Source organism: Quercus lobata, chromosome 10, assembly GCF_001633185.2.
Source record: "Quercus lobata isolate SW786 chromosome 10, ValleyOak3.0 Primary Assembly, whole genome shotgun sequence".
NCBI classification, from domain to species: domain Eukaryota; kingdom Viridiplantae; phylum Streptophyta; class Magnoliopsida; order Fagales; family Fagaceae; genus Quercus; species Quercus lobata.
Genome location: NC_044913.1, coordinates 42,370,249 through 42,442,337, shown reverse-complemented (window position 1 = coordinate 42,442,337; position 72,089 = coordinate 42,370,249). Strand labels below are relative to the sequence as shown.

General features: G+C 37.3%; 2 protein-coding genes across 11 annotated transcripts; one reads left to right on the top strand and one right to left on the bottom strand.

Annotated features, from left to right (window-relative positions):
- Window positions 1–45,462: 45,462 nt before the first annotated feature.
- LOC115964783 lies at window positions 45,463–46,644 on the bottom strand. The gene is made up of 2 exons (XM_031084036.1): window positions 46,459–46,644; window positions 45,463–46,299 (listed from the first exon to the last, which is right to left on the bottom strand). The coding sequence occupies exons 1-2, from the start codon at window positions 46,642–46,644 to the stop codon at window positions 45,463–45,465; spliced, it is 1,023 nt and encodes a 340-aa protein (XP_030939896.1).
- Window positions 46,645–51,666: 5,022 nt separating this feature from the next.
- Window positions 51,667–70,072, top strand: LOC115963314 (E3 ubiquitin-protein ligase RGLG3). Of its 10 annotated transcripts, none has more exons than XM_031082282.1 (13): window positions 51,759–51,781; window positions 51,924–51,931; window positions 53,468–53,566; window positions 56,339–56,423; window positions 56,511–56,651; window positions 56,752–56,865; window positions 59,350–59,447; window positions 59,542–59,621; window positions 59,699–59,804; window positions 68,088–68,209; window positions 68,292–68,427; window positions 68,512–68,568; window positions 69,649–70,072. In XM_031082282.1, coding segments are annotated over exons 1-13 (1,131 nt in total). In that variant the 5' UTR covers window positions 51,759–51,780; the 3' UTR covers window positions 69,733–70,072. The 10 variants fall into 10 exon arrangements, with proteins under 10 accessions (XP_030938138.1, XP_030938141.1, XP_030938142.1 ...); XM_031082275.1 differs by lacking the exon at window positions 51,924–51,931 and adding an exon at window positions 52,644–52,735 and having other exon boundaries at window positions 51,766–51,781; XM_031082279.1 differs by lacking the exon at window positions 51,759–51,781 and adding an exon at window positions 52,644–52,735 and having other exon boundaries at window positions 51,812–51,931; window positions 53,406–53,566.
- The last annotated feature ends 2,017 nt before the right edge of the window (window positions 70,073–72,089 follow it).

The window sequence follows — 72,089 nt, the reverse complement described above, 5'->3', positions numbered from 1 at the left end:
TCAAGAAAGTCATATTAAAAGTTTGAGAGTTTACTTCATGCTCGTCCACAAGCTACTCAAGTGAAGCCACCAAGTTCATGCCAAGGGAATTATGTTCCGAATATAAAATCTCAATCATCAAATCAAGATATGATTATTCCAAAAGAATTTAGCCTAATTAGGTGCCTCACATGAACCAAGGTTTCCTAGTAACCCTAAGACTTATTTATATATATAGTGGTTGCAGCTGGTAAGACTATTTATTTATTTTAGTGGAATTTTTTCTTAAAATAACATTTTACGTTTGCGATATTAAAATAAGATTTAAACAGTGTTGTTTTAATAGATTTAACAACGTTTTTCAAATTATAGTGAACAGTATGGATGAAATGATAATGTTGTCATTGTTAGTTAATTAAAATGATAAAATTTAAATTTAATGGACTAAAATGAAAATTCCTCCAATTTTTAAGATGTAAATTAGATTTAACATTTTTGGTTTTAACTTAATTTTTTTTTTTTTTATAATAACTTATATTTGTTTCTTTAATAAACTTAATATAATATAATACTACTATTATTATCGACTGACTGCATCAAGATCCGACAAGATTGTCGTAATATCTTATTGCTGTGACAGATTTGTGGGATGTATCGATCCGATTGTGACATCAGTCAACTGTCAATAGTTTTTTCTCTAATATAGTGGTCATAAAATGTAATGTGACATTATAGAACATATTAATTATTAAAATAAAGAAAAAAAAAACTTTTTTTGATGAACCGGAAAAAATATTAATTGAAAACACAAAAAATGAACTTGAGGTTAATCGCATATGTGCAAGTTGCCACTCAAGGAATGACACATTACTTGAGGACAAGCAAGTTAGAATATTTTGACTGAACATATCAAATTTTCAACCCCCCCATCCCCCAAAAAAAAAAAAAAAAATTGATCAAGAGCAGTCCAAAACCAGCCAACAAAAGTGATCTTATGTAGCCATTTAGGCTAATTCAATTGTATTAGTCATGTATTCATTTAACTCAACTAGTAAAATCTCTCATTGTTTAATAAAAAATCTGGGGTTTAATTTCGGCTTACATTAAAAATCGATTGACGTTTTAGTCTAATGATAAAAAGCGCATAAGTTGAAGCTCTATAAATAAATAAATAAAAAGGCTAATACAATTATACCCTTATTATATATTATTTTCACATAAAAAATTTGAAGTAACAAGCTATTATTGGTTAGTAAAAAAGCTATGTTAGTGGTGAACCCAATTAGAATCAGAAACAACTTACTACCTAAGGTTGTAAACAAACCAAGTTGTTCATAAACAGCTTTGGCTTGGCTTGATAAAAAACTCGTCTATGTTTGTTTGTTTATAAACAAACTAAGTTTGAGTTTTAATTTTAGGCTTGTTTAATAAATGAGCTGAGCGCAAGTATAAAAAATTATTCATAAGCAAGCTCGTGAATAATAGGGTTTGATAAAAAATAAGTCAAGCTTAGATTGATTTATAGGTTTGGTAATAAGCTTGATATAACCTTGAAAAATAAACTCATATCTTACTAAACTTTTAATTAATTGGGAGTTAGGACCACGTCTAAACCAGATGGACTTGATTATATGCTTAACATAGGCTTGATAATGTACTTATATTGGATCTCAAGCTCAAAATCTTGATATCGAGCTCAAACTCAAGCTTGGATTGACTAATGAATCAAGTCAACCTCAAATTTTTGAACTATCTAACAAGCTCAAGCTCAAACATAGTTTTTAAGTTTGGTTCAAGCTTAAACCAAGTTTGAATATTCAATACTCAACAAAGCTCATCTCATTTACAACCCTAAATACTGTCTAAGTTTTATTGTGAAATTGTTGTGAAATTTTGTTAACATATATAGCATTATACTCTATAAGTAATCACTCACACTTGTGTGGCTAGCAAAGACTAGTTCGATCTTATCAAAGTCATGTGTGGTTGAGATCTTGAGAAAGCATATGATAGGTTAGAGTGGCCTTTTATCCAGGAGTCTTTAGACTTTTTTTCAAGTGCTGTTTGGGCTTATTAAATTAATCATGAACATGATAACATCGACAAGATATCATATTCAATGGAATGGAGCACCTATGTCGAAAGTGAGACCAAGTAGGGGTGTGCATCAGGGGGACCCGCTATCCCTATATCTCTTTATTCTCTGTCTGGAACGCCTGTCCAGGCTTTTGGAGGAGGCGGTTCGAGATAAGAAAATCCACCCTATAGGATTCCGTGGGCAAATTCGCATCTCTCATTTATTTTTTGCCAATGATATTTTCTTGTTCACTAAAGCTAAAGTAAATGCTTGTCAAAATCTTTGAAGTATATTACATACTTTTTGTAATACTTCGGACCAAATTATAAGTACCCATAAATCTCATATCTGGTTTTCACCCACTACACCTCGAAGAACGAAAACCCTTATTTTTAGTATCTTTGATATACCAACGACGATGCAAATTGGTACCTACCTAGGAACCCTATTTTTACCACACGACGTACAACTACTACATACCAATACTTAGTAGATAACATTCAGAAGTGTATTGCAGGCTAGTAGGTAAAATATCTAACTATGGCTGGTAGGGCCACATTAATCAAGTCCTCAGTGGCGTCTATACCTTTGTATGCTATGCAAACAACATTGCTTCCCCAAAAAGTGAGTAGGACAATTGACAGACACAACTATAGGTTCTTATGGGGAGATACGAATCCTATTACGACACCTAAGGAAGAAGGGGGCCTAGGGCTACGAACAACTCGACACATGAATATGGCAATTCTCAGCAAAATCCTAATATGTTATGGGTGCAAGTTTTAAAAGCCAAATACTTCCTAACCACAAATTTTTTTGATAGTGTCCGCAGTCCCTAAAGCTCGAATATTTGGTCTGGCCTAAATGAAGGCATGCAATAGCTCTGGAGTGGAATGCAATGGATTGTAGGGGATGGACAAACCATTCGTGTTTGGTAGGATAACTGGCTTCCTAAGGGCACCCTCCGAAGTCGCATTGCTAGGCCACTTTCACCTAGCGAAGAACAACATCTAGTTACCTCATTGCACAATAACCACAACTGGACATTCGACGGTCTCCAAATACCCCTCCCACCTAATATAGAGCACCTCATTCAAGGGATACCTGTGACACAGGTCACTAGTATTCCTGATGCCTTTGTGTGGCCCCATAATAATAGTATTTGTTCAGTGAAATCCGCCTCAAAGTATCTTTTTCGAAAAAAGAGAGTGCTCACTGATAAACCTCTGTGGAACTAGATATGCAAGCTTCCATGCCCAAAAAAGATTCAATTCTTCATCTGGAAAGCCATGTGTAATCGGGTTCCAACAAGATAGTATCTTACTTTCTCTGGACCATATATAAGTGACCACTGCCCTCGCTGTAATTCTCCTGAAACAACGACTCATATTTTAAGAGACTGCCCGTGGGCCAAGGAAGTTTGGTGTAAGTCATCGAGTGTTCTGCCTCTTACCTTTTTCCAACTACCTTTGCAATCATGGTTGCAAACCGATGCAACTGGGGTTGTTGTTATCCTGAACCTACAACTTCCTTGGAAAATATACTTTCCTTTCCTATGTTGGCATCTACGGCTAGCTCGAAATGAGCACATATTCCACAATCAATCGAGTTCCCAAAATCAACTTATTTATAAAATGATCCAAGCAACTATTGAATTTTTTTATTTAGTAGGTCCAGACAAATCTGTCCAAAGTAAAATACATCAATCAATCGTTTGGATGGCTCTAGCTAATCCTTTTATCATGCTTAACACGGATGGTAGTTCACTAGGTAATCCAGGGTAGGCCAAGGCAGGGGGCCTCTAACGAGGTAGCTCGGGGAAATGGATATCGGGTTTTTCTTTGAATTTGGGCATTACATCGAATAATGTGGCTAAACTAGGAGCAGTTCGGTAGGGGCTTCAATTAGCTTGGAACATGGGATTTAAATTTATCGATATTCAAATAGATTCTATGGTAGTGTTAGCCTAGTTAACTACTGAGCATTCCACTTACATCCCCTAATGTGTATCCTTTATTATGTGATTGCAAGAGTCTTATGACGCAAGAATGGGAGGTTCGGGTGCACCACATATATCGTGAAGCAAATGCGTGCGTCGATGGGCTAGCGAAACAAGAGAGCAACCAACAGCAAGTTTTGATTATATATGACACCTGCCCTACTTTTGTGTACTTATGTTATGTAAGGGATATGCTTGGCCTTGGGACTGATAGACTACGTGCTCGATGGCCGGCTATAGCTGTTGATGTATGAACTATATTTATAAGTAAATAAGATCTCCAAAATTCTACCACAACTCATGTGTGGTCGTGACTGAACTAAATCATTAAATGGTAATGATCGAAGCCTTTTAACTAAAAAAAGAAACAAGTAGGAAGAAAAAAGTGTAATAGAGTATGATTCATGCATGAGTGACAAATGGGGCCAATGTGCCCCAAATCTCTCGAAACATGACGGCATAAAAGACTTGGAAAAACACCTAAGAACTGTCCTGACCCGATTTTGATATCCAATACAAATTTGAAGCTTAAATTATCTAATTCTAAATTAAACATGGGACAAAGGAAAGGAGAGAAAGGGCAAATGTTCACGTGGGTTTGATATGGTTTTTCCTTCCTATACGACACTTTTATTTCATAAAACATCTCATATATTTGGTCTCTATGTCCCATTCGAGCTTTTGCTACCAAAATTGTCCCCACCAGTTGGACATGAAAACGGTGGAGTACATGTGCCATGCACGTGAATAAGTTTGAAATGTGGGACCAGTTGGCTTCTTTACAAAATAGATTAATACCATTTTTTTTTTGACAGAAATGTCATGGTCATGAAATTGAAATTCATGGACACGTGATTACCACAAGATTTGGGAGTATTTGCAATATTTGGAGTGTTTGCTGTAAAAGAAGCTTGCATTGATTTGCGGGCTCAGATGGGAGTGGATTTATTATGTGTCGTTTTTTTGATATGAAAGGTTTATTATGTGTCTTTGAGCTATCGCTGCGTCAATTTCGTACAGGACCTCTTGAAAGAGTGTTCAAAATTATTTGCATTTTTTTTATCTAATAAATCTTTCAACGTGAGATGAGGGTGAGTTTGGTAGCTTAGTTTGAACACATTTTTAAGTATTTTAAATAATATTACATATATTTTCACACATATTTTTACCTACACGTATATAAAAAATATCCAAACATCATTACTCAAACTTCCCTACCAAACACTCCCTATCTTTCAAAACATGTTCACATGTTACGGTTTTATCAAACCCAATTAACATAATTACTTAAATTTCGATCCGAAAAAATGCTAGCTACATCTATATTATATCTTAGAAAGACAAATCAAGTTATAATTGAGCCTCACTTCAGTTTTATATATATTGATTCAACATAATAAAGTAATAAACAGTTAAACACCCATATGAGACTTAGTGTACGTTTGCATAATACACACATATCTCATCTAATTCATGTAATATAGTGTATCACATATGTAATCTGAATTCTACATCACATAATTTAATTTTTGTCTTTATGGATAAATGTTTGGAATGACATAAAAAACGTATTTATTTGTTAATAGCATAGATAGCATAAAAACCTTTTGTCAACCCTCAAATTCATTAATTCATCATCTAAGTTAATTTCAAAGTTCCCATATAATTCCCAAATTACTAATCATCAATATCACTAGGTTCAAAAGAAAAGAATAGGATTGAAAATTTTAAATTAAAGAAGATATAAGGAGTTCCCTAGTGGAAATAATAGGAGGGTGCTTGTAAGAAAAGCCAAGGGTATAATGCTCAAGCTTAACTGGACCCTGCATGGCTTACAAATGGCTTGTTTTCTACTTTTTCGAACTCTATGCCACAAAGATTGGGGAACTGTTGGTGAAAAGCAATCATGTATATACTTTTCAGCTTTAAATTTATATTAATGGTGAAATACATATTAAAATCAACTTTGATGATTCTTGCTCTTTTATTTTTACTAATTATCTACATATCAGCATTTTTAAAGGTCCATGGTTAACAAGTATGGAGATAAAATTCCATTTGAGAAAACATTCAACAAAATAATAAAGAAGTTGGTTTGGATGATTTGGTAGAGGAGTTTGAGTAATATTGTTTAGTAAGTATTTTTGATATACATATAAGTGAAAAAGTGTGTAAAAATATGTATAAGTGTGTTTAAAATGCTCAAAATAGACTACTAAACAGCCTTGAATATTTATTACTAGGTATACTTGTGCTGTTATCATAGTACAAATGAGTGAAATTGGAAAACATTGTTCTTTGCTTTGGTCACCAAGTTCAAATAACAATTTTTACATTTCAAATACACTTATATACATTTTATCACATTTTTTCTTTTACATATATTTCAAAAAATTTCAAAACAACAATTCTCAAACTAACTTTGGAGACGGGCCAACACCGTGCATGTCTGTGGTTTTGGAACTTGTGGCTTTTTTTGGGAAACGGAACTTCTGACTTTTTATTTTTTTGATGAACGGAACTTCTGACTTTGAAGTTTAGAGTTTGCCATTTATTTATTCATGCATTGGGATTTGGTTCTTAGTAGTTATTTCTTTTTATAATCAAGGGTCGGTTAATGTATACTTTTTTAGAGTGTATATTAATAATTTATTTTAGGAGAAATTAAAAAAGTGATAAAAAAAAGTTAGTCAATATGTGATTAAATATGAGCCAAAAACTACATTCCAATATTTTGTGTGACAGTAACAAAATCTCAATTCCTTAATTTGCTATATACTTTCCTTTTCACCTAATTTTTTTCTGTACGCATTATTATTTGTGGACACTCTGTATTATATTCTAGAACTAGAAATCATTCAAAGTTGGACCTTTGGCATACATCCAAATGGGTTTGCAATCCATATCTCGGACCTGTTGCCGTACACGTGGATTTTGTCCAACATAGCTTAGCAGAATTTATGGGGACAACAAAAGATCCTGTCATAATAAATCTCATGATATATATACAAGAATATAGAGAGAAAGATAACGTAAAAATTATGTGGTTCGGCCTAAATAAAGAGAATGAAAACGTAAAAATTATGGATTTAGATCCTCTAGATTTTTTAGAGTACTCTATTAATAAATTTCCTTAAATTCTAATCATACTTTAATAATTTAAAGGTCTAGATTCTGCTATGTTAACATTCCAGTAACAATATTCTTGAAATAATAAAATAATGTTGCAAACAAAACAATTAAGATTATTGTTAGTGAAATGCTGACATGGCAAAATCTAGACTATTAAATCATTAAAGAATTGTTAAGATTCTTTTCAAAAAAAAAAAAAAAAATTGTTAAGATTTAAAGAAATCTATTTGGTAAAGTACTTTAGAAAATCCAGAATATTTGAATCCAATACTATGACCCTAATTGAGCCCACCTATCTTACAAATAAATAAATTTTTTTTTTTTGGTTTCCCACAGTGTATCCTCAAAACTTTCAACCAGAGACTAATCACTGTTCGTGCCGGATCGGCCCACGAAGGGGTAAAGCACTGGCCCAGGAATTCTTTTCAAAGTGCAGGTAGCAAGACTCAAACTAGGGAGCACACCTAATCGAGCCAAGTACAAGCACTCTGAGACCAAGCGCCGAACCGCTTGGCCAACCCCACTGGGTTACAAATAAATAAATATTATTGTTATGAACTAAAAATAATAATAAAAAGGTGAGACCGTGATAGTGGAAAGAAGCAAAGGGTACGAATTATGCATGGCTTACACTTGCCGAGCTCATTCTCTAGCTATGACAAATGGCTTGTTTTTTGCATTTCCAAGCGCCGCGCCACAAGGATGAGGAGAGCTGGTAGCTAACATCATATTAGTAAATCAATGATAATTAAGAGTAGAATTTTACTCTAAAATAATGCTTCGATATCCCATTATCCCATATGACACCATCAATAATCATTGTTTTACAGCCCAAAGCTCAGCTATAATGATTAATGACGCTTGCCCAACCTGAAAGAAAAATCTTTAATCCTTCTTCCAGACTCGTCTCTGACCATCCCTCTACCCTTGCTTTACCTGGATAGCTTGTGAAACTTCCATCTGTGCCATCTTTTAAGGCGTGCGTGCACATGGTCCTTCGAGTGGTTTTTTTTTTTTTTTTTCAAATAAATTTTTTTAATAATTTAATAATTTTTATTTTTTAATGTGAAGAAGAAAATTCATTTGCCTGATGGATTATCTTATGAATACAGTTTAAAGTGTTGGGGTCATGTATTTTGGCATTGTCAAATCATGCCAAATTATGTGTTCTTTTATTGATTTTTGATATGTTCATAAAGTTGTAATTGAAGATCAATTTGAAAACACAAAATTTACTCAAGAAAAATGCATTTTCAACATGTACCTCAATATCTCCTCAAAACCTTCTGCCTCCTCAATACATCCTCGATACATTAAGTTTCGTGGATCAACAAAAATCAGAATGCAAAAAAACTTGTAACTTATTTGTTTGAAACTCAAATTGAGATCCCTTTAAATCGGTATTTAAAAGATATTATAAGCCATCTATTAGAAGGCCTTTTAGAGAGAGACACTTTGTTTATCCAGCTAGTATTTTGTAACCAAGTTTTGTCTATTTCACTATACCTAAGACTTTCAAAGTAAATTTGAAGATTGATTGCTGAAGAAGTTAAAGACATAACAACTACCACAAACTTCTTGTTGTGAAAAAAAAAAAACCTTCAAGAGGTTCTTGAAGTCAATTGAAGGTTCCAATTGTTATTGAGGGTGAAGCATTCATATATTGGAGAGTTTAGAAGTTCTGAAGCGGTAGAAAATTGTTGCTATAAGTTCATCTATTGGGCTCTTGACTATACTGGATTGTTTTTTAAGAAGGTTTCTCCCAGGTTTTTTTTACTATGAAACTAGTTTGTTTCATTGGTTTTGCTGGGTTATTATATCTTGTCTTATTTACTATTTCGTTGTGTATGAATTTGACATAATATTGATGTTTGCTTTTTTAACCAATGATTATTCATTATAGATTTAATTAATAACTTGGCTTTTAAATTTGTTAATTCTATCAACTGAGGTCTAAATTTCCCAACATTCTATTTCTAAATACGAGGGCATTTCTTTCTATCAAGATATTCCAAAGTTAAAATGCGAAAATCATATCGAAAGTGTGTGTGAAAATATATGTCCTTGTTGGGAGTCTTTCATGCATGTACTTCCGGATAAAATATTTCAAATTATTTCAAGTTATGAGTTGGTTGGAATCTCAAACCTCCCATTGATGCAAGAATATGCTTTCAACTTTGACTGAGCAAACTCCATTCACCGATGGCCAAATATCTGCTGGTATGGCTTGTTGTTCACCATGGGAGAAGGACATGCCCATATTTTTCACAAATTTCGTGTAGAATGAGAAATTATAGGATTGCTGCTAGATCCCATTCATTTCTGGTGTTAATGTTAAAACTTTAAGGGCGATAATTCCTTTTCAGTTTGGGGTCCAATAAAATTTTCCCTTAAGGGTCCTTCGCATAGCCAAGTGTCTACTAATAATGTGATATTGGTTCCATTGCCCATTTGCCATATCAATCCTTCACCATCTCCATAGGTACCCTTTATGATCGCTTATCAAATGAATGATGCATATTGCATTGTGACGTGGCTACCAAGCATGTTGAGGTTGGAAAGTATTTCAATCAAAAACCGATAGTCTTGTGAGTTTCTTCCATTTGAAAACAATTTCCCAAACAAAGAGGTGGCTGGCATTTTTTTTTTTTTTTTGGGTGAAAGGGGAGAATTTTATTTAATCAAATAGACAGATCAAAAGAGTACATAGTTTGTAACAGAACACTTCCTAAGAGTGCCAACTTGACAAACATCCCCAACATCTTTTTCATAAACAAAACTCAGGCATGACTCATATACAAAAACTATATCTAGTTGCTAGCTCCCTATTTTGGCTAGTCCATTAGCTACCTCATTAGCCTCCCAATATGCGTGAACACAAGGACGGAACTAGGATTCGAAATCAAGGGGGGCAAATAAAATTTTTTTGAGAGGGGCAAATATAATTTTTCATGGACTTATTTTCTAAAATCTTAAATATATGCCTATTATTTAATATTTAAAAAAAATTTGGGGGGGGGGGCACTGCCCCCCTTTTACTTGTACATGTTTCCATCCCTACGTGAACAGGAAGGAGGATCCAATCATGACTAATAAGAGACCTACAATCGTTAATTAAAACAAGAAGGTGTGGTGCTTAAGCACCGTCATGTGTTAGCCATTGCATAACCATGTTAGAATCTATTTGGAGATTAACATGTTTGAACACCAAGTTCCAAGCTAGATTTAAACCAAAACGAACCTCTTCTAATTCAGTTGTATTAAAGAACTCCCATTTGTGTTTAGTGCGACAAACAACTCTAAGGGAGAGTTCCATATAATATTTTTAGTTATAAAAGCAACGGCAAGTAGAGAATGTGTGTTGATTTCACAGACCCGAATAAGGCCTGCCCAAAAGACAGCTTCCCTTTGCCAAGGATTGACTAGTTGGTAGACTCAACTGTTGGACACAAGCTATTGAGTTTCATGGATTCATTCTCTAGATACAACCAGATTCTTATCGACGAAGATAATCAAAAGAAGACCTTATTTGTCACTAGCCAAGGATTGTACTGCTACAACGTTATGCCCTTTGGACTGAAGAACGTAGGAGCGACCTACCAAAGATTGGTGAACCGTATGTTCTCTCACCAGATTGGAAGGAATGTGGAGGTGTACGTGGATGATAAGCTTGTGAAAAGTAAGGACGAAGCCAACCATTTGGATGACCTAAAAGTGACCTTCAGCACACTACGTAAGTACATTATGAAATTAAACCTTGTAAAGCGTGTTTTTGTTGTTGCTTCAGGGAAATTTTTGGGATTCATGGTCTCCCAACGAGGTATAGAGGCAAACCCAGACAAAGTAAAAGCAATAATTGAGGTCAAGTTACCAAAAATAGTGAAGGAGGTGCAGAGCTTGATAGGAAAGGTTGCAGCCCTGAACAGATTCGTCTCTAGGGCAACGGACAAGTGCATGCCATTCTTCAAGGTATTGAAAAAAGCTTTTCAGTGGACTGACGAATGCAAGGAAGCCCTTGCAAGTTAAAAGAGTACCTGACAAAGCCACCTCTACTAAGCCCTTCGGTGATGGGAGAGAACCTGTACCTCTATTTAGCAGTATCCAACACTGCAGTAAGTTCGGCACTGATCAGAGAAGAAGGGAATGTCTATTACACCAACTAGGCATTTCAAGGTGTAGAGGCAAATTACCCATGGATGGAAAAGATAGCTTTCACATTATTGGTCACCTCTAGAAAACTTCGTCCTTATTTCCAAGCACACCCCATCATTGTCATGACAGACCAACTCATAAGAAAGACGATGGACAAGATAGACGCAGTAGGACAACTCATTCAATAGGCAATTGAATTGGGCCAATTTGACATTGAATATCGGCCTTGAGCAGCAATCAAAGCCTAGGTGCTAGCAAACTTCATTGCAGAATTCACTTACCCTTATAAGGAAGAAGAACCTCCTATGGAAACATGGACGGTCCAAACAGATGGGTTTGCAACAAGGAAAGTAGAGGAGCAGGAGTAGTGCTCATATCTCTAGAAAAAGAAACATTGAAGTATGCAATTAAATTACAGTTCATAGTAACAAATAATGAGACAGAGTACAAAGCATTGCTAATAGGGCTAAGTCTTGCAAAGGCTCTAGGAGCAAAGAACCTTATCGTCCAAGTTGATTCTCAGCTGATAATTGGACAAGTGAAAGGAGATTATGAAGCCAAAGAAGAAGATCGTCTAATGACTCTTACAGCACTTTGACAGTCTAGACTTTGTACAAATCCCTTAAGCCAAAAATGTAGAAGCTGACTTTCTAGCAAGATTGGCCTCGTCAGACGATTACAATGCGACCTCCAAACTATGTGTAGAGATAAGGGGACAACTAAGCACAGAAGGTGAGCAAGTTCTGAAGATAAAAGAGTAAGACGAGTGGATGACTCCCATCGTCTGTTACTTGAAAGAAGGATGGCTCCCTGAAGATAAGACAAAGGCCAGGAAAATATAGATCAGAGCAGCCCGCTTTGTCATTATTGATGATATGCTGTACAGATGAGGATATTCACTCCCATATCTAAGATGCACTAGTTCAAAAGAAGCAGATTATGTGCTCCGCAAGATACACAAGGGAATCTATGGAAACCATGTAGGGGCAAGGTCCTTAGTAGGAAAGGTGCTCAAAGTAGGATATTGCTGGCCAACCTTATAGAAAGACGCATACAATATCGTCAGAGCATGCGACAAATGTTAACGCTTCGCGAATGTCTAGATGAGACCAAGAGAGATGATGACACCCATATCCTCACCATGGCCCTTCCCCCAGTGGGGAATTGATATTATGGGTCCATTCCCTCTAGGGAAGAAGCAACTTAGATTTCTAATAGTCATAATTGATTACTTCACAAAATGGGTAGAAATAGAGCCAGTGACAATGATAACATAGGCTAAAATCATAAGCTTTGTATGGAAGAACATCATCTGCAGATTTGGAGTCTCATGTGTCATAATATCAGATAATGGAAGATAGTTTGACAACCCCAAGTTTCAAAAAAATTTCCAAGACTTAGGAGTCAAGAATCACTACTCTTCTCCAAGACACCCTCAGGCCAACGACCAGATAGAAGTAACGAACAGAAGCTTGCTCAAAATGATCCAAACTAGGCTTGAGGGGCCAAAAGGGGCATGGCTTGAAGAATTGCAAAATGTCCTTTGGGCATATAGGATGACCACAAGAGTTCCAATAGGAGAAACACCATTCAAACTGACATTTGGCACCAAGGCCGTCATACCAGTGGAAGTGGGACTAACGAGCTTCCGAGTTAAAACTTATGAAGACCAGAAGAACCAACAAGAACTTAATAGCAATTTGGACCTAATTGATGAAGTTAGAGAAAAAGCTATGAAGTGAATGGCCAAACACAAGGAAGCAATGGCTAGATACTATAACAGAAAGGTTAAGGTAAGAAGGTTTAACACAGGAGACCTCATCCTTAGAAAGGTATCACAAGCAATGAAGGACCCATCCCAAGGAAAACTAAGACCAGCCTAGGAAGGTCCCTATGAAGTAATCCGTCATTCTAGAGAAGGATCCTACTACTTGAAGTCTTTGGACAGCTAGGAACTACCTCGACCATGGAACATAGAATACTTGAAGAAATACTACCAGTAAGGAATGCTTTACATTTCAAGTTGCCTAATCTTCATATTAGTATGTATGACAACCATTACTTTCGTCATTCATAAGATCAATAATACATAAAAGCATTATCCATGCGTACTCCTTTGGTCAACCAAAATTGGCATTTGAAATTTAATTGGGGACCGTTGGTCAACCAAAATTGCCAAAACAATGGAGAATTTTATTACGAACTTTCGTGTTAACCTTTACCCAGCCTATATAAATAAGGCTTATTCCCTGCGATTTTGAACCCTAATTCCCATATGAGAGTTGAGAGAAACCTATTCATTTGAGAAACCTATCCATTTGGTGGATTAGGTAAATTTCTCAAATATGATGTTGACCCACGTTTTACCTCCAACTTGCTTCAAAGTCTTTGCAGAAACACTTCTTCGCCCACCATGTTAGCATCCATAATCCATAGTCTTAAAAATTGAATCAAACCAATCGGTCCTACTGATTCAATTGTGAAACAAAAGTTCAAAACCCATATCAATTTGATCCACATCCTGAATAGAAAATCTTCAATTCTCAATAAATAAATAGAATATCTTCAACAATTAACAAATCGACTGTTCAATTTCCAAAATCGAGAATCGGAATAATTTTGGTATGTTTTGACCATTTTTTAAAAACTTTTTTTCTTTGCAACTTACCAAAAACTTTTTGACTTTTATTTGTTCAGGGTATTATTATTATTATTATTATTATTATTATTATTATTATTATTATTATTATCATATACTATATAATAAAAGTTGGGTTTAAACACCGTGGTTGCACCAAGTGGTTTCACCATATTGTAAATTTTTTTTAAAATTTTTAGATTTAAAAAATATATATATAATTTCTCTTCTCTTATAATTTTTAAGTTGATAAAAATCTTTATTTGATTACAATCCAAATTATTCATCTTATCCATATAATCATTATTTTTTACGTGTAGTGTATTTTTTTTTTAAAAAAAAAAAAAAGTCTAATGCATCTTAAATTGCAGCGACGTATGCTACACTAAAAAAAAAGAGGTCCTAAAGGTCCTAAATTGCAGCGATGTAGACATAGTGTAATCTAATTCTTCACATTTTTTAAATACTACACTAAAAAACAAGGTCTAATCCATATTGCAAAAGAAAAATTTAGATTTAAAATGATAAGACACGTAAAAAAAATGGATAAAATAACTAATTTACTTAGATTAGGATCGTGTAACCATTAGTATTTTATTTAAAATTAAAAATTATAGATAAAAAATAATTTTAGAAAAAAATATACGCTTTTTTTTTTGGATAGAAACATGTTTTAACAATATATATAAATATATAAATATTATATATATATATATATATATGTGTGGGGCCAGAGAATTTGTGACCCCGGCCCACTTTACATTAGGGCCCAAGGCCCAAGTCGAAGAAAGACATTGCCGAGGACATGCAACGAAAGTCCAAATGGCCTAGAGATAAAAGCCGAGGGCGATGCTGTCCTCGGCATCCTAAAGCGCTCTTGGAAGAAGGGGCAAGTACGATATAGGAACAGTTCATGGAAAAGCTAAACACCTCTGCATTGATGGGGAAAGGACTCCTGAACAGTGTGGCAACAAAGGACAAGGGAAGGGCTACCATTACTGCGATTAAGTACTCTGCGCCTGACAGAGCGATACTTTTCAGCTTTTACAACCACCCCCAACCACTTTGGGTATGGGCTGATGGGACAAGTATTAGTCCTGGAAAGCTGAACCTACACGTGGACGTTGGAGGGAGGCTAAAACCTAGTATAAAAGGAGGAGGAAGCAACCCAAAAAGAGGCTGGGAAAAAAGGCCAAGAACCAAAGCCTCCCAGTCCGTGCCGAGGAGAAAGACTTCATAGGCAAGCCTGGTTCACCCTTGTGCGATTACCATGAACGCCATGACCAACCACTGTCCGGTGACCAAGGCCTAGCCTTTCAGTCCACTCTCTACAAATTTTATTGTTTAGGCTTTTACATTAGGGCCCAAGGCCCGAGTCGAAGAAAGACATTGCTGAGGACATGCAACGAAAGTCCAAATGGCCTAGAGATAAAAGCCGAGGGCGATGCTGTCCTCGGCATCCTAAAGCGCTCTTGGAAGAAGGGGCAAGTACGGAATAGGAACAGTTCATGGAAAAGCTAAACACCTCTGCATTGATGGGGAAAGGACTCCTGAACAGTGTGGCAACAAAGGACAAGGGAAGGGCTACCATTACTGCGATTAAGTACTCTGCGCCTGACAGAGCGATACTTTTCAGCTTTTACAACCACCCCCAACCACTTTGGGTATGGGCTGATGGGATAAGTATCAGCCCTGGAAAGCTGAACCTACACGTGGACGTTGGAGGGAGGCTAAAGCCTAGTATAAAAGGAGGAGGAAGCAAGCCAAAAAGAGGCTGGGAAAAAAGGCCAAGAACCAAAGCCTCCCAGTCCGTGCCGAGGAGAAAGACTTCATAGACAAGCTCGGTTCACCCTTGTGCGATTACCATGAACGCCATGACCAACCACTGTCCGGTGACCAAGGCTTAGCCTTTCAGCCCACTCTCTACAAATTTTATTGTTTGGGCTTTTAACGTACAAACCCAATACCAGTTTGGGGTCGTTACAAATTGAGTCCTTACAATTGGCGCCGTCTATGGGAAGGCTTGTGCGTTGGCACAGGCGGTGGTAGGATCAAGCCCCTGTCAAACAAGAGTCTGTGAAAGCCCCTCCATCATTTCCAGTAACCCGCCGTTGTTATCCTAATATAAAGTTCCACTAAGGGCTATGCTTCAAAGCTTCGGTGGCACGGGCAGTTCTAGGGGCTTCCAACATCAAGTCAACGCCCCACACCTTGGTCGAGGGGCTAATCCTCGAAACTACTTTAAAGAAAAGCTATAAGTTTTGGACAGAAACAAGGTCTTGCATGGTCCTCGGACTCAAATCTATGGGGAAACCAACTACTTTAAAGAAAAGCTATAAGTTTTGGATAGAACCAAGGTCTTGCATGGTCCTCGGACTCAAACCTATGAGGAAACCAACTACTTTGAGAAAAGCTATAAGTTTTGGACAGAACCAAAGTCTTGCATGGTCTTCGGACTCAAACCTATGGGGAAACCAACTACTTTGAGAAAAGCTATAAGTTTTGGACAGAACCAAGGTATTGTATGGTCCTCGGACTCAAACCTATGGGGAAACCAATTACTTATAGAAAATCTAAGTTTTGGACAGAACCAAGGTATCGTATAGTCCTCGGACTCAAACCTATGGGGAAACCAACTACTTAAAGAAAATCTAAGCTTTGGACAGAACCAAGGTATTGTATGGTCCTTGGACTCAAACCTATGGGGAAACCAACTATTTAAAGAAAATCTAAGTTTTGGACAGAAACAAGGTCTTGCATGGTCCTCGGACTCAGACCTATGGGGAAACCAACTACTTAAAAAAAAATCTAAGTTTTGGACAGAACCAAGGTATTGTGTGGTCCTCGGACTCAAACCTATGGGGAAACCAACTATTTAAAGAAAATCTAAGTTTTGAACAGAAACAAGGTCTTGCATGGTCCTCGCACTCAAACCTATGGGGAAACCAACTACTTAAAAAAAAATCTAAGTTTTGGACAGAACCAAGGTATTGTATGGTCCTCGGACTCAAACCTATGGGGAAACCAACTACTTAAAGAAAATTTAAGTTTTGAACAGAACCAAGGTATTGTATGGTCCTCGGACTCAAACCTATGGGGGAAACCAACTACTTAAAGAAAATCTAAGTTTTGGACAGAACCAAGGTATTGTATGGTCCTCGGACTTAAACCTATGGGGAAACCAACTACTTAAAGAAAATCTAAATTTTGGACAGAATCAAGGTATTGTATGGTTCTCGGACTCAAACCTATGGGAAAACCAACTACTTAAAGAAAATCTAAGTTTTGGACAGAACCAAGGTATTGTATGGTTCTCGGACTCAAACCTATGGGGAAACTAACTACTTAATGAAAATCTAAGTTTTGGACAGAACCAAGGTATTGTATGGTCCTCGGACTTAAACCTATAGGGAAACCAACTACTTAATGAAAATCTAAGTTTTGGATAGAACCAAGGTATTGTATGGTCCCCGAACTCAAACCTATGGGGAAACTAACTACTTAAAAAAAAAAAAAAAAAATCTAAGTTTTGGACAGAGCCAAGGTCTTGCGCTGTCCTCGGATCCCCAGCTCTAAGGAAACTAATGCAAACGAATGTTTAGACCTGGTATAGTCATACTTCGGTCCTCGGACCGGATGCCAAAAAAGGGTTAAGGCTATGAATGTTGTCAGGAATGTGGCAAAGCACCCTAGTACTCAGTGACCCTCTCAGATAATTCATTTTGGGTTACCCATCCTCGGATGATCACCTCATATGCAATACAGAGCATTCAGCTGTTATCTCGGTTAGTCTTATATGTTTAACCTACTTCAGGTCGGCGTTATTGTGCCTGCTAGTCTTAATAAGTTTAAAGTGATAGCTTTTTGTTAACAAGGGTTTCGGCCCTAAGTATTGTTCAAAAAAAAAAAAACACCAGCACATCCATTCACGAAATATCTATTGCAGAAAAGAAAGAATACATAAAATGGGATAACGTCATCTTTTATTAGACAAAGAAATAGTACAGCGTACAATAAGGGACTTAAGCAAGCCTATACCGAAAGCTAACTACAGAAGCAAAAAGAAAAAAATACAGGGGAACATTAAATCCTTTAAAATTTTGCTCTAGCAGCGGCTAAGCATGTCAGGATGGCCCCAGTGATGGAAGAGAAGAAGAAGCAGAGGCAAAAGGTGGCACCAGGGAAGGAAGAGAGGAAGAAGTGGGGACGCCAAATCCCCGTACCAGCTCTGACTTCCATCAGGCAAGTGTCATATTAGCAACACTCAAGAGAAAGCGGATGGTACCGACGATGAGAAACCTTAATTTTGTCGCACCAAAGATCTGATGCGACCTCCACCTGCTTCGGATTTTGACTGAAGGAAGAAGGGGCTCCTTTCTCGCCTTACCAAGGGGAAGAAATGTCTTGAGTCTTTGTCTCCCTTACCCTGACCGAGCCATCTTGAGCCTTGGGGAAACCCAACGCTTCTGGAGAAGGTGTGGTCCCTTTGCCCTCATCCTAGATTTGACCATATCACTCCCTAGGGCTTAGTCACACTGGTAACGGGGACTATGGGCACAACTAGGAGGTTAGGGATTTGGAAGGCTTAAAGAGTCTACGAATAAAGAAAATGACCTCCCACTGCGCTTCTTATATGGGGGGCGAGCCTGGTGGCATTTAATCTGTACGAATTTCCAGAGAAAAGCTACAAACGAGATAAGTTCCACTCAACTCCCAACACCGTCTTCGACCGGTGGATTTGCGTCGCCTTGTAAAGGGAACTTATTAAAGATGCAGCTCGTGCACCGAAACGACAGGAATGCGGTGTGAGTAAAATTAAAGGAATGTCTCATAACTAGAAGCATGTCCCAGGCAAATGAAGAGACACCGATATTGATGAAGGACAAGGCTGGGCAAGCCGTGACATAGGCCCGACATCACCAAAACCCTCCTCTCCGACCAAGATGTCGGACAGCAGGATTTTGAGGGGTTATTGTGGAGCCAGAGAATTTGTGACCCCGGCCCACTTTACATTAGTGCCCAAGGCCCGAGCCGAGGAAAGACATTGCCGAGGACATGCAACGAAAGTCCAAATGGCCTAGAGATAAAGCCGAGGGCAATGCTGTCTTCGGCATCCCAAAGCGCTCCTGGAAGAAGGAGCAAGTACGGTATAGGAACAGTTCATGGAAAAGCTAAACACCTCTACATTGATGAGGAAAGGACCCCTGAACAGTATGACAACAAAGGACAAGGGAAGGGCTACCATTACTGCAATTAAGTACTCTGCGCTTGACAGAGCAATGCTTTTCAGCTTTTACAACCACCCCCAACCACTTTGGGTATGGGCTGATGGGACAAGTATCAGTTCTGGAAAACTGAACCTACACGTGGACATTGGAGGGAGGCTAAAGTCTAGTATAAAAGGAGAAGGAAGCAAGCCAAAAAGAGGCTGGGAAAAGAGGCCAAGAACCAGAGCCTCCCAGTCCATGCCGAGGAGAAAGACTTTATGGGCAAGCACAGTTCACCCTTGTGCGATTACCATGAACACCATGACCAACCATTGTCCGGTGACCAAGGCCTAGCCTTTCAGCCCACTCTCTACAAATTTTATTGTTTAGGCCTTTAACGTACGAACCCAATACCAGTTTGGGGTCGTTACAAATTGAGTCCTTACAATATATATATATATATATATAATTGATTAGAATTTCACATAAGATAGGTGTTTCTTTAATTCCAAACCATCTAATAATTTCTCTTATAATTTAAGTTCAATATATTTTGAAATTCTATGTCTAATAGAACTCTCCCAAGTCCTAACTTCCAAGGTTTTTGGATAAATATGCATCCTATGTGATGAGTTTTATGTTTTTTTTTTTTTTTTTTTTCAAAACGTTAATTGTGATAATTTTTTTAATACATATCTTTTTCCTAATAATTATATTTCTCTTATAATTCCTAAATTGATTAGAAATCTAACATCTTCACAATTGAAAATTTTCTATATATACAGTTTTTTTAGTGTATTCTTATATTGATTAGAAGAGAATTATTTTTATTTTTTTGGCAAATGAAATAGCTTTGGTTAAGTTTCCATAGGTTTTTAATTATTAAATTTATGAATTTTTTCATATAAATATGTTGTGTGATTGCTTGATACTTTTAAGAACAATAATTTATATACAATTTATATAATCTATATTCAAGTGATTATTAATTTATTATTTCTCAATAAAATTGTACTAAAAGTTTATGATTAAAACCATGCAACGCATGGGCATAATACTAGTCTATATATATATATATATAGATATATTTATATACATATAATCGAAGCCTCTAAAGCTCCCAAAAATTTCTACGTCAGCATTATATTAAAAAAAACATTAAAAAAAAAACGTAATAAAAGTTTTCTAAAACCCGATGCTCTACCTTTCCCTTTCACGATTCTCTGCCATCTCTTCCCTGCCTTCCTCTACTAGCTCCTCCTCGATCAGACCCAAGGCAAACCAACAAAAAAGCATCGCATCTAAAGACCCATAGATTCCTCAATGAAAACCCACCATACCCACAAACCAACAGACATCTTTTGCCTTAAAATTGATCTCCTTCCTTAGACCACCCATTTGCCACAAACCACCCATACCCAACCTCTACAACCTAGAAACGGCGCCCCATTTGTCGCGGGTCTCATCCAACCCATGCCCACAGATTTCTCAAACAAAACCTACCATACCCACCATGCCTACCATACCCATAGACATCTTCTTCCTCAGAACAGATGTCAAGCTCCTTCCTCAAACCACCCACATGCAACCTCTACAACCCAAAAACAATGCCCCATTTCCCGTGGGTCTCATCCAGCCCATGGCCCATCAACTATGTCAGTCGGTGATACACCCAGTCCAGCCTGTTGAAACTGGCCCAAAGGTAACTAATAAACAAATTTAATTAGAAATAACTTAAAAAAAAAAAAAAAAAATCCGAACTCTATAGCTATTATCTTATAAATAGTTGATTCTTTTTTTTTTCTTTTTTTTTTTTTCACGGCTGTTCAATTTCTAGGTTTATTCATATTGCATTTCTCTTCATTCTTTTCCTCCATTCGAATTAGGGTTAAAGGTATGGTATTCGTTTGCCTCTGTGGTAATCTATGTACATCTAATTTCTAACTATTTTAGTGTTCTCTTTACATTTAAAGAACTCATGAAACTCAAATTTTAGTGTAGTTATATCAATTTTTGCAAGAAAAATACAGCTGGTAGGTTTATGTTTTAACTGTTTCAAGTTTAGATTTAGAATAGTTTGGATTTCTTAGCTCTTTTTGAATTTTAGTTTAGTTATATTAGTTTTAAAATACAGTTTCATGGTTTACTTTTTACCCCAGCTTCATGGTTGATTGAATTGTAGTTTTAGCTGTGTTTCCCTACGTATCTTTGCAAACCCATGTAGCCAACCTTTCTAAGATTTTTTACCCCAGCTTCATTGATTTCTGTTTTGTATTCTAGAGTTGATTGAATTGTAGTTTTAGTTGTGTTTCTCTTTGTATCTGTAATTGAGTTTGTGCACACAATTAGATAAGTCTTTGGGTTTGGAACTCTGTAACTGAGTTTAGTAGTGTATTTTGACAATAATATTTTTTGAAGTGAGTTACATCTTCAATATTTTAAATAGTTATAAAAATGGTGATAATCAATTTGAATTTTTTTGTGTGGAAACTGAGCTATGGGTTTAAATTTGTTTAGTGGTAGTCTATGGTTGGTCTGCATTTATGCTTGCTTTCAATCAATTTAATGTTAGAATTATGACTTAGGATCTGATCTGCTTTTGTTTACTTCAAATTAATTTACTTCGAATTAGTTCACTACAATGTAGTTTACTTTGATTAAGTGCACTTTGAGTTAGTCTGTTTAGGAATAGTTCACTTTAAGTCAGTTTGTTTTGAATCAAGTTTTTTCGAATCAATAGCATTGGAATATGAGTTAGATTTAGAAATTGAAAATTAGTCTCTTGAGGATTGTAGTCACTTTAGTTTCTTATCTATCCTTGTACTTACATTGCAACAAAAAGTCTTCTTAAGTGAGGTATTTTGAACTTCTGCAAAATCAAATTTTACTTTGAATTGGGTTTTCACTTCAATCCTAATGTTTAAATCTTCTTTAAAAAGTTATGTTCACAAAATATTTGGATTGCTAAAATCTATGAATCTAATGATCATTTAATGCTCTCTTCTAAAAGTTATGTTTGGTATTCGTTTGCTGTTTTAAATCTGCTTTTATTCTTGGAGTTTTAATATCTTATTTTAACCTTATAAATATTTATCTATCTAATAATATAGTATTTTTTTTATTTCCCCTGTGTATGTTCAATAATTACAACAAATATATGGTTGATGTTTTAAATCTGCTTTTATGCTTGGAGTTTTAATATCATTGAAAAATTTCTTATTCTTTGACATAGTTGATGTTAAGCTCTTTTGGAAAGTAAAAAAATCAAAACTTGATGATTTAAGATGCATTCACTAATCTTATGCATTTAATTGTAGGAAAAGGAAACTGGTAGCTGATTATTTCAAGAAACAACAAAGGATCCTTGAAGGTTGTTTGGGTATGCTATTTTCTAAACACACAACAAATATATGGTTGCTGTTTTGAATCAATATTCTGTTTTTATTGTTTGATTGAAGGACCATGAGAGAGCTTGAACATAATTTCTCTAGAAGTGAACATGAGCGGAAACGCATTTAGAATATATCACTAAATCAATTACCTATTTAACTAATCTTACTTTTTTGGCGAGTTTTTTAATTCTTGGTAATTCATGTTGACAATGACACTGATTTTGGGTTTTGCTCATTTAATTGGATGTCTAATACCATCCTATCTTAGTAACTCGATTCATTAGAAAGTCAGGAATTGTTGGAACTACCTTGCTTGAGATGGTTTTGTAAAAATTATAGGGAAATTAAATCTGAATTTTCTATTTTTAGTGAGTTTAAATCTGGATTAGCATAAAATCTGTGTTTTACATCTAAAATTTGCACTTTTTTACAACCAAAATCTGCTCTGCACTGCACTATTTCACAAAAATCTACACTACATTGTTTCATTGAAATCTGCACTACACTGCACTGTTTCAAACTTTCTGCACTACACTATTTCTCTTCTATTAATGTTTCTTGGCTGAAAATTGAATTCGTACTATTTTGTAGGTAGAGATTTTTAGTATTTTGATATCTGGTTTATTTGGTAATACAACTACAAGACGAGGAAATGAGTTGAATTGAAATTATATGTAAACAAACAAAAGAAAACTATTAGATTATTAGATAGAAGCTAAGGATAAAACATAATGATGAGACATTTGAATTTAAATAAAATACAATAGTTTGAACCAAATCCATTGCAAGTTTATCTGAAAGTTGTAGAAGCATTTGAATTGGAATTTTGATTTGCAACATGATCTGTAGAGGCAACGTGAGCTGTAGATCAAAGGAATTTATCTTAACAGGGTCTAGAGCTTACAAGTAAATAAGTAATCAAATTCAAATAGCACATTATGCATTTCTGTATAAACAGAGAAATTGTATCCTCGAATCATGTACCTATGTAAAAATTAGAACACTGATCACACTCCAAACAGATTGAGTAATGAATTTTGCTTTTGATTTTGGTGAGTGAGTGATTCTACTCTAGGTTTTGATTTAGTTTTCTGAAATTTAGCCGCTGTTAATTATTAAACAAAGAGTTAGAGATGGAATTTGAGAAGTTGCTTAATTAATGCTTTGTTAGTGCTCTTTGATTCATCTTTTCTTTTTCTGCTCACAATTTATACATGGTTTTTTTCCTTAATGATTTTGTATAGCTATTTAATTGATTGGTTTAGAATTGTTATGGTTTCAATGATGTCCAGTAGTTATTTGACTTATTTCTAACTATGATGTTGCTAACTAATTGTCATGTAAGCCAAATATAAGTTTAATGTTATAATTTTCATCTACCATTCAAAGATGTTGCATAATAAATATATTCAAGCCTAATTCATACACTGTCCAATCCTCTAACATAATTTTAACATGTTCTATTGACAGGCTTATATCGATGATAATTGAGATGTTATGGATTGGAATCCTATTTTAATTTAAATTTAATTTGATTGATATTTTCCATTCACTAATTTAATGTTTCCTATGAAGGATAGGAATTTCTAAGATTGAAATCCTAATGTACAATTAAAGAGCAAGAAACAAAGAATTGTTTAAATCTGTAGACAAAATAGTTTTTTAGTCGCTAACTCGTGCGATGCATAGGAAAGTTCATAGAAATACTAAAATTTTCCAATTAAGGAGTGGTCAATTCAGTGAGAAAATGAATGTCACTATTAATTTTTTTGGAGGGTTGAGAGAAATTTAGTTAAGGTAAATGGACCTTTTTGCTATGGATTTTAAGGAATAAGTCACAAAAATGGTTAATTACGACACTAATATTCAAAGGAATACACATAATTCATTAGAATGTAAAGGATTTGAGTTGGTCAACCAAGGGGTGTGTGTGTGTGTGTGTGTGTGTGTGTGTGTAGTGATCTCATCTCATATTTCTTAGTCTACCGACAAAATTCTGAAAAATAATATGATGTTTAAACATTGGTTATTGCCTACACAACAAAAAGGGTAAAATTTCAAATCAAAATATTACATATCACATCTAAAAGAAACACTAACAAAAAGTAAAAATATACGACATGCACTAATAACAAAAATTTATAACATTTGAAGAGTTTTGCAAATCAACTCAACAAAATCTTATTAAATTGGTCAGGGGCAGCTTCACTAACTATATTTTATCAATATAAATAACCTTCTTCATAAGACTTTTGCTTAAATTATCATACTAAATATGAGAAAATAGGTGCAAGCATAATGTTGTTGACTCTACATTGTATCCCAAAGAGTTTCTCTTGGATTGCTTCATTTTTCTCTCTGGCTTTACAACTAAAGCTCCCCCATCATAACGTTGTTGGCTCTACATTGTATCCCAAAGAGTTTCTCTTGGATTGCTTTGTTCTTCTCTTTGGCTTTACAGCTAAAGCTCCCCTAACATAACTACACATTTCCAAAATTTTCTTTTTCTACTTTTGCAGCCCCCAAAAAAAGTTGTCCTAATTTTATCAAAAGCTTGCCTACCATTAGTATTAAAATTCTTAGTATATACACCATTAGCATAGATACAAATTAATTCAAGAGTAGCCTTGTTTTAAAAAGGCCATAAAGCTCAAATATCACCAGCAACCAAATAAATGAAATCATTGCTCAGTACTAACAGTAAAATTCTCATTAATCTAGTGCAATATAGAACAAATTTAGATTTTATAAAAATATCCTATAATACATATACAATACATCTTACTCCCATATTCATGTGCTAAATGGTTTTGCTTTAATATAAGACATAATAAGGATTTGTGTCAATACTAATATGCTACAAACCTAATGTAGATTTTGCTCTCATATATTTTGTGCCTTAGTGACAAAATTCACAAAAGTCTCATCCAGTAGTTTAGGCTATTATTTCCATGTTTTGAAAAAGGAATGAAATATAAAATAATTAAAAATCACAAAATGAAGAACCAAAAATCAAGAACATTGAGAGAGATTTTTGGAAGCAGAATTAACGAACCTAGCATGAATTGTGAAGAGTCATATAAAATCGAAACCTCTGGAACTTTCACAATTTTCCACGTCACCACTATTTTCTTTTTCTTTTTATTTTAGGTTTTATATCTTATATATTTATTATTTCTCTTGAACGTGTAATTATCTTCTTCTCCTATAATTTCTAAGTTGATAAAAATCTTAATTTGATTACAATCCAAATTCTACTACAATTTATTTGTTCATATCCTATCAATTTTTTTTTTTTTTTTGGTTCTCCCTTTTTTTAAGCAAAAGCGAAAAGTCAGACTAGTGGGCCCTTATAGTGTTGAGCTTGGCCCATTTGAATCTGTATATTAAAATAAAGTCGATTTCGTTCTTCATCTTCAACTATAAGTCTGTTTTGTATATAAAGCTTTTATCTTACAACATAGTCATGTGTGTTAAACAGAGTTGGTATCAAAGAAAAATAGTTCACTTTGCTGCTTCATTATAGGTATGATCTCTCTCTTGCATAAAGTACTTTTGAATAATTTTCTTTTCTGGGTTTATTTTTTTGCTGAATGATATAGACATATAGTATATTGCTCAATACTTGGTTTTGTTCAAGGAAAAAAAAGAAAAGAAAAGAAAAGTTCACAGATTAAAAAATAATATAGATATTAATTTACTGACATGATTACAATACTCTTGCAAGGAATTGTTAGAGTAGTTTTTTTTTTTTTTTTTTTTTTTTTGCTGAGTGCAAGAGTAGTTTTAGTTAGTGCTTGTCACTGCTTGGTGTAATTTGTACTACTATGTATGTTATATATAAAACCCTCGATAAAAAAAAAAAAAAAATTGTCATCGATAACAAGAAGAAGAACTTATTCCTGACCATCAAAACCACAAATTTCTTGTCATCAATAATCAATTTTATATTAATGTTGTGATATAGTCCATAGGAATTTTTTTTGTTTTTTTTTAAAAGGAGAAGTATAGTCCATATGGGAATGGTTTAGATGTTTCATACTTGATTTTGGAATCTCAGATTGATTAGTAGAATAATATGGAGTGAGGAGGTGCATTATTCATATTAAAAGTGGCAATTCACATTGATAAGAAACTAAATAAGGGTGTGTAATAACCTCTATGCATATGGTGGTGGTATAGTGTTGGTGCATGTGAGAGTTAGAAGACAAAGTTTTTTCTTTTTTATTTATTTAAAATATGCATCCTACTTGGTTGATACCTATATAGTACCTATGGGAAACTATTTTAAATTATAAAATAATTTTTCTATTAACTTTTAATTAATAGTTTTTTCATACAGGACTCTCTATTTGTTTTTTTTAAAATATATGTGATTTTAAATTTAACTATCCCGTGAGATGCATGGGTTAGCGACTAGTTATATATAAAACCGAAACCTTTGACTTTTTATTGACCTCTCTAGAGCTTGCCACATCATTATCATTTTTTTAAAAATAAAATTATTTTTGTTTAGTCCAAATTTAACTAGGAGTGAGACTCTATCTTTCTAACAAGTCCAACTTAAACTCAAACTCAAACGTTGATAATTTATCTCTAAATTTGCGAGATTAATCATGAACACTATAAAAGCAATGCTGATGATGCACGAAAATCGTTAGTGAATTAATGGTTCTTGATCGCATCGATGGGTACCTAGAGAATAAAAAAATAAGAACCAAACAGAAGGTACCGGTGGGATACCATCCAAAGGCACTCCGAAAGTTAAGTTAGTGAATGAGAAATCTCCAAGAACTCTATAGTAAGAGAGCTAGGGATTTTCTACGTACCTGGGAAAGGAGAAGGCATGTTGCTTATATAGTGATGTGGAGGAGACCTAGATCCTAGGAATATTGGGATTTTCCTTATAGGGAGAAGGTGGAGTTAATGTCATCAAGATCTTGGGGATACTCTTCATTCTGGGAAGGTGAAAATCGCGTGGTAGGGTCTTTATGCGTGGTGCGCAAGATGTTTCCATATAAGAATATGCGTGTAGATTACGTAAGGCCACGTAGGACCCATCAGTATGCTTCTCCATCTATCAGGGCCACGTCGGCCTCTTACTAGTGTAAGGTACAAGGTTTCAGTTAGATTCTTTTGAGACCGAAGGTTCCTTTGGGGCTGACGATTCTTTTAAGGCCGTCAAATTTTGTCAATATGATACCTTTTCATTGACAGGCTTGTCGTTTAAGGATCCTGATCTTATTACAGAAATACCCTTATCAACTGCTCCTACTCCGCAATTCCTTTAGCTATTCCTAAGGGATCTCTGAGTAATAAGGGTTTTTATGGGCATTAATTGTGACATTAATAGGGTAGGTAGTTTTTATAATGAATGCTAAGTGACACATGGCTCTTGTGGATTGGCCTCGTTTCTAATCAGAAGCATTGCTTCATATACCACGCCCCTTCGCCCTATAAATAGTTCTTCTTCCTCAGTTTTTTTATTTTTTACTTTATTTTCATCAGTTTTTTTATTTTTTACTTTATTTTCATCTCTTGAGAGCTGTGATCCTAAGCTGTTCCGTCACTGCTTCTGTGTTCATTCGTCGTCTTGACGAGCAAGTAACCATTGACTCCCTTTGTAAGTTTTCTTTTCTCTACTTCAATTTATTGCTTTTCTAGCTGGTCGTCGCTTTTAGAGACCCGTCACATGAATAGGTTCTTAGAATACATCTGTCGCTTGTAGGTGAATAAATGTCAGGTGATAGAGAAGTGACGAGTGAACAGTTGTCGTCAGTCTGTGAAGTTGCAGGCTACTATGAAGTCTATTAGTCGTGGCATGAGCCTGTGGAGGATTTGACATGGTCCCCAGAAAGGGAACCATCTGCCCATTCTCTTATTAAGGAGGAAGAGGAGGAATAAGAAGGGGATGAGGAGGAAGGAGAAGAGGAGGATAAGGATGGGGAAAAGGGTGAGGGTGAAGAAGAAGAAGGTGACAATGATGAGGGAGAAAATCATGGGGAAGGTGATAGGGCTATAGGCCAAGTAGACAGAGGCAGTCATAGACCCTTCATCCTTCCCTTGATACGGACGGTGAATGACTTCAACCCAACCATGTCCTTGAAGGTTTTCAACAATCTCTGCAACTGTTATCAAATTCCTGAACACATCCCCCTGCAATTGCCAAGAAGTTTGAGAAATGTTACTCAGGTAGGCTAGCGGACGTTGGCATGTACAATGCTATTCACCGCTGGATTGAGGTTGCCATTGACGGAGCTACACCGTCAGCTCGCTAACTATTTAGGCCTATTCGTCAGCCAAATTGCTCTGAATACATGGAGGATCTTTATTAGGGTCGAAGTGATATGGGACCAGTTAAGTGGTGGCAACCGTCACCTCACTCTTGATGAGTTTTTCTACTACTATAAGCCTTAGCAGATACACTCATCCAAGGGTATTTATCACTTTCTAGCCAAGAAACCGTCATTTAGGTTGGTGTCAGACATGCCCAACTCTAATAGGAATTGGAAAAATAGGTATTTCCTTGTACAGGGTACGAACTAGGTATGTATACCCGAAGAGTGGGATAGTATGCCTGATGGGTTTGATAACACTTTGGGTTTTTTAATCGAGTCTGGTGAGTCGTCGGCATCTGTTTTCTTTTATCCCATTAGTTTTAATTATGTAACTAAGCTACTACCTTTGATTTGTTTTCATCTCAAGTCCGTCTGGAAATAAGTGAAGAACATAAGAGTTTTCTCAAGTGAGTTTGGGCAATTCTGCATGAGAAGAGAAAGTGGAAGGATTTGGTCACACTTAACACCCTTTACGCTTTCTGTGGTGGTCTAGAGTCAACGGTCGAAGCCCGACAAACACTTTTGCTCATTAATGTAAGTTCCCTTCCGTCCGTTTGCTCATTTTTTGACAATCTATTCTAGTCCATTCATTTCCCTTGTTTCTTTCGTTATCTTTTTTTTTTAAGAGATGGATGCTGGTAGACGAAGGGCCATGGTGAGGAAGTCCATTGCCGCTCGCCTTTAGCAGCAAAGGGAAGTGTCAGCTTCTACTCCTAAGGCAACACTCCCTTCCAAAGCTGCTCTCAAGAGGAAGGGCGCGGGCAAAGATGACCGTCCTACCAAGAAGGCGACGGGTCAATCCGCTGAGACAAACTAAGAGGATTAGCCACAAAAATCTCCTCCGCCTCCCTATCATGGCGCCAGCAAGGGCCTCATGTCGACCCATGGTCCCATCGTCTCTAGCCCTGTCCAAAGACTAGTGAACCACAAGGCGTATGTCGTTGAGATGGTTAACTCAATCATCAAAGACACAGAATTGGACGAATGTGGTGAGCATGCCACTGAAGACTTGGGGGTTTCTAGCCGTTTTAACCTAGCAAAGGTAAATTACGTCAGGTTTACTTTTCTTTTTTCTTTTCTTTTTCCCTATTATAATTGTCGTCTTCTTGTAGGCAATGGTGAGGATGAAGACTCTCCAGGACACATATGAGGCCAAGGAAGGGGTGGTCCGTCCGCAGTGCCAGTGCCTGGAATACGAAGTGAAGTAGCTGGAGCAATACAAGGAAGCTTCCCGTATTCTCAACGTTGAGCTGATGGTGAAGATTGCCTTGCTAGAGAAGGAGACCCATTGCTATGAAGATTTCGCTAAGGCGAACACCAGTTTGACGACGGAGTTAGCTGCCCTTTAGGAGCAAATGGAGCAAGTCAAGGCTAACGTTGGGGCGAGGTTTCGAACCTCTCAACTATACTATGATAAGTGCGGCAACTTCTACGGTGATGGCATCAACGACTACCTTAAACAGGTGGCTGCCTTTTACCCTCACCTGGACCTATCTCAGGTAGTCATTAAAGACACCATCCTACCAAATTTTAGTGGGGCCGAAGCTATCATGGACAAAGTTGGTGGCTCCTTCACATTGATGGCTCCATTCACATGGTTGAGGAAAAGGTGAAGGAGCCTGCTGATGTTGAGGCAGTCGACCAGACCGCTCTTGGGGGCCAAACCGTTCCTAATGGTCCGACTACTCCCGACAGTTTGTCTGCCCCTAAAGGTTCGTCTACTCCTTAAGATTAGCCTTCTCCCGATGTTCCTCTATTTTAGCTCTACACCTTTTTTTTTTTTTTTTTACTATGACATTTTGTAAGAATAATTTTAAGACAATGAAATGCCCTATTTTGGGTTTTATGTATAAACGTTTATCCCTGTCAGGTTTGTCTAGTTTATATTTATTGCTCTGTTATCTATTGTAAAGACTTGGCTATGCTTGTGTGTTTGCTTACCCATTGGCATTATATATTCTTTTTACATCCGTCCGCCCCGTAGGTAATACCATGCGTTCCTTAGGACATAGAATAATTTAGGCCTGTGGGTAGGACATAGTAATCTTTTGGACTCAGGCACCTGTCAGTGTCCTTAAGGAATCCATCCTTTAGGTAGGACTCAAGTTTTATGTTACTAGGTACCCGTCGGTATCTGTTCACCTCATAGGTAGGACTTAGGTTTTTTGTGACCAAGTACCCGTCGGTATCCTTGTTCATCCGTCCATCCTGTAAGTAGGACTTAGTAATTTTTTATGAACAATCTCTTAAAGGATAGATCTGTAAAAAGTACAAATAATGTAGAAAAATTTAGATAATGTGTCTGATAATCCTCAAGAGTCTTATTTCAATAATTGAAAATTTTAATATCTTACTTTAAAAACATAAAGAAAAGAAAAGCAATAACATAGTTTGTAGTCATCCACTACTGGTAGTATCTACGTAGGTGCTCAGTGTTCCATGGGTGGTGGAGTCTTTGTTTGTCTAGGGTCTCTAGGTGGTAGGTCCCATTTATATGGCAATCAATTCTGTAGGGTCCTTCCCAGTTGGAGCTTAACTTGCCCTGTGTGGAGTCTTTAGTAGCTGTCATCACCTTCCATAAAACTAGGTCCTTGACCTGAAAGTGTCAAGGTTTGACCTTGGTATTGTAGTGCTTTGCCATTAGGTCCTGATAACGCGTGATCCGTTGTTCAAACATCATCCTAACTTCATCTAAAAGGTCCAATTGTAGTTGCATTCCCTCTTCGTTCCTACGCTCGTCATGGTGGGCCACCCTGTAGCAAGTTAACCTAATTTTCTGCCAAGATGACGGCTTCACCTCCGAATGCAAGGCGGAAGGGTGTTTCCCCTGTAGGTGTGCGAGCCATCGTCCGATATGCCCATAATACACTTGTTGTTAGGACGTATGTGTTTCAATTGTTAAGAACATATGTCATGATTTTATATAATTGGCTTATCCTTTGACAAAACGCACTTTACTTATATTTGGGTAGATTTAGGATGTTTTAAATACTTCAAGAAATCTTGTTTCAAGATCAAGTATTGAACCTTTCAAGTCTGTTCAAGAAAACAAGTTCAAAGTGCAAAATCATTAAAGCTCGACAACTAGTCGACAGCTGCATCTATCGAGCTTAAGGAAGCTGTTCTTCATTCGGTGTGCTCGACACCTGATCGACACCTGTTCGACACCTGCTATCTATCGAGGTTTAATATTTTCAGAATTTCAATATGATTTTCTTGGGATCTGTGAATATGTCTTTGGACCTTCTTTTCTCCTAAACCTAGACATATAAAAGGATCAATTTAAGGGCTGTCAAAGTGTTCACAAGTTGCACAAGTTTTGAGCAAACTTTGTTTAAGCAAATTGTGACCGAAGACGAAGTTCTTGCCCTAATTAATCTCTTTCTTTTGAAGAAGTTGCTGTGTATATGCACCACAGGGTTTTGTGACCAAGCATCTTCTTAATCTTCATCGTTTGGATGAACTGAAGAACTTTGCAACCAACAACCTTCTTAGTTGGTGATTGAAGTCGCATACTGGGATCCGCGCAATTGGTTAGTCACGTACTGGGAGTCGTGCATCTGAAAGGGGAACTGTCACTACAGAACAAGTCCAATTGGGTATTGGGGTAAGGGTTCAACTGTAGGTTGGTAAGGTACTTGGATTCCTTTACTTGTAACCGTTTGTTGTGATAATAGTGGAGTTTCGAGAGTGGTGACCTAAAAATCACCCGGTGGGGTTTTTGCCGTTAGGTTTTTCCCATTCGTAAACAAATCACTATGTTATTTATTTTTCGCTGCATTATTAGTTTATTGGTGATTTGTTTGTGCTACCACGCGTTAGCATGATAAATTGATTAATTAATAACTTGACTAATTAATTAATTAATTTCTATCACAAGGGGTCATTCTGTTTGTGGCCTATCAAGTGGTATCAAAGCAGGCACACTCTGATTAGGGTTTAATCTTTGCTGTGTTGATCCATTGACCCTTGTTTGTCATAGATAGAGGACAGTCATTAATCATACCTCCTTTATTTGATGGCACTAACTATGCATACTTGAAAGTACGCATGAGAGCTTTCTTGCAGTCTTTAGATGAGAAAGTGTGGCAAACTGTGGAGATAAATTAGACTAAGCCTACAGAAGCGCTAGCCGACTGGGATGATGCCAAGATTAAGGCAGCAAACTTCAACAGCAGAGCTTTGAATGCATTATTCAGTGCTGTCATCAATGAGGAGTTCAAGAAGATATCCTCCACTGAAACTGCCAAGGAGGCTTGGACCATTCTCCAGACAACCTATGAGGGTACTAAGGCTGTCAAGGACTCAAAGTTTTAGAGACTCATTACAAGCTTTGAAGAGATAAAGATGGAGGAGGATGAGTCTTTCGATGAGTTCTATGCCAAGCTAAAGGACATAGTGAACTCAGCCTTCAATCTTGGGGAAACCATTCCTGAACCCAAGATTATAAGGAAAGTGCTCAGATCTCTGCCGAGAGATTTCATGCCAAGATTGCGGCAATAGAGGAATCAAAGGATATCGATAAGATTCCTCTGACTGAGCTGGTTAGAAACTTGTAGACCTACGAGTTAGGGTTGACAAGAATAGACAAGTCGGGTAAAAGCAAGAGTATGGCACTGAAGGCCAAGAGCAGTGAAACAGATGAATCTTCTGATGATGAAGATTCCAAGATGAAGTCCTACATCACCAGGCAGTTCAAGAAGTTTATGAAGAACGCCAATGGAAAGGGTTTCGACAAGGACCGCAGGCAATCCAGTTCTTCTCAGTTTAAAGGCCAAGACAAAGTAAAGAAGGATGCTAAGGAAGGTGGTCAGTACACTGTTCCATCAGGACCTAAATGCATTGGGTATCAAGGCTTCGGTCACATGAAGCATGAGTGTCCTACATACCTCAAGAGCATTGGGAAGAGCAAGGCACTTGCTGTTACCTTCAGCAACACTGAGCCTGAGGATGATTCCGACAATGAGGATGATGGAATCTTAAATGCCTTCACGGCCACGGTCAATCCTACTAATGGGATTGTTAAGAAGATGGATGATCAAGATGACATCCATACAGCCTATGAGAAGCTGTATAAGCTTTCTGAGAAGTATAAGAAATTATATAGGCTAACCACCAAGAAGCTCAGTGATGTGGAACTTGATCGTGAGGAGCTTTCTACAAAGTTTGATGAAGCCAATCAGACTATTAGAGCACTAAGATTCGAGAATAATTTCTTGGCTGAGAATACCAAGAAACTTGAAGCGGAGTTGTTTCAAGTCAGAGCTCAATTGGAGAGGACTTCAAGCATAAAGCTGGATGAGATGCTAAGCCTTCAGAAATCTGCTTCAGATTGAACAGGCTTAGGGTATGGTCTTTCTTCCTCTAATACTGCTTCTTCTAGTACTACTATTTTTGTTCCTCCTGCTAACAATGTTAAAACTGAATTAGCTAGTGAGAACTTAGACAAGGGTAAATCTATCTTAAGAGCACCCCCTAAGCTTGAGAAGAAAGATGTTAAAAACCCTAGGGCTAAGAAGGCTAACTCTCAAAAGCCTAAACAAAAGAAGCAGCATCTCTATCATCATTGTGGAGCTGCCGGTCATACTCGACCAAATTGCTACAAGTGGCTTGCCACTCAACAGAGCAACAACTTGATAGCATCTGGGAACCAGAATCAGCTTCAATCCTCTCTCGCTCCCCTTGGTGATCTTCTCAAAGCCCTCATGTTCCTTTTGAACTTGAATGGTTTTAATTCTTCCCCTTCATCATCGGTTCAAAGGTTTGCTAGACGGAAAGGTTCTTCCAAGGTGTGGAAGGAAAAGGGCTCCAAGTGATAGAGGTGTGGAAGGAAAAGGGCTCCAAGTGATTCTATCACTTCTCTCTCTCTCTCTCTTCTTGTTTTTGTGTGTGCATTACTTATGTGTTTTGCTTTCATGTTTTGAGTCAGTCTAGCTTTTATGCTTTGTTTGTTTAACATGTTTTTGTTTAGTTATTTTTCAGTTTTTGCTTTGTTTTTTTTTTCTTTATAAAAATTAAAAAAAAAATTGAAAAATCAGAAAAATTCAAAAACAGTGTATGTTTTGTACATTGGTACTTGTGTACCTTGGATGGCCATTGAAACAAAGTCTTCTAAACTTTGTATCGTTTGTAGCTTAGATGAGCATCTCTATGCACAACTAAGCAAGTGAGCTTTGTGGCTCGTGTTTGTGATGAGTACGATTAAGTTGTCTCTTAAACTTAACATCCATATCACTCTTTTTGACGGGAATGACTAAAAAATCCTGAAAGAAAGGCATAAATAACCATCTCACCACTGTTGCCCGCCAATCATAATAAGACACCTGTATGCTTTGGCATAGCAAAAGTGCAGTGTCAATGACATTTGTGTGCTTAGGCATAGCAAAATTTGAATGTCAAATATCATTGGGTATTTCTTTTCTCTCTAAAATAAGCCCATGCATGATATGTTTAAAAGAAAAATATGCAAAGAAAATTCAAAAGCAAAAAGATCAAAAATGCTTTAAACATGATTGCAAGCGTGTATTCTAGGAGATGTGGGAGTTATAGGATGTACCTCAAAGGTGATAGTCCCCATCAAGCAGTTATGATTGTGTGTGAGTTAAAGTGATTTTATTATATCTCAAATCATCATAACATGCATACACTTATGCAATCTTGCGATGTTTTTCACACACAACACGCAATATTCTTTGCTACTCTTGATACATGTGCAGGTACAATGTGATTTGGCCATCACAAGGTTTTACATGTATTAATGTATGCTCACTAAACTGTCTAGACTTGTTTTTGAAATATAAAATTGGTTAGACTTGTTTAGTGTGTGTGTGTGTGTGTGTTTGTGGAGATCCATGTGCTTAAATTTTCATTTGAGAGATGATTTTAAGAGCTTAATATGCTGATTGGATCGTTGGTTGAGTTGCATGTTGGATTGCATTCATGTTTGTGTTTTTCACATCTCGAAAAACTGTTTTTAAAAGCTGGCTCGACACCTCCTCGATACCTCCACGATAGCTAGCTATTTGTCGAGCTTCCTTAAGCTTTTTCTTATCGCAATCTTACCTACACCTCGATACCTAGCGGATCTATCAAGATTGGGTCTGTATGCTCGACAGCTTCTCGATACCTGGTGGATCGATCGAGCTTCTGTTCTAAAAACTGGTGTGTTGATCCTCGATACCTCCTCAACACCTCAGCTGTCGATGAATATTTTCTCGACACCTCCTCGACAAATCCCTCAATACCTATCGATACCTTCATCTGTCAAGAATTACTGGCTTTCCTATATAAAGCCCCTATGCGATCCGGATCTCATTTCCATCAATCTCTCTCTCGATACTTCTCTGTTTCTCTCCCAAAAACACTCCTATCTTGGTTCTCAACGGATTTCCAAAGTTTTTCAAGTTTTTCTTCACTTGGTAAGCTTCTAATCCTTTCTCATTCATGCATTTCATGTTTTGAAACCTAGGATTTGGGGTATTTGGAAATTCTTGGGGTTTTTCAAAATTGATGAGATTTCATTGAAAATTTGGGTTGAGTTTTCACTTAAATGTGTTTAAAACCTCATACATTGCATTACATTAGCATTATAATGGTCTTGCCATGTATTTAGATGTGTGCTATATGGTTGTGTGCTGATAGGTTTGGATTGGGCTGAGCCCATGATGCAATTTCTTTTGCATGTCACATGTTCATGCATATCCCATGCATACGTACTTCTTTTCAATATATTTGATATATTTGAAAATGTTTGGGACTTTTCTGATTGCCTTTCTTTCTCTCCCTCTCTGTTGTTTATGTTAGTCGTGTCTATGACACCTAAACGTAAATCCACTCCAGCCCGGAACCCTCTTCGTTCTGGTGCTTCTTCTTCATTTGATCCTACCTTATCTCATATCTAGTTCTGTGATGATGATGCCTTTAAGGCATTTTCGGAGAACTTTTCTAGACGAGACATTCATTTGTAACGCCAAGTCATCTTGACAGATTTTACAGACATTGACCTTCCCTCTGTCATTAACAGTAGGGGATGGGAGTCACTGTGTGACGCCCCAGTCACCTGTCCTCTCATGCTTTTTCAGGAGTTCTACTCCAACATGCACGGGATTGATCGATCAGTACCTCTTTTCTTCACTCACGTTCGAGGTACGTGCATTCCTATCACACCGCAGTTAGTTGCAGATGTGCTTCGGGTTCCTAGGATAGAGTTTCCTAACTATCCTGGTTATGAGCGTCTAAGGATTGTGTCTAGGGATGAGCTCATGTTTGCTTTTTGTGAGCGCCCTACTTCTTGGGGTGAGCGTCTTTTTACACCATGTCGACCTTTTGCTAAAGGTCCTAGATTCATGAACATGGTAATGACTTTTGTTTTGCATCCCCTCTCTCACTATAACTCTATCACAAAGCCTCGTGCTCGGTTTTTGTTGTCTCTTCTTGAGCATCTTACCATAGACTTCCCTTCTCATTTCATTCTGTCTATTATAAATGTTCATCTAGATTCGGCGACCCGTGATAAGCTTATCTTTCTTTCCGCTATCACAAGGATTCTATGCCATTTTTTTTGTTCATTTTCCCTCATCCGACCATTTTACCGTCATGTGTGCCATAGATTACGCTACCGTTAAACGTAGCAAAGCCCAGCTTCGGTCGCGGCAGTCAGATTCAGCAGCTTCTTCCTCTCGTTCTGCTCCATCCTGTTCGGCTCCATCTACATCGACTCCTCTTTCCTCTTCGAGCGATGTGTCTCTAGGAGATATTATGGCGCAGCTGCAGCGCATGGATGCTTGCCTCGATACACTCTCTACGGAGTTGTATCAGGTGAACGATCGTGTCGGTTGTATTGCACGAGGCGTCTATGGGTGGCTTTGCTCCTGAGGCTACTCCTTCACCACCTTCTCCTGTGGCTTATGCTTCTGAGGATGAGGTTGTTAATGATGGTGATAACGATGATGCTTCAGATGATGATGATGGAGATGCTAGCTCTGCCGATGAGATGTCTACTTGACACTCTTACCCTTTGTCATTCGTTACAAAAAGGGGAAGTAGTTTTGGTATGAGAGTAGTCTATCTTAGGGGGAGAGTTAGTATAGGATCATTTTGTTAGGGGGAGTGTTGATACATTTTTTTTAGGGATGTAGTGAGGATAGTATGTATCTTTTCTTTTCTTTCCTTTTAGATACATTACTCTTGTACATGAGGTCTTGTGACCGTTTCTAGACGTACATTGTACTTATCTCTTTATTTATATTGATGTATGTTTTTCTTTCACCTACCCCTTCATGTGTTGTTTCTTTTCGCTCTTTATACACATGTTTCTTATACTTGTATGCAATTTATTATTTCTGTTTTACACAAAGATGCCTTGATGAGTTTTGTTTAAAGTGTTTCAGAAATACAAGTTGTCAAAGTCTACTTGCCATAAACTCTCTTCTTGCAAAGTTTTTCAAGAGTTTGTATTAGGATAGATTTTATTATATTCAACAAGTGAATATGAGTTGAGTGATTTATGACTTCTCTCATATGTTCAATTGTTTGTTGTGGTTTTGTCACGGATTGCCAAAGGGGGAGATTGTTAGGACATATGTGTTTCAATTGTTAAGAACATATGTCATGATTTTATGTAATTGGCTTATCCTTTGACAAAACGCACTTTACTTGTATTTGGGTAGATTTAGGATGTTTTAAATACTTCAAGAAACCTTGTTTCAAGATCAAGTCTTGAACCTTTCAAGTCTGTTCAAGAAAACAAGTTCAGAGTGCAAAATCATTAAAACTCGACAGCTAGTCGACAGCTGCATCTATCGAGCTTAAGGAAGCTGTTCTTCATTCGGTGTGCTCGACACCTGATCGATAGCTGCTCGACACCTGCTATCTATTGAGGTTTAAGATTTTCAGAATTTCAATCTGATTTTCTTGGGATCCGTGAATATGTCTTTGGGCCTTCTTTTCTCCTAAACCTAGACATATAAAAGGATCAGTTTAAGGGCCGTCAAAGTGTTCACAAGTTGCACAAGTTTTGAGCAAATTTTGTTCAAGCAAATTGTGACCGGAGACTAAGTTCTTGTCCTAATTCATCTCTTTCTCTTGAAGAAGTTGCTGTGTATGTGCACCGTAGGGTTTTGTGACCAAGCATCTTCTTGATCTTCATTGTTTGGATGAACTGAAGAACTTTGCAACCAACAACCTTCTTAGTTGGTGATTGAAGTCAGATACTGGGATCTGCGCAATTGGTTAGTCACATACTAGGAGTCGTGCATCTGAAAGGGGAACTGTCACTACAGAACAAGTCCAATTGGGTACTGGGGTAAGGGTTCAATTGTAGGTTGGTAAGGTACTTGGATTCCTTTACTTGTAACCGCTTGTTGTGATAATAGTGGAGTTTCGGGAGTGGTGACCTGAAAATCACCCGGTGGGGTTTTTGCCGTTAGGTTTTCCCTATTCGTAAATAAATCACCGTGTTATTTATTTTCCGCTGCATTATTAGTTTATTGGTGACTTGTTTGTGCTACAACGCATTAGCATGATAAATTGATTAATTAATAACTTGGTTAATTAATTAATTAACTTCTATCACAAGGGGTCATTCAGTTTGTGGCCTATCAGTTGTATACATAAAAAAGTTTTGATCATTACCTAAGTCAAATCTTACAAAAATTCTCACAAATCCCGAATATGGTTTTCACCTAACACCCCTTGACGAACAAAAGATCAGGTGGTAGGAATATTTGGCATTCCAACCACAGAGCATCTAGGCACCTATTTAGGGACCCCCATTTTCACCACCTGCCAGACGGCCAGTGCATACCAATATTTAGTTGACAAAATTCAAAAGAAAATTGAAGGATGGCAGGCTAAATATCTTTCAATGGCTGACCGTGCCACACTACTCTATGTCATGCAAACAACGCAGCTTCCTCAAAAAGTTAGTCAGCAATTAGACAAAATTAAGTTGCCAATTCTTATAGGGAGATACAAACTAGCAGCAGAGCTGCCATATGGTTAGTTGGGACACAATAACCCTTCCGAAGGACACAGGGGGTTTGGGCATACAATCGATCCGACATAGAAATTGGGCAATCCTTATGAACCAAGCCTGGCGCTTGTATCATTAGCCTAATATGCTCTAGGCCCAAGTCTTAAAAGCCAAATATTTCCCATGTACAAGCCTATTTGAGAGTGCTAGAACCCTTAGAGGGTCCCATATTTGGAAAGCCCTGTTTGACGGAATACAGTGGTTACGAAATGGTATGAAATGGATAGTAGGGGATGGGCAAACTATCAGGGTATGGGATGACCACTGGATCCCTGGGGGCACCCTTTGAAATCGCATTGCAGGACCGTTAATGCAAAATGCAGAAAACCGCCGAGTTAGCTCATTGCGAAATAATAATACTTGGACTTTCAACTCTCTCCATGTTCCTCTCCCAACACAACTTGAGCAACTTATTAGAGGTATTCCAGTGGCACGGATTACCAGGCTCCCAAATTCCTTTGTATGGCCCTATAATAATGGTATTTGCTCGGTTAGTTCAGCATCAAAATTTTTATACCAACAAAAACAAGTGCCTCTAGATAAATAGTTATGGAACTGGATATGGAAATTGCATTGCCCTAAAAAGATCCAACTATTCCTTTGGAAAGCCATGTGCAATCGGGTTCCCACAAGGCAGTATTTAGCCTTTTCTCGCCTAAATATTAATGAACAATGTCCTAGATGCAACAATATGGAAACAACAATTCATATATTACGTGATTGCCCCTGGGCTAAGGAGGTTCGGGATCAATCCCCAGGGATCCTACCACTTTCCTTTTTTCACATGCCCTTACAAGCTTGACTATGGAGTAATGCTACTGTAGATAGTATAATTCTACACCAACAACTCCCTTGGAAAATATATTTTCCCTTCCTATGTTAGAATTTAGGGTGTGTTTGGTTGGGGTGAAAACAGGGAGGATGGAAAATAGGGAGAGGAAAATAGGGTGGAAAATGTTGTTTTCTACTATTTGATTGAGAAAAGAAAATAGGAGAGACAAAAAATGGGGGAGAAAGTTTTCCCTCCTAGGCCCACTTTTTTTATCCTCCCAAATTGAGAGAAAAATAAGGAGAGAAAAGTGATGAGAAATGCATTTTACACAAATACCCCCACTTTATTACACTCACCTACCCCTCTCACTTTCCCACTATTATATAACAAGGACATAATAGTTAATTTATATAAACTACATTTTCTATCCTTCCCTTTTTCTCTCCAACCAAACAAAAAAGTTTTCCACCCCTCTAACCAAACACATGAGGGAAAACTAAATCTTTTCTATTCTTCCACTTTTCCATCCTCCCACTTTTCCACTCCTCCAACCAAACAGACCCTTATAGTTAGCCAGAAATGAACGAATTTTTAAGATCCAATCTTGATCCCAGCATAGCTTAGTCTACACAACGATACAAGCAGCAACATAATATTTTTTCTTAGCTAGTTCTAATAGACCAGTTCGAGTTAAGACCCTGCAAATTATTAGATGGGCCACACTAAATGAACCCTATATAAAGCTAAATATGGATGGTAGTTCCATAAGTAACCCAGGGATGGCCAGCGCAAGGCGACTACTGCGTGATAGCTCAAGCTTATGGATAACATGATTCTCTCTAAATATGGGTTTAGCAACTAACAATATGGCAGAGTTGGAAGCAGTTAGGCAAGGTCTCTTGTTAGCATTGGAATTAGGATTCAAATTTATCCAACTTGAGATTGATTCTGTAATAGTTTTATCCTAATTAACTGATACAAATTCTACTTACCCTCCTGATGTGTTGTTTTTAATATGTGATTGTAGGCACCTTATGGGGTAGGCATGGGAGGTGCAAGTGCGCCACATATATCATGAAGCAAACAAATGCACGGATGCCCTAGCAAAACAGGGAACCCACCGACAACATCTTCTATCTATCTATAATACCTATCCCAGTTTTGTATATCACTGCTTAGTAAGAGATTTGGCTGGTCTCAGGAGTAGTAGATTATGTGCCCGAAAGTCAAAAAATGATGTTGTTGTATGAACTTTTTTTATAAGTAAATAAGACCTCCTATTTCTACCAATATATATATATATATATATATATATATATTAGGCAAGCTCTCAAATTAAGTTGGCTGACTAGTGAGATGGCTTGAGTGAAAATTATATATCTATATTTTACCTCGGCTGACCACGACCAAAATATATATTTTTTTTATTTTTTATTTTTTATTTTGAGGGGATATATTTTTTAGTCAAGTGGGAAACTTTATGGCATTTCTTTGTGGTCAGAATAAGTTCAATGACATTAATGCCCTAGCTTCTTTTCATATATAATATGACTAGACTTATATGGCAAATTGACATTTGAAAGGAAAAGTTTTAATGTATTTGGTAAGGAAATATTGCCATATACATTAAGCCACTATCATTCATTTAGTCAATAGTATTTATATCAGCCAACTCATAATAGAAGGTTTTTATTTTCAAAAATAAAGTTTGTCATAAAGAGAATAAAACTGACAATTATTTGAATTTATTAGCATTATATTTAAATTTCAATTGTGTAACAAAGAAACTCATATAGCCATCAACGTAACAATTATGGTAAAAGAAAATTTAATATTTTTATCAAAATAATCCAAGTATCCAACACATAGTGTTTATCAAAATATACAAATTTTGGTAATATTTTTTTTTTAATGTGTGACAAAAAAGACTAAAACCTAAGGTAAAAGTTAGATTATTTATTGAAAAACTGAGATAAAAAGTTAAAAAACAAGAGACTTTTGAACTCTTAAAGGGCGTTGGGTTCGCTATGATGAGCCATTGATGTGATGCACATTATGATAATATGATATTAAGGTTTTTGGTTTATTTTATTTTTTTAACATTGCCATAATCTAAAATTACAAAATATATCATATTACCTTAATCTCATCATCTTCCTAAATAATGTAATGTTGTATTCTTGTATTGAAATTACATTAATATAATTAGATTATAATTAATAATATAATATTACGATATAATGTAATATCACGAAGAACCAAATGCAGCTTAATGCATCGCACTAGGATTGAAAAATGCTATGCTATGCTATACTATTATACCATCTCAAAAAATCACTTTATATATCCCATTTTACAATACCTCCCACATCCTAAAACTCTATTCTTATTAAAATATTATTCTTTAATCTTTTTTTATTATTTCTTTTTAACCAATATTTTTTTTTCAGTTCTACTTTCCTAGGCTTTCCAACCTTTTTTTTTTTTCCACAGCCTCCCTCAACCTTTAGCACCGGTTCATCTCACAGAACCACACACACAGACCCATCAATAGAGCCACACACAACCACACACAAACCATCAAACCAGAGCCAACAATGGCCACCACACCCACCTCCAATCAGAAACCACACCGCCGATTTGAAACCCAGCCTATTTGAAACCCACCGGAGCAAACAAATTCAAAAAATATCATCAACCCACCACCGATCAACCCACCAATCAACCCACAACCCAACCACTACCCAAACACGACCCAAACCCCGGACCCAACCACGACCCCTTTAAGCACCAGTCACAGCCAGAAAAAAAAAAAAAAAAAAAAAAAAAAAAAAAAAAATCACAACCACCACAGTGACCCACACACAGAGCCACACACAGCCACACACAAACCATCAAACCAGAGCCAACAACGGCCACCACACCCACCACTGATCGGAAACCACACCGCCGATTTGAAACCCACCGGAGCAAACCCATTCAAAAAATATCATCAACGCACCACCGATCCACCCAGCAATCAACCCACAACCCAACCATTACCCAAACACGACCCAAACCCCGGACCCAACCATGACCCACAACCCCTTTAAGCACCGGTCATAGCCAGGAAAAAAAAAAAAAAAATCACAACCACCACAGTGAGCCACACACAAACCATCAAACCAGAGCCAACAACGGCCACCACACCCACCACTGATCAGAAACCACACCGCCGATTTGAAACCGAGCCTATTTGAAACCCACCGGGGCAAACCCATTCAAAAAATATCATCAACTCACCACCGATCAACCCACAACCCAACCACAACCCAAACACCGGACCCAACAGAGAAGGAAGAGAGAAGGAAGAGAGAGCAGAGGCGGCGTTTGGGTCCGTAGAGAGGAAAGAGCAGAGATGGAGAAAACAGAGAAGAGAAGGAAGAAAGAGAAGAAGTCTGGGTGGAGAGAAAAACACGGAGGGAATAAAATATATATTTTTTTTTAACATTCTGCTACAGTACAATTCTAAGTTTAGAATTGTACTGTAGCACTATTGCAAAAATTTTTGCAATAGTGTGGTTTAGCATTCTTTGATGTAAGTGTTTTTGCCCTCTAAAATGTTAAAAATGCCTTAAATATGGCTTTAGCATTTTTCAATGCTAGTGCTCTAAGGCTGTTAAAAGTCAAATTGTTTGTGTCCTACCATGAACTGGTCAGTTCTATAATTTTTTATTTATTTTTTTATTTATTTTTTTATTTTTTATTTTTTAAATCCATCCCTATGTGGCTAAAGTCAAATGTTGCTTTTATCTTACTAATTATCCAATTTTGAAAATAAAGCTAAGTCGGCCCCAAGATAACAATTAAACTGGTTAGTTCTATAAATTTTTATGTTAACTGTGTCCACTAAATACTTCATAGTTTAAGGGGCAAATAACAATTAAACAAAATAAATCCTACTAGGCTACTGTGTAAAAAAGATGAGGGTTAATTTCACTTTTTCCTCAATGATTTCGTCCATTTCAATCCACCTTTTAAACTTTAAAATCGATCAATGTCCTCCTTAAACTTTTTAAAATAGTTAAATTACCTCTTGCCATTACTAAATTTTGCTAAAATTCCAAATTTTTTTAAACGACATGGAATAATTTGCTTACTTTCAATACAATAGGAAACATTACTTGGTTTTAAAGTTTAAGGAAAGATTGAAGTGTACCTAATAATTAAGGAGTATTTGATAATAGGTCCTAGTCATGATCACTATTTTTTTGAGGGGGGTGAGGGGGGAATAGAGGGAGTCGTTCGATTCAAACCAGAAAAGGCCATATACGTCATTGACAGTTTCAAAGGAGGTGAGCTCAGAGAAAGGGGATGAAAGAGAGGGACAATGGTAAAAAACATGGATGCCCTTTGTTTCCAAGGATGCTGAATTTTTGAGCAATCACCACCATCAGGATTCATAGGGTTAAATCATAGAGTACTTGCTTAATGGTTTTGAAGATAGACACGGTCGAGTTGTAAAGGTGTTTGGACTTTTTTGGGGGTTTTGATTTGTTAATTAGTGGGATTTCATAGTTATAATTAGGTTATGAATTGAAAATGTTTTATGAAGAGTATTTTTTTTTTTTTTTTACTTTAAATGATGATTTTTAGAATTGTTGTCATACTTTTGCTAATTATTCTTCCTCTTTAGGAACTAAGATAATGATTCACATATTTTATGATTTTTTTTTTTTTTTTGAAACTGAAATCAGACTTTCATTTAAATCAAGGAAGCATCAAAGTTTACAAAATCCAAAGCAACTGATGGAACCTCTTCCATCCAAAATAAATCAGAACTAACGTGATGTGCATATCTAGCAAGTGCATGGGCCACCCTATTACCATTCCTCTTAATGCAACTCACAGAACTCCACTCCACAGCTCCCATCAAATGCCTAATGTCCCCAATGACGTGCCCAAGAGCTGACTGGTTTTCCTTTCCTGATACAATACCCCTTATAGCGTTGACACTATCCCCTTCTATTATTAGCACCGTGAAGCCAGCATCAATTGCAAATTCCATCGCCTTTTGACATGCGAGCAGTTCCGCCTCATCACTGTCCCGGACTGCTGGACCCTTGACTGTCATTGCTGCCATGACTTCACCACTTGAGTCTCTGATCACAGCACCAAACCCAGAGCTAGCAGAATCCGTAAACATAGCTGCGTCGTAATTCAGCTTATACACGGATTCTGGTGGAGGTTGCCAACCCACCTCAGCGTTCTGCAGCACCTGCCTATTCGCATTCAACACCGCTTTAGCTTGTAAACTGTTCTGTGACTGCCAGAATTCCTCAAGCAACTTAGCAGCACGCTTATTCAACCAGCCCGGTTCTAGAAATTTGCCTCCATGCACCACTCTGTTCCGTTGATTCCAAATCAACCATGCTTGTACTAACATTAGCTCCACCTCTGTTTTGTCAATCTGATGCAGCAGATACTCCAACAGAGTTACAAAGTCAGGTTGCCCCGTTCCATACTTCTGCAAGGCCCTAACACTACCATGCCAAATATCCTGGGCTGCTGTACATTCCCATAACACATGAATGGTTGATTCCTGGAATAAGCCACAGAATGGACACGACTCATCCGCTAAAACCCTTTTCTTTTTTAGGTTCCTTCTGGTTGGGAGAATATCATGACATGCCTTCCACCCAAACACCTTTATCTTATTGGGGATCCGTAGCTTTCATAAAGCAGCCCACACCCTACTAACTCCACTTCCTGATGATGGTTCAGCCCAATCATCCTTCTTCAAGAGAGCCCGTGCAACCTTGTAAGCCGACTTTACTGTGAAGATGGCATCCTTACTGTGCTTCCAAAAAACAGAATCAAGGACTTGCCTTTGACTTAGAGGAATATCACAAATAGCCTCCCCCTCTTCCCGAATGAATCTAGCCATAATAACATCTTTGCGCCACACATGGAGGACTTGGTTAATCAAACTTGACACCTATACTTCCTCTTCATCATCTCTTACCAACAAGAAAGGTTTATTTGTAGGGTACTTTGGAATCCACCTATCCCGATAGACATTAATAGATAGTCCATCACCCACCCGCCAACAATGTCCAACTCTCAAAATAGATAAGGCTGCCATTAAGCTCCTCCATACAAACGAACAATTGGGTGATTCTGAAGCCTCAAGTATTGAAGTTCTAGGGAAATACTGTGCTTTAAAGCACTTATAGAGAAGGGAATTTTCATCCTTTAACAACCTCCACCCTTGCTTGGCCAACATGGCTAAATTAAATGATCTAAGGTCCCGAAATCCCATTCCACCATCCTTCTTTGCCAAAGTCAGTTTATCCCAACTTTTCCAATGAATTTTCCGTTCATTCCCAACTTGACCCCACCAAAACCTAGCACATAACCCTTCCAACTCCTTACATAATTTTGATGGGAGTTGAAAAACACTCATTGTATACGTTGGTATAGCCTGAGCAACCGCCTTGATGAGAACTTCTTTCCCAACTCTAAAGAGAAACATCCCCTTCCACCCCTGTAATTTTTTCCACACCCTATCTTTAATGAAAGAAAAAGTATAATTCTTTGCCCTTCCAATCAAAGTGGGCAAACCCAAATATGATTCAAACCGAGACACTTCCTTCACTCCAAGAGTCCCCAAAACCTCCTGCTTCTGGCGGTCAGTGGTGTTATTATTGAAATACACTAAAGACTTTTCCAAATTTATGCACTGCCCAGAGGCTTTGGCATAAACTTGAAGGATCTCAACAATAGCATGAATTTCAGCAAATGAAGCCCTGCTAAAAATCAATGAATCTTTGGCAAATAGAAGATTAGTAATCTTTGGTGCATTTCTACAAATAGACACCCCATGCAAAGTCCCTCCTATCTCTGCCCTGTCCAATAAAGAAGTAAACCCTTCTGTGCATAACAGAAATAAATATGGTGAGAGAGGATCCCCCTGACGAATTCCCCTAGAAGGCAAAACATTACCATATGGTCTCCCATTCACAAGAATAGAGAAAGAAGTCGTAGTGACACAACTCATCACTCTTTCTATCCATGTTTCAGGAAAACACAATCGCTGCATAACCCCCTGAAGGAAAGGCCACTCCACCCTATCATAAGCTTTACTAACATCGAGTTTCAAAGCCATAAACCCTTTCTTCCCTTTCTTCCTACAGTGCATAGTTTGCAATGTTTCATATGCTAGCAATACATTATCAGTAATAAGATGCCCAGGGACAAAAGAACTCTGAGTGGGAGATATGATACTAGGTAACACCTGCTTCAGTCTATTGGCTAAAACTTTAGAAATTATTTTGTAAATCACATTACACAAGCTTATGGGCCCAAAATCAGACATTTTCTCCGGGTTCTTCACTTTAGGGATCAGCACAATGTAAGTATGATTAATATCAGGCAACAGATGACCATTATTCAGAAAATTCAACACAACATCAACTACAGTATCACCCATAACATGCCAAAATCTTTGGAAAAATAGAGCATTCATACCATCAGGTCCAGGTGCCTTTGTTGGTCCCATTTGGAATAACGCCACTCTAACTTCTTCAGCAGTAAACTCACTGGATAGGGTATCATGCATCTCAGGTGTCACCTTCCTTGGGATTGCATTAAGACATTCCTCCATCTGGTAACATGTACCTGCACAAAACAAATTGTCAAAATAACCAGTAGCCACATTAGCTATATCCTCCACCCAATTCCCTTATGCACATTGGATCCCCTTAATAAGATTCCGCCTTCTTCTCTGGGAAGCTTTTGAGTGAAAGAATTTAGTGTTCTTATCACCAGTTTAAGCCACGGGATCCGAGACCGTTGTGCCCAGTAAATTTCCTGCTTTAAAAGCAAGTCATCTAATTGTTTACTGACACACAAATATTCGGCCTTGGATTCTTTAGTCACCACTTTAGCACTGTTTAGCACCTCAAGCCGATTTTGAAGGGCTTTTATGGCTGCTTCATTCGGCTCTGATTTAGAACAACCCCATGCTTGCAACTCCTCCCCACAGAACTTAATCTTCTCCTTGATTAAAGCCAAACCAAACTCCCCTCCTCCCCCCATATCCCAAGCATCTTTAACCACTGTGCCACAATCCTCCCATAATAACCAAGCTTCTTCAAATTTAAAACCCTTCTTAAACTTCTGCTGAAACCTCTGAACACTCTTCACATGCACCAAGATTGGCAAATGATCCGAAGCATGGGGTGGAAGATGAGATACTGTAGTTAACTGGAATTTAGCCCACCACTCCATAGTTGCCACAGCCCTATCAAGTCTCAATTTAGTATTAGCATCACCAGCCTCTTATTAGACCACGTGTAGGTATACCCTCTGTACCCCAAATCCTCAAAATTACAAGAGTCAAGCACACATCTAAAGGCATCAATCTCAGCTGAATTAGGTGGCCTCAGACTTAATTTCTCTGCACTATTTAGGATTGCATTGAAATCTCCTGCACAAAGCCATGCCCCATTAACAAAGCTTCTCAGATGTTCTAGTAGCCGCCAAGACTTTTCTTTATGCTGCGACTCAGGCCAACCATAAAATCCAGTAAAAAACTAGACAAAACCATCCTCTTCAGTCACCTTCATCAGTATGTGATTAGGCGAATAATTAATCAAGTCCATCACCACATCATTCTTCCATAATAAAGCCAAACCACCCCCTGCATTTGGTTGGTTAACTATAATTTTATTCTGAAACTGTAAATCCCCATACAAACTATCAAAACCTTCTTTATCCAGGCATGTCTCCATAAGAAAACACACAGTGGGAGCTTGTTCCCTCACAAGTTTGCGAAGGCTTCGACCTGTCCAAGGGTTCCCAAGCCCTTGGCAGTTCCAACATAAAAGCCTCATTACTCCCGACAAGGGTGGTCATCCACCCTCGCCGTTCTCTCAATAATAGTAGCTTCCTCATTCTCAAATTTCCCCCTCTTAATTCTTCCCTTCTCTTCCATACTACTCTGGTTACCTTCCAAATCTGATGGACATTGCCTTTTTCCTATAGACAGCAACAACACATTTTGCAATCCCCCCAACCCAAAATCCATCCTATTGAATCTAGTCCAAGATGACTTGGGCTTCATAGCATTCAGCCTAGCTGAAAAGGCTTTTATAAAAGCATCAGAGACATTTAAGCCCATCACTTGACTCACATTCTCCTCACCATTCAGCCCATTATGTAACTCGTCCTTCTTTTGTGCTGAATTTTCGTTCAACTCAACTACTGACTTGTACACATCAGCATTACAACTCACTCCAGAATATGCATGGGCGAGATCATCTCCATCACGTTCCTGAACATATGGAGTGGTTCCTGAAATTGCGGGCTGTCCTTCTGCATCATTCCTAGGGTTTCTACACTGCCCATCCTCCGCCGTCACAGCCCTATTCTGTTGCAGTAATGCTCCAGACCTGATCGGACTCCTCTCAGACCTGTAAGAACCCGCACCGAACTGTTCACCACCCTTCTCTGAACTATATTTTGACCTCCCTTGTTTCCCTACAAACGAATTCTCTTTTGGACGTCCCCCCATAGCTTTTAGGCAGTCACCATATTGATACATTACCGTACCACCATTATTTGTCTCAGCAAAGTGAGTAGCACAGTTCTTGACATCATGGCCAAGCATGCCACAAAAATGGCAAAACAACAGCAGCCGTTCGTATTTAAACTTTATCCAATGTCTTTCTCCATCAAACCCTGTGATAAAACTTCCCCTACGAATGGGCTTCGAGATAGGTAAAGCAACCCTAACCCTCATAAAATAGTTTAACTCATCCTGCCCTTGTCTTTGCTCTACTTCCTCAACAGCCCCAAGTCTATTTCTGACTTCCTTAGCAACTTGCGAAGTAAACATATCCAACGGTGCCCCCTAGATCTGAACCCAGAGAGTGGCCATCTCCATTCTAATATTCTCAACAGTCATCCCTTTCCTCCACCGCTTTAGTAGTAATAATTGATTATCAAAGGTCCACGGACCGCCTCTTGTTAAAGGATTTGCACGTCAAAAACTTGCCCATTAAACTTAAAGTGCAATCCTCAATGGCTTCCAATCGTCCTTCATCAGAGATGGTAATCACTTCCTCCTCTTCCGTAGTCAGCTTCATGTTCTCCATACTATAAACAACATCATCAGCCATGGTAAACTAGTGATATACGCTCAGGTAGATACTGACAAGAGAAAAGGTGCCCTAGACCTAAGTCAAAGGAGGAAGAAACTCGTATGCACGAGAGCATATTTTATGATTATTCTCACTCTTCAAATTAAGAAATCGGGTTCAAGATGTTTTTTTATTTTTATTTTTATTTTTTTAAATTGGGCATTTGATCCTAATAATTCTTAACATTTTTTTTTTAACTCGGTTTGATCTATTTAGAAAAATTGGTATCTTTGTGCTTATGAAGGGTTTATTGGGCATTCTAATATATACAATGCACTAACTTTTTTTTTTTTTTTTTTTAAATTATCAATTAGTTAACTATGAGTACACTTCAATCCATTCTAGAATTTAAAATCGAGCAGTATCCATCATAAGTATTAAAAATTAGCAAATTACCCCATACTACTAAAAGAAAAAAAAAAATTGAATTTAACCGAATTTATTAAAAACAGTGGATAATTTGATAGTTTCCAATTCTTTAGGACATTGGTCGATTTTAAAATTTTCGGGATTTAAGTGTAACCCATAGTGAAGCGGGGAAATGTTTGTGTGTGTGTGTGTGTAATGACTAATGAGAGAGAGGTGAAATGCAATTTAACCCAAAAGATAATGGCCTTCAAGCGGCCAAAACCACTCAACAAGTCACAGTGATTGCGAAGTTCGCTATGTGCACATGGGAGTCATGACAAGCCACGTGAAAATAGTAGATGCTTTTGCCGTTAAAACTTAAAAGATTAGATTATGGGTATAGCTGGACAGAGTTGAAAGTCCAACTGGCTTGTGGACGCACGCTATAATATGAATACAACACAGCACAACAGCCAGCCCAACACACAAATAAAATAATCCGAAGCCAAGTCCACGATGGACAGCAAAAAAGTAAGCAATTTTTCCACGATAAGCAACGTCAACGCCAAAAAGTCACCTTTTTTATTTTTTATTTATAAAGAGCTAGTTCTATCTAATTGTACAAAACTGTGAATAACTTTGAATCTCTTTTCTTCCTCATCTTCATTCTTAGTGTTACAGGTAATCGGACTCTCTCTCCCTCTCTGTTTCTCTTTTCATATTTTAGCTTTGTAATTTCAGTTATTCTTATTCTTCCTCTTCTTATTATTATAGTCTTCTTGGTTTGACTACAATGAATTGCAATCAAAACTAGATATATGGACTCTGTTGTGCCTTTTTTTTTTGTTCTTTTTGAAATTGTAGGTATCTTGAATTTGATATTGTGGAAAGGTGTGTAGATATATTTTCTGGTAAATTAACAAACTTTTGGTATTCTGTTTCAATTTGGACATGGACCACCATTGAAGACCAAGAATTCTAATATATGTGTGTTGTATATTGCATTAGTCTATCAACAAATGCTCTCTTTGATTGCAAAACATAGAACTTTCAAGTGCTACTATTTATTTTTAATGGGTATGCACTTATATGGTTGGAGAACTATGCTTGTTTAAGAATCCTAATATTGAGCAGTTGAATATGAAAGAAGTTATTTGTTATGCACTCCGTTTAGAAATTTAGAGGATGGTTTCTCTGAAATAAATTATCCATTTCCGTTTGGCATTTTGAGCTATGCAAAGTTTATCACCTCAGTATTACAGGTTGATTCTTATTGGCTTGGTTCATGTGCCTAAATTTGGGCCACAATATTGATTTTATGTATAGGACCCAGGTAAATCTTGTCTTCAAGACTAGCAGTAAATTTTGTTGTGTCTAATTTATTGACTCCCAGTGCTGTCGAGGTCTTCAGTGAGGAACGCAAGGGTAGAACTCACCCTTGAAAAGGGGCTTGCAAGGGGAGGCTGTCCAAGAGCTTATATCCATGTAGGTCACTATGATTTATGCCCAAGAGCTTATAAACACATTGTTAAACTTATACTTAATCCACGTGGGACACGAAAATTATAACATAAATGTTACAAACTCAGCGATAGATCTCACATTTGAAAACGTGCTTGCAAGAGGAGAGTCTCCAAGAGTTTATAAACACATGGTTAAGATGTGGGACTCTAGGATCATAACATACCGTCCATGACGGCTTACTCTAGCAACACTAACCTGATGGTAGCCCTTTCTCTTTTGGTAAAAATACTCACCTATCAGTTATTTTAATCTAGCCTCTAGGTTGCCCTCTCCAAGATCTGACTACAAAGTCGCAACTCATTTAATCCAATACTCAATGAGCTACAAAATGTTACAAACCCAGGGGTAGAACTCACCCTTGAAAACTAGCTTGCAAGGGGAGGGTGCCCAAGAGCTTATAAACACATAGTTAAGCTTATATTTAATCCATGTGGGACACTAAGATCATAACAGGAAAGATAGTTCATGACAGAAGGTTTTATGCATAACTCATATCTGTTCCAATTGATAATGTTATTTTCCTTCTTCTTTTTTTGTGTGTATTTTCTGATTTTATTTAAGAATGGAATGATTTGAAACAAAATTATGATTTGCACACTATGTTGAGGTATATTTTTCTTGAAATTAGTAGGTGATAATCAACATATGGGAAATGGGGAATCAACATCTGATGATCCCCCCACTGCTTTTCAGCATTATCCACCTTCTTATGCAGGAAGTTCAATGGATGCACACCATCAACATCAGCCACACACTTCATATATAGCCGATAATTTCACCTCTTTGGATCAGGTTTTCACTGTTACTTAGACTTTTTGATTGGATTTGTGAAGCCATTAAATATTAAATATTGCTGGACGCCAGTTCATTATTAGCAAAATGTTTTTCATGTTTTATTCATCTATTTTCACTAGACATTTAAGGTGCCCCTTCAGTAATTGAACAGCATGGAGCATCAGGAAGTGAGACCATACAATTCAAATAAAATGGCGATGATCATCCTGGAAGTTAGCGGTCATCTAAATTATCATCAATATTGACTTTCCATTTACATCTGAAAATCTTCTGAATTATGCATATAGGTTCTTCTTTTCTTGATTAACAAGGCAAAACCTATGAGAGTTTTCCATTGTATGTTTTTGTGCAGAATTTATCTTAAAAGAAGAAATTAATTTTGTAATTTGGATATAAAAAACAACATGAGCATTACTCTTTTTAAATGACCCTACCCCACTTCTTGAATTTTCTCCAGTCTGTCCACATTTTCTTTGTCCTGTTCTCTCACCAAAATCTATAAGGCACATGTAGGTGTTTTCTAAGAGGCTACTGCCAAACTAAGCCAACAACCAACCAAGCTTTAGCTCAAAAGCATCAAATGAGTCCACCTTTGCATTCATTTTAATTGCTGTTGTAATTAACAGAATGCAACTTGTTTCAGGTTGGAGTGGTTTAAACCATAAAACCAAAATCGTTCCTTGTTTCTTGTGTGTTGTGAACCTGACCCTACTAAGCCTTAAACTGATTACTTCTACTAAACCTAGGCCTGAAGGTTTTTCTCCCTAGTTGAGGTTACCATATAGGGGAGACTGGTTTGAGTTTTACGAGAAATCAAACCTCGTCTGCCGGGATCTAGTCCATTTGTCTACACAACAAGCATTTAAAAAGCATTTAGTAATCATCATGCTATCACTATTCACCCCTAATTAATCTACTTTTAACCAATAACACTAGAGATTGATCAGTTAAGATTACTTCACTGAGGGGTGAGCAATTTTCAGTTCCATGCTTTCATCAATGCAAGAAATCATTAATTTCTTGCAATATTCTCTTTCACTAATCGGGCTTCTGTTAGTCATCTTTCTTTTTAGAATATATGGTCTGAGCATTGGGTGGTAGGAAGTGATTCCATCTGGAGGAACATACTGTAATGTGATAGAGTTTTCAAAAGAAAGTATGCTCTCAGTAAGAGAGCGTATGAGTCTAACTAAGCTACAAAACAGTTGGTACAAAGAAGTTGATCCTCTTGATAATTTCTTGCGTTCTATCAGACCCCTGCTTTAATGGCATAATAGCTGGAATGGTCGATGTGAAAGACATTTGTAAGCAATCTGGGAAACTTATGTGTTATCCAGTGAAATGGAAAATTGTTTTGTCATAAGATGACACTTTCCAATTTAAGCAGGTTTTGTCTGGAAATTGGATTGGTCTGAGCTTCAGGATGATACTTTAAGGATGGGGAGCTTTGGAACTGTTTGGAAGTTCTATTTGTTAGAATGGTCCATATATCTTGCAAACATTTGATTGATGAGTTTGTTAAGCTCGGCTATAGATTCTATAATGTGATAGGGAACTGCTTCATTTAGTATGGTTGGACTTACACATGCACATAGGGTTCTTGAACCCACGACCTCACTCTCCACCTTGCTCTTACATGAAGAGGAGGTATCATTTTAGTGAGAGGTCATTGGCATGGTTGGACTGCTATTCTTTGAATATGTTTTAGTCTTGAGACATTGGTGGAAGAAAAACATCATAAGGTCTGCAAGAATTTTATTTTGAAGCACCTTTAGAGTAAATGGCATGTCCCATATCAATGAGGACTGTCCCCCAAAATATCAATTATCAAAATTTTTTTTTAAGTACTGTATATGGTACTCTAGTTACCTAGTAGGTACTCTATTTATATGAATCAATGGAAGAATGATTGTGCCCGAGTCCATTACTAAAGGAAATGTATATGACAGATCTAGTAATGATAAGGTTGAAACTATAATTATAGCCATACGGTCCATCTTCATGGTGCACGTCCAATTATATGTTAAATAGGTAATTTAGAGCCTGAAGATATTTTTAGAGAAAACTGGAATTCTGGAAAGTTAAAACAGGCAAAAACCTGGATAAGACTGTAAATAAATTTTGTGAAGACTATGCGTAGTGATTGTAGTCATAATATATAGTCCTTGATTTGCCTCCTGTATTTGTAGACTCAAATCTTCCAAGGAACTGTTATGAAATTAGTATTACAATGTACATCATATTAAGAGATTCCCTCTGGTTCAATTATATATCTAGTAATTTAAAAAGTTTGCAATTTCATTATCTTCCAAGACGAACAGTGCTAGATATTTTAAGTGACATTTTTTTAAGTATAGAAAAGATATAGAACCAAGTATAAAGAAAAGTACAGTAGAGGAATTACCTTTTTAAATAACAGCTGCGTGTGTTTTTTCAAATAGATAATCATGAGACTTGGTTATATATATATATATATATATATATATAGGGAAAAAACTTAGATATAGTTCTTTAGGTGTTGTACCTAAAGTTCACCAATTGAATTTGAACACATGGCTACATTGACCAATGCAATACAAATAATATTCTCTTTGCGAAGGACAATTAACTTCAATAAAGTCATGTATTTGAATATAATTGGGAACCTAAGATAACATCTATAAACTATACCTATGTTTTATCCAATATATATGCATGCTATTTATCATAATTATTTTTCTGTTTTAATGGAACAAGCATAGTAACCAGGAGTGGCACCAAAATTTTCAGGTAATCTCTGCATTAAGAGAAGCTGGTCTTGAATCATCAAATTTGATACTTGGTATTGACTTCACGAAGAGCAATGAGTGGACAGGTGTTTCTTTTTCTCAAAAATATGAAAGTATCTGTTAATAATATGAATTTCCAAAGTGAATATTAAAGCCACATTCAATTATTGTAGGCAAGCATTCATTTGGCAGGAAAAGCCTTCACACAATTGGCAACGAACCAAATCCGTATGAGCAAGCAATTTCTATCATCGGTCGCACTTTGTCTCCTTTCGATGAAGATAATTTGATACCTTGTTTTGGATTTGGCGATTGTTAGTATCTATTTATGCCTCTGCTTTTTTCAGAAGATATTAAAAAATACATATATTCCATGGAAAAATTAACTAATTGTCTTCTTTTTTTTTTTTGTAGCAACAACGCATGATCAAAATGTATTCAGCTTTTATCCTAATCACCGATGTTGTAATGGTTTTGAGGAAGCTCTTGCACGTTATAGGGAGATTGTTCCACGCTTAAAGCTGTCAGGTTTTCATGAGTTTCCCTTCTTCCTTTATATTTATGTTCTGCTTTTCTTATCAGCTGCTGAATGTGGTTCATATAATGGTTCATATATTGTGTATGGTAAGATAGACAAACATTTTATAAAATTTATTAAAAAAAAAACTATAGATATACATATATAAAATGTATATTTATTATAAATTTGGGAATGTTTATTATATATTTGGAAACATTCATCTAATGACTAATTCAATCATCACTCATGTAATAATTTTTGAAAGCTCAATAGTGCAAAACACTAAAGCTTGTTTAGACCCCCAATTTTAAACTTACGGCTAAATTGCATTTAAACTACTTAATTTAGTGCAGAACAAGAGTAAATAAAACGCAATTAACCGAAACTACACTCTAGTGCATAGGCATACATAGTAAATAATAAATGTAAAGCACAAAGAGTAAGGAAAGAGAGATGCAAACACGAGATAACACCGAAATATATTATTGAAAAAGAAAACCGAAGTACCCGGTATAAAAACCTCTCCGCGGCCCTCCAAATCGAAATGATCTACTAGTGAATAACGTTGAACTACAAGGATGTCAAAAAGACCCTCCAAGCCTACCATCCACTGTACTTGAACCTTCCGAGTTCCAACTCCCAACGGACTTCACTGAGTCTTGTTTTCACTAGTTACTTGGATCCCACAATTAACTCCAAATTGCATCCACCAAAGAATGGCTTCATCCAATGCTTCTCATAGGCACCAAAACAACTCACAACACTTAGATTGCGTGAGGTATGTGCTTAGGCTAAGAACCTCTTAAGAATATGTAATTGGAGAGGTAAGAGTAAAGGAAATATAAGAGAAATGTGTAGATGATTGTGGGTTTAAAATCTCTAACTCTCAAGTGTATTTCTAGGGTTTTTTTTATGAGATTCTCCTTACAATTTTGTGGGTAATGTGGGCTTTTATAGTGTGGCTAAAGAAATAAGGAAAGTTCACTTAACAGGGCAGTGCATCTCGCGAGTTATCTCATGAGTTGGCCTAGTCACGAGATGAGTCGCGAGATGCCTCCTGGCACTGGACTCTTCAACTTCTGATATGTGCTCCCCACATGACCTTTCGCGAGTTGTCCACTTGCGAGTCAGTCGCGAAATGCTTTGTTCTTCACAGTTGTTCACTAATCTCTCACACTAACCCTTATATTAAATCCCACAAATATATAGGGAAATGATTGACTAAATACAATCAAATTTGACACGAAATTAAAGCCAACAAAACATAATTGAAAATTACAACTTTACAATTTTAACAAAGCTAACCAAATAAATCAAACAAAAATATATTTATAGCATCCACAATCAAGTTGGTCCAATTTTGATATATAGAAGTCAAAATAATAACTTCTCTCTCATCATATTTATCGTCTTTCTTAATCAACTTCATCTCCATAGTCCAAGTCAATAGTATAAGGATTTTCATCATCTTGTAAAATTATTGATATCTTCTTCATCCTCTCCTACATGTACTATATCGTCTTGTTCTTCTAATTCAATAACCTTTTTTCTTTATAATTCTTCGTGGCACTTGTTTCTTAAACTTATAACAATGATAACAAAAATAAAAAATATATATATTTTTTTTCAATCTAGTTTCTGGGGTAAACGCCTTTGGATTACACAACAATTAGTTCTAGCGAGTGGAGCTAGTTGCTTGTAGGTTTTATTGGCTAAAGACTAGTTCAAAAAGGCTCTTCTATAGAAGATTCCCTACATTATTAAAAATGAAAAGAAAAAAAAATGCAAATGCGAAACTGAAGTGTCACATGAGTGATCCAAATTTTGAAGAGAGAGAGAGAGAGAATCTCAGGGACATGCTTTATTTGACTCAATCAAGTACCCAATAAATTTGTGTTAAAAACAAGTCTAATGATTTGTTAGACCCAAGTCAAAGCACAAATTATAAACCCCCCATACTCACATACATACGATTCATACAATATGATATGCATCTATTTATTGTATAGTATGATGGTCAATACATATTTAAGATACAATACTTATTTCATTAGATACACTACGTATCATGTATACAACAATATTAACAACTATGATTGTTTGTACATGCATGCATGTGTGCGCTTGTGTGCATGTGTTGCTCTACTTCTACAAACAACTCAACTAAGCCTTATCCTCAATTAATAAGGGTTAGCTTCATTAATCGGAGTTAACAAAAATGTAACTTTTTTGTCTTCTTTGTATCTTTATTTATCTTGTCCTCCATTTCTTTTGTCCATGTGATTATTTAGCAGTGTCATCATTCTTCAACCCAGTGTTCATGATAAGCTTGTCATGAAAATTTGTACTCTTATGCATTGCTATATATATGTGAAAATTTTGATATGATCTTTATGATGGCTGCTAGTCAAATATGCTCCCTTTTTTGTGATGGTGGGGGAGGGGGGATGAATAAATTAGAGATTGATCATTTTTCCTAACCTTATTTGTAGGTCCAACCTCATTTGCCCCAATAATTGATGCGGCAATTGACATTGTGGAGAAAAACAATGGGCAATATCATGTTCTTGTCATTATTGCAGATGGACAGGTTCATGGAACATGTTTTACCCCATGCTTTATTTTATTCTCATCCAGGGTTCACTTCTTCTAAGTTTCTCCTTATGTTCTGGGATTTTACATAGCTTCCCTCGAGTTCTGATAAAGCACCTGGAAGGCTCAGTCCACAAGAACAAGCAACTGTAAACTCCTTAGTTACTGCTAGGTAATGAAATTCCATTCATATTCCTGATTTGTTACATTGTGTTAATGCTTTGTTCACATTGGCATTTTAATAAATAGCCAATATCCTCTCTCAATAATTTTGGTTGGAGTGGGAGATGGACCATGGGATGCAATGCAGCAATTTGATGATAACATCCCCCAGCGCTTATTTGACAATTTCCAGGTATTTAGTAAATGTTTGATTACAAATTTATTTCTACCTTTCTTTTCCATTTGAACTTCATCAGAGTCTAGATAAAGTCACATAATTTTTTCTTTTAATAAGTAAATACTTCTATTAAAAAAGTGCTAGATAGGGTTCCAACCTTAATAAATGGGAAGTACACAAAATAAGAGCGGAACAAAAGGGTAAATTACACTGACAGCCCCGAAGTTTGATGATACTAGACTTGTTATACCCAATTCTCCATGAATGAAATTTTCCTCCAAATTCCAAAAATAATTCACATTCTTCCCCCTAATCCTCCCCCCCCCCCCCCACCCCCCCACCCCAAGGTTGAAGGTTGTTGAAACTTGATGTGGAATATTCCTTTTCTAAAGAATATCCCTAATAAAACAAGCCAAGTATCCCAAACACCATCTTTAATGTAACCAAACACACCACTTTTTTTTTTAATTACAACCTTGAAAATCAAATAAAAAGGTCAAAATTGATTGGAATTGGACTTTTTCTTGAACATCTTCCATAGGATTGGGAAAATTAATGTCGCCGAATGGTCAGTCAACAACAAAATCCCCACTCTAGTATGTGATGAACTAGTTGATGATGATCACAAAGAAAAGCAGCCATTGCAATCTTGATCTCTCACCATGACAGGACTAGAATCTCTAGCAATGTTCAATCATCATCACAAAAGTTTTTTTTTTTTTTTAAACATTATTATAAAACTCAAATTACAGAAAATTATTCTCAGAAAAGCAAAAGCCAGTACAGAATATCTCCTAGGTTTGTGGAAACAAAGATCAAGAATTATTAGAGAATTTTCTAAAATGATGCACAAAACCCAACTGGTCATGAATCAAATATTCCTATAACCGCTCCCAATTGCATTACCAAGCACCTCTAAAACTCTCAAATCAACCACAATCCACTGCCAGTGGCAAGCAAGCCAAATCCCCGTCTGCTTGTTGTCAAACCTCTTCATGCAGCTGCCAATCAAAATGCAGCCATCACCACCACTATGAACCCCAACCCAACCCAAAATTGCCGCCCCAAGCCGTCTTTAACCCCGTTCCTACCATCGTTGGCTGTCTTGGATGTCTATCATTTCTCTTACACATTTTGCTCTTCTGTTTTTTTCTACTTGTTGGTTGCTGAGAAAAGGAAAGTAGCATTAGTCTTTCTTCAGATTTTAAAATTTTGAACTCTAGTCTTCCAAATAAAGAGAGGTTATAGAGGCAGACAAATATCATTAAACTTTAGGTTTGGGATTCTCAGAAAGCAGTGAAAATATGTGAGGTTCAAGCTGAAGAAATTTGGTGTCATCCATGGGAATTAAATATTCATCTAGAGATGTTCTTGGATAAGAAGTGAGATATTGTAATGTAGCCAAAGAAGTGTCAGCTACCTTGGGAGTGTCCTTCCTGTAGGATAGTTACTACATGGAGGCATAGAATGCTTTCTAAACAAGTTTTTTGTTTTTTTGCTATGAGATAGATTGACATTATCTATATTTTATCAATCAAATAAAAAAAAAAAAAATTATCTATTATTTTTTTCTTGACGTCTTCTCTATTTTCTTCCTATCCTTGTTAAATTATAAATATATCTTTTAAAAAAAGAACAGAATCTTTTTTTTTGAGAAGAAATGAGTTATTTCATTGCTGCGAAAACTAAGAGATTACATCAATGTGAACCAAATAAGCTATGTCTGGTGGCACCAACTCCATCCAAACCAAGAGGGGGAAAGACTTCCTTGCTCTTTTGGCTAAGGCATGGGCTACTGCATTGCCCTGCCGCCTAGTATGAGAGAAGGAATGAGTTTGAAACAAACCCGAAATAGATTTGCAGTCTTTGATGATGTGGCCAATACAAGAGCAATCTGAACGGACTTCGGATACTGCCTTAAATACAATTTCAGAATCTCCCTCAATGATGACCCGTTGTAGCCCCAATTCTGTTGCAAAGAGTATTGCTCTCCTAGCTGCCAAGGCCTCCAGAACTTCAACACTATCTGGTTTTTTAATTTTTTCTGCTAGAGATCCCATGACTTCCCCTTTCTCATTTCTAATCACCACACCGATTCCTGCTTCACCCGAATCCTTCAACACAGCCCCATCATAATTTACTTTGTAAAAGTCTGACCTTGTTGGTTTCCACTTCACAGTAACAGAGGGAGCCATGGGTTGCCTTGGTGTTGTCTTGGTCTGATACTCAGAGAGAGTTAAATGAGCTGCTTCGAAAATCTTGTCTAAAGGTGTGCATCGTTCATTAACTCTGCTTTTGTTTCTTGTAAGCCAAATGGACCATGCCACCACCACGAAGAGCTCCAAATTTTCCTGGTGCAGTTTAACCAAGCCTACCAGATCCGAGAAAGATGAAATACCATGAGAATCATTTCGAATGGCCTTAAAATTAAGGCCCCATACTGACTAGATGGCAGTGCAGTCCCATAGGGCGTGAAGAGTAGTTTCTTCATGCTGTCCACATGTACTACATACTGGTGAACCAATCACTTTGCATCGGTATAGATTCTGCAAGGTAGGTAAGGCTTCAGAGCAGGTCCTCCAACAGAAAAATCTCATTTTGTTTGGAATATTTAACTTCCAAATATGGTTCCAAGAGGCCTTCTTACTTGCTGTGTTGGAGCTCAACGCATCTTCAGCTTTTTCTAACTCACATAGGAGTTGATAGCCTGTTTTGACAGTGTAGGATCCATCCTTGCTGCGTGGCCAGAATAGTATGTCGTCTTGGTTTGTTCTGCAGATCGGAATGGCCAGGATTTTTTGTATCAAAAATGGGGCAACACAATTTTCCAGCGACTCCACATTCCATTCTCTTGAGTCCGGATCAATCATGGAGGAGACTTTGGCTTCACTGATGGCTTCTAATCTGTTAGGGACTGCTTTTGTTGGAAATTGTCCAGGGATCCAGTTATCATGAAACAACCGAACGTGATTCCCATCCCCAATTCTCCATTGCATACCTTTCTCTATAACATTCCTTGCCTTCCATATACTCTGCCATGCATAAGATCCTTGTGATTTTTTTGCATTGAACACCGAACCAGATGGAAAGTATTTGGTGCTGAACACTTTAAAAAATAATGAGGATCTGTCAGTATGTAGCCTCCACACTTGTTTGGCCAACATCACCTCATTGAACTTGACCAATTCTTTGAAACCCAATCCTCCCTCAAATTTGTGTTTGCATAAGTCTCCCAATTTTTCCAATGTATTTTTCTGCGATCACCACATTCCCCCTACCAGAATTTCTAGATAAGCTTTTCAATATCCTCACATAATCCCATCAGCAACTTGAAGCGACTCATTTCATAAGTGGGTGGGTATGGCCTACACTACTGCTTTTAAAAGGACTTCTCTCCCAGCTTGGGAAAGTAATCTCTCTTTCCATCCTTGAAGCTTGTTCCACACCCTTTCTTTTATGTAATTAAGGCTAGCTTTCTTCTTTCTTCCCACAACTGCAGGAAGTCCAAGATATTTTTCATACTCATTTACCTCCAGCACACCTAGAAGATTAATGATCTCCTCCTTTGTCTCTTCGGCAACAGCCTTGCTAAAAAAGAGACTGGTTTTTCCTCGGTTGATTTGCTGCCCCGAGGCTTGTTCATACACCGCCAAGATGTCTTGAACTACTTCCAACTCCGTCAATCTTGCCCGGCAAAATAACAACCTGTCATCTGCAAAAAAGAGGTGAGTAACCTTGGGACCATTTTTGCACAAGGAATATCCTCGAATCTGGTTGCCTTGGGCTGCCCTTTGCAACAATCTATTCAGCCCTTCAAAACACAATAAGAATAAGTATGGAGAAAGAGGGTCTCCCTGTCTGATTCCGCGTGATGGAACTATGTTGCCTCTTGGTTCACTATTCATCAAGATTGAATAGGAGGCTGAACTGGTGCAATTAAAGATGAGTTTTATCCATGTCTCACAAAATCCCATCTTGTTCATGATTTCCGTCAAGAAACGCCACTCCACTCTGTCATATGCTTTGCTCATGTCCAATTTTAGCGTCATGAAGTTTGCTTTCTTTGACTTCTGATTCTTCATGTGGTGAAGCATCTCAAATGCTATCAAAATATTATCTATGATAGCCTTGTTAGTTTGAAACGTGCTTTGAGATTCGGAGATGATATGGGGAAGTTTTGAACCTGTTAGCAATGACTTTTGACACAAGCTTATAAATAGTATTGCATAAAGCAATGGGTCTAAATTCAGAGACTTTAGATGGACTTTTAACTTTAGGAATCAATGTGATAAAAATGTGATTTATTGAGGGTGGGATAGAACCTGTATTCAAGCAGGTCAGCATTGCTTGAGAAATTTCCTCCCCTATATTCGGCCAGAATTTTTAAAAGAACAATGGAGGTAAACCATCGGGCCCAAGTGATTTAAGAGACTCCATATGCTTTAGTGCTTCATCAACTTCGTCTTGCACATATTCTGCCATGAGCATGGAGTTCATCTCATCCGTGATTACCTTCGGTATAGTTGCTAAGACTTCCTCCAAGTGCTGAGGTGTGACCGAAGTGAACAATGTCTGGTAGTACTGAATCAGTATATTGGTGATTTCTTCCTCACCCGTGCAAACCACTCCCTCAAAATTTTCCAACTCTACAATCCGATTTCGTCTAAATCTTTGAGAAGCGCGGCTATGGAAGAATCTAGTGTTTTGGTCACCCTCATGCAACCATAGGGTCCTAGATCTCTGTTTCCGCATCTTCTCTTCCTTGATCAGCAGCCTCTTTATTTCCCATTTCAAATTTCACATTCTACCCATTGGACCTCCCTGCATTGCCCTTTCCTCCGCCAACTTTAATTGGTTTTTTTTCTCTGTCAAAGCCCTTGTAATATTACCAAAGGCAAGCCGGCTCCACCTACTCAATCTTGCTTGGCAAATTTTGAATTTTTCTTCCACTTGATCCATCGGTCTGCCACTTGCTGCCTCCAAACCGAGTCTACAATGTCTTTACACCCATCATCGTCTAACCACATTTGTTTGAATCTCCATGGCTTTCTTCTTTTCTTAGGCACCCCCATATGTAGGATGACCAAAGGTTTGTGATCAGACAACCTGCATTCTAAGTGAAGGACTTTTGTTGCTGGAAACCTTGCCACCCAATTTGTAGTTGCAACAGCTTTGTCCAACCTTTCCCATATCGTGTACCCCTCCTTGTGACCATTGCACCATGTAAATTTATTCCCTATAAACCCTAGATCTTGGAACCCACATTCATCCAACACTTCTTTGAAATCCTCGATTTGTTTGAGTGGCCTTAACCTGCCTCCCAATTTTTCATGAGCTCTACAAATCTTGTTGAAATCTCCTATGCATAGCCATGGCATCGAATATTTATTTTTCAGACATCGCAGCTTCGCCCATGATTCATGACACTTAGCTATGTCCGGCTCTCCATAAGAACATGTAAACCTCCATTCGCCTTCCTTACCTTTGTTAACTATTGCATCAATATGGTTTACTGAGTATGTGTCCACAGAAAGATCATAGTCTGCTTTCCAAAAAATTGCTACACCACCACCTCAACTCTCCTTTGAGACTTCAATCAAACCGCCAAATCTGTATCGAACCCTAATTTCTTCTAACCTCGCTTTATCAAGCCATGTTTCGGTCAAGAACACGACTGAGGGATCTTGTGCATGGATCAAATCTCCAAGCTCCTGATCTGTCTGTGGGTTCCCAAGCCCACAACAGTTCCAGCACAGGAGACTCATTGTTCCTGGCCGAGCTGGAATGCAGCCTCCGCCAATTCATAAAATTTTTCTTGATCATCATGGTACACCTGCCTCCATTTATAATATTTTCCTTCTCCTTCAGTTTCAGGGCCTAATCGTTTTAGTGAAGTAGAATGCAATACCTCCTGGTCTTTGTGATTTTGTTTTCTCTCCAATCTCTTCCACTTTGGTGCGGTGTAACTTTCAGTCTCACTGGATACCTGTTTTTGATTTTTTCCTTTGCCCATGTGACTGGCATGCTCCTCGTCCTTTCCTTGTGGAGTTAATAGGTTGGGTGGACTTTGGCTGACCACTTCAATTGTTTCCGTTATTTGGATTGGATGCGTTTTCCTTATCTGTTTCTGCCCCTTGATTTCCTCCCTCACCTATTTCATACCGCAATAACTCCTAATCAATCTCCATGATTTTCGCATTAAAATACTCTTCCTGAAATATCGTGTCCTTCCTTATTGGGTTTGCATTATCATTATCACCAATAATATGCGTATCCGTTACCCCATTTGTAATGCTTCCCACTGGCTGCATTGCATTCAATTTTTGTGGCTGCGTTTCAAAGGTGCTTGCACCGTGAGCTCCACCCTATTTCGGCGGTGTTGATTTCCCCCGATGCATGTTCCCAGCAGCTCACTCCTTTCTTTTGGATTCATAATATCCAGGAACCACCATAACTGAATCATTCTTGCTAAGCAATGGGGCTGCCCGAATCTAGGGGCCATACTGTTGATCTGCTTGAGTCAATGAAGCGTTACTTTCTATCCATAGATCGCAATCCTTATCGAAGTGATTCAGGCATCCACTCCAGTAGCAAATATTGGGGAGGTGTTCGTACCTGAAGGAAACCCACCCCTTGGAACCATTCTCTAATGAAATAACTCTGCCTCTACATAAGGGGAGAGATACGTCCACCCTGACTCAGACTCTCATGACACATCCCTTGTCAACCTCTACATCACTCGAATTTTTGTTCACTGTCCCCACGGCTGCACACAGATCTTCAGCCACCCTACGACTTAGGTAGCAAAAGGGAATGTCATGCACTTGCACCCACAAGGATACTTGATCAAAAACTAACTCACATGCCGGGATGCTATAATCATATCTTTGGATCAACACCAAATGTTTGTCGAAACTCCATGGTTCGCCTTCAAAGATTTTTTCCACTTCCTCCTTGTTGTCGAAAGTAAACAGTATGATGTGATTTCCAGCAATACATACCTTAAAGCCATTGACTGATCTCCAAATGGCATTGAAAGTTCTGACAACAGACTCAGTGTTTAGTGCCCTTTTTGTAAGAAATTTTGCTGCAATGTTATACTCCGCTACACTTTTGTCTTCACTAGTTGAAAGTCTCCACCTTCCCTATCATTCAGTGATAATTCGCCCCAATGTTTCATTAGGTTCTCCATGGTGAAGGAATGAAAATCTAAAATAAACTATAAGTATTTCCTAGACCCCACGAAATAATCCCCACTAGCCTCCAAGTAACTCTGTTACTTGAGGAATGACAACGCCTTACTGGAAGGAACAGAATCTAAATGACCTGAATGACTCTGTTCTCTTTTTTCTTTATCTCATGGTTTACAATATATGGTGGTACATATCTAGATATATAGAAGTACTATATACCTGAAGTTCTCAAAACATATTAGCTGCATCCTTCAGGAAATTATTTTTCCACCTTGCTTTTAATATACTCAATTTTTTTCTAAGCATCTGATCATGGTATGTTTGTACCTTGCATATATGTTACTGTAAAAGCTTGATTGTTATGGATAATAATATAAACAGTGACAAGATTGGCCTAGGAAATTCGACTAGCAAATAGTCTTTCTCAATGAAGAATTTGTTTTGGGATAATCTCTTTAAGGGTTGAGAGGATGACTGACTTTCATTTTCATGTCAGCTTGTTCTTACTTCTCACTAGTTCAATCCTAACTAGTATGAAACCAACACCTTGAAAGATTTTCCTATGCAGAGTACTAATGCAGGCAACCAGAACGATTCAAGGATAAAATTGAAAGACAGGAAAATAAAAGGATAGGAACCTAGAAGTCAGCACTTAGGCTTGCTTGGAGTAAACACCAAATGTGAAAACCACTAGGAATCAGCACCTAGGGTTGGTTGCAGTCAGCACCAGGCCAAAGAAACTGAGAGAAACTTTTCAATTTTCATTTATCAAAATCATCTCCAAAAGTAGTACAATTTTTTGCTTATATAGGAACTAAACCCTAATTCTAATTGGTGTAGGAAACCCTACTTATTGAATGACAGAAATACCCTAGTCTTTAAATAAAAATTCTAATTAACCTAATTAAATGCTAGGGCCTAAAATAAAAATACAATCGATGTCCAAAAATAAATAAAACTAAATTATAAACAAATACTCCTTGTGCATCCCATATCAAGTACTCTCTTTGGATAATGGATATCACTGTCCATTTTAGATAATCCCTGTCAATTAATGGACAACAATATGATACCATTTTTCCCCCTTTTTTACTCCCTCCTGCAGTTTGTCAACTTTACAAAAATCATGTCTGATAACATAGAGGCATCAAAGAAGGAAACAGCCTTTGCACTTGCTGCCCTCATGGAAATCCCATTTCAGTACAGGGCTACCCAAACTCTTGTCAAGTAAGGCCAGCAGTTGCAGTACTCAGTAAATATTTGATTTCAGTTTAAAGTTTTCTGAACATGAAACACTTCCACCTTGCAGTAGAGAAATAGTAGGTGGTCCACGTACAAGACCTCTTCCGCCGCCACGGGAAGTGATTGATCATGATAATGCACTCAGATCAATCCCACTTGTGACAAACATCAAAACAGTTGAGCCAACAGCTGCAGTGGAACCAGTAATTACCTTTTCCCTTAATACTTCATCTTTACATTTATGTTGAAATCAGAATGGTTTTGAGATATGTCTTTTCTTTTTCAAGGTCTGCCCCATTTGCCTGACAAATCCTAAGGACATGGCTTTTGGATGCGGTCATACGGTAAGTTCAAGCAAATTGAGTTTTCATGTAGATTAATATCCTAATATGGTCTAGTGGATGGATATGCTGTTGTACCCGAAATTAAAAATCCAAACAAAACCTTTCAAAAGAAAGAAGTTATATTCACTGTCACCCTACTGGCTTATCCTATTTTAGAACAATAACTTAAAGCGGGTACTACCTAATCTTGATCAGTGAAAAAGGAATCATTAAGATGGTTCATCAAAATATTATTAGGTATTGCTGCGATTTATTTTTGTCTTCACAAAAGCCTCCCTTATTCTCCAGGTTTTTATGTTTTAGATAAAAAAAATTTTCAAAGATGGGTACTTTTTGGACCATTTCAATGCTTTTTTTTTTTTTTTTTCCCCAAGAGATTGCTTTCTAAAGCAACTCAAAGTAAACAAACAAACTGCAGATATGCCACATATATTTGTTGCTCGGACTGCTCAGCTTCACAATGATGTTATGCTTGCTTCCTTAATTAGTAAATTGATGGATGGCTTATGAGCGTTGGATAAGTAATTGATAGGCAGTTAATCCGCTACATATTTAATGTGTATTGAAAATGTCAATTCATGTAACGGTTTCAATGTCCCATCATTATCTGTTCATGGTAAAACCTAGAGTGCCTCTCTCGGAAGACCACTCAAATTCCATTGTTGAGGATTAAAACATTTCTGATTACCCTGCTGTAACTTTTTGAAGCTTATATGGGCACCACATTTGGTTTCTTAGCATTTGGACGTCACATAATGTTTCTTCCATGCTATTTCCTTTACTTAACTGGAAAAGAAAGTTCAAAGAAGGGAAAATGGATAAGGTAATCAACCCCCGTTTTCACCAAAACACAGATAAATAAATAAATAAAATGGAGAAGAGATGTCATACATTATCTTTGCATATTGCAAATAATTTTATGCATGCAAAATCCTTGGTAAATCAAACTCTAGCATGTTTAGTTCTACAATCAACAAAATAGAATGATCCTCAATGGTGTTTTCTCATTTCTTTCACTTAGTCTGACTTGCCTTCCTATATGTGCCTCTCATACTTTATCATTTTGTTTTCTTGTTCAAGACTTGCAAGAATTGTGGTGAGAACATTTCGACATGCCCTATGTGCCGGGAGCCCATAACAGTACGCCTAAAACTCTATACTTGATTGCTTCCCCAATGCCAAATGCTTGAAAGTTTATGAGGACATCATGAGGCTGTGGCATGTTAAGATATATAGAAGAGGTTGGGCACGTTTTGTCACAAAATCATGTATTTATCCTCGTCATAACACAGACACACTGAAAATTATTGTCCTCATAATTTATGTCCACACGTTCACTTTGCATGTTAGGTTCTTGGTTGGTAATGTTACATTGAAAGCTTGGCTTAATTTTTTGAGAGTTTCAATTTATGGTGGAAGCTTGAATTAATTTGAGTGTAATGTTACATTCACAACTCTTTTTGCAGAATAAGAGATGGCAAGTTATTATTGATTTTCATGTTCACCCACAATTGAAATCATTTTATTGTCTATCATTCACAACATTTATGAAAAATCCGTGTATGTAGCAAACTTATTGTTAATTTCATAGGGTAATTATTGAGTACTCCCGGAATACCATAAATGCGTGTTTCTCGTTCTCACATAATCGTGGGTCCCATTAATTAAATTTATGATAAACCCACAATTCATGTGAGAGAGAGAAATACACATTTATAGTACTCCCAGAGTATTCAATAATTTTCCTTTAGAGGGGAAAAATGAAAAGATTCTCTTTTGTTTTGAAGTGTTACGTTGTGTTGAACTTGTAACATGGTGCGTTGCAATCATTGCAATGGCCTTTTCAGCACTGCACTGCATAAGGTTGGTTTGTCCAAATTCTAGAAGGGGTATCTTGACCAATTGCTGTCGATCAAGTTTTGTGGTGTTAGTGGGTTGATTCAAGCGATTTTAGCATCATCATCAAGAAAACAAAGTAATTTTCAAGTTCCACATCATAATCAACATGGCATCATTTTGAGCAAACCGATCAATACAATCAATCAAACCCATCCTAATCTGCCAAAACTCTAGAATTCAAAAACAATGGATTTGTCCAATGTGAACAATGACTGTGCTTGATCATGGCAAAGAGAATGGCGAGTGGTAACTGGTAAGTGGCTAAGCTGAATGTCCATATCAAAGCTAAGCTTTGTTCAAATGTCCCTTAAATTTCAAAATTGAGGAATATTCCCCTTTAATCTCGTAATGAGCACTTTTTGTTTTTTTTAATGGGAAGATTAAACTTTCATTAAATTAATGGAGAGAAGTTACATCATGAATAAGAGCTTGTTATAGAAAACAAGGATTCTCTTCAATTCACATACAATAATCATCAATGCCCTCGGTATATTTTGCTAACAAATGGGCTGGTCTACTTCCTTGGCGACAAACATGAGAAAACCCAATCTGTTGAAACTTCGCAATTGAATCTTGCATGCCCATAATCACAATGTCCATTGATGGTGGGGGGGATGCCAATTCAAGTAAAGCTCGTTGTACTGTGAGGGAGTCCCCTTCCATAATGAGGTCTCGTATACCGACATCCTTTGCAAACTACAACCCCACCTTGATAGCCTTGGCTTCTACTTCAATTGCACCTAAAGGTGCCTGGATTTTCTTGCTCAAAGCCGCTATGACACTCCTTCTGTTATCCTTGATGACCACACCCACGCCCACAGCTTTCAGGTCAGAAAATACCGCTCCATCTACGCTAGCCTTGTACATGGGATATTGAGGAGGGACCCATGTGACTTCTTGTGTGCCCGAAGATGTAGTGTCTAGTCTGGAGTTCGTCACTGCATAATACTCCTCCAAATATTGTGCTACCCATTGAACCAGTGCCTGCCCCGATTTTCGTTGTCCACCCACCCGAATCTCATTCCTATTGCCCTATAGTGCCCACGCACAAGTTACCACCATCACAATCGTCTTGGGGGAACTCTCCACTTCCATAAGCACCATAGTAAATCCTTAAAGGTACATTCCTGATCTAGTTTCAGTGACAACACCACCTTCGAACATTCCCACATCTCTCAAGCACGCTTGCATGTCTAGAACATGTGGCTCGAATTTTCCACAACTACGTTGCACACTTCACACTTATCATCCTGCACCACCTGTCGTCCCCTCAAGTTGGTCTTTGATGGGAGAATATCATGACATGCCCACCAAGTGAAATGCCTGATTTTATGAAGGACTAAAATCTTCCATATCTTCGTTCAAAATCTCCTATTGCTAACTCTCATCTTAACAAGACCCGGTTTCCTTCACCCTCACCAATTCCTTCGCAACCCCGTACGCACTACGCACCGTAAACAGACCATTTAGACTGCATGCCCAAACTTGTTTGTCAGCGAGAAGATGAGCACTTAGTAGGATGCGTGTTATCTCCTCTACTTCATGTGGTAAAAACAAAGCCTCAACTGCCTCCTTGTTCCAGCTAGCATTTTCTTTGTCGATCAATTCGCTCACCATTGTCT

Coding starts and splice junctions, on each gene's coding strand:
- LOC115964783 (XM_031084036.1), bottom strand. CDS start 46,644: ATGGCTAGATTCATTCGGGAAGAGGGGGAGGCTATTTGTGATATTCCT. Junction 46,300..46,458: donor AACCATCATCAGGAAGTGGA/GTTAGTAGGGTG, acceptor GGCTTATTCCAG/GAATCAACCATTCATGTGTT.
- LOC115963314 (XM_031082275.1), top strand. Junction 56,652..56,751: donor TTGTTTTGGATTTGGCGATT/GTTAGTATCTAT, acceptor TTTTTTTTGTAG/CAACAACGCATGATCAAAAT. Junction 56,866..59,349: donor TCCACGCTTAAAGCTGTCAG/GTTTTCATGAGT, acceptor CCTTATTTGTAG/GTCCAACCTCATTTGCCCCA.